The sequence below is a fragment of the Fundulus heteroclitus genome, unplaced genomic scaffold (assembly GCF_011125445.2).
Source record: "Fundulus heteroclitus isolate FHET01 unplaced genomic scaffold, MU-UCD_Fhet_4.1 scaffold_63, whole genome shotgun sequence".
NCBI classification, from domain to species: Eukaryota; Metazoa; Chordata; class Actinopteri; order Cyprinodontiformes; family Fundulidae; genus Fundulus; species Fundulus heteroclitus.
In genome coordinates, this window is record NW_023397066.1 from 89028 (window position 1) to 160567 (window position 71540).

General features: G+C 45.6%; 2 protein-coding genes across 2 annotated transcripts; one reads left to right on the forward strand and one right to left on the reverse strand.

Annotated features, from left to right (window-relative positions):
• Nucleotides 1-11944: 11944 nt before the first annotated feature.
• LOC105922846 (nicotinamide/nicotinic acid mononucleotide adenylyltransferase 2) lies at nucleotides 11945-22931 on the forward strand. Its single transcript, XM_012858771.3, has 11 exons — nucleotides 11945-12115; nucleotides 14791-14879; nucleotides 17725-17792; nucleotides 18075-18153; nucleotides 18267-18393; nucleotides 18913-18993; nucleotides 19271-19315; nucleotides 19514-19590; nucleotides 20157-20258; nucleotides 21047-21114; nucleotides 21432-22931. The coding sequence occupies exons 1-11, from the start codon at nucleotides 12031-12033 to the stop codon at nucleotides 21532-21534; spliced, it is 924 nt and encodes a 307-aa protein (XP_012714225.1). The 5' UTR covers nucleotides 11945-12030; the 3' UTR covers nucleotides 21535-22931.
• A 3398-nt stretch (nucleotides 22932-26329) lies between these two features.
• On the reverse strand, nucleotides 26330-41806 carry lamc2 (laminin, gamma 2). Its single transcript, XM_036133531.1, has 21 exons — nucleotides 41558-41806; nucleotides 37807-37983; nucleotides 37621-37738; nucleotides 36393-36514; nucleotides 36170-36301; nucleotides 35896-36085; nucleotides 35328-35437; nucleotides 34481-34867; nucleotides 34149-34382; nucleotides 33926-34062; nucleotides 32716-32866; nucleotides 31558-31763; nucleotides 31352-31431; nucleotides 31124-31261; nucleotides 30629-30773; nucleotides 30406-30549; nucleotides 30170-30284; nucleotides 28530-28726; nucleotides 27691-27849; nucleotides 27518-27617; nucleotides 26330-27385 (listed from the first exon to the last, which is right to left on the reverse strand). The coding sequence occupies exons 1-21, from the start codon at nucleotides 41631-41633 to the stop codon at nucleotides 27132-27134; spliced, it is 3372 nt and encodes a 1123-aa protein (XP_035989424.1). The 5' UTR covers nucleotides 41634-41806; the 3' UTR covers nucleotides 26330-27131.
• Between the last annotated feature and the right edge of the window lie 29734 nt (nucleotides 41807-71540).

Consider the following 71540-nt stretch of genomic DNA (forward strand, 5'->3'; position numbering starts at 1 on the left):
GCATTGAAACCTGTCATCCCCAACAGTGTCATCATTTCGCTGACTGTCCGTGGGCTTGGAGCTTTGCTAAAACCTTCCAGTTGAGAAGGTGAAATGCTAACTCTTCCTTGAGTTATTTGTCTTTTTAGGTAATCTACCTGTGGTTGACAGTACTGTAGTTTTGTTTGGAGACCTTGTGTCCTCCCTCTGCTAATCTTTGCAGAACTTTGATTGAGTCCTGATGACAGTCATTTAGTGTGTTTCCGCAGATTAACAAATCGTCCACATTTCGTTAATCCACATTAAGAATAACAAAAAAATTGAGATGCAATACGGGGTTAATTTCTCTCGCGAAAGCGAGACTAAAATCTTTTTACTTTTTGTTTTTTCAGAGGTCCTTTTGTCTCTCCTCGGGCGGGGGAGAGAGGGAGAGGAGGGGCAACGCTCCGGGAGGAGGGAGTGAAAAGTGTTGTGTGTGTGGCTCTCCTTGCCTGCGTAGAGCTGTATGTGTGGTTCCTCTGCCTGAGGAGAACTTAGTGTTCTCCTCAGGATTTTCCTTCGGGCGGGGGAGAGAGCTACTTGGCAGTCTTTAACTAACAGGCTAAAAATAACTCAGCCTGCCAGTGGTTCTGCCCCGCTGACAGGCAAAAAAGGCAGACGGAGCCGTCTCCTTCCCCAAACAAAACAGTCTTACAAATACAAAGTTTAAATACCTGCACCCACATCTTAACAACATAACAGCTTCAAAAAGTATACACACCTTGGTCCACCAAGATTTCCTTACAACAATAAAAGTTTCCAAGCACTTTTTAGCTCATCAACCTAGACAACTTTACCTCTAACAGTGGGACTTGAATACAAAAAAAACAAACAAAAACAAAACAAAAGCAACCATGCAGTTTCATTCATCCATGCGTTTTAGTCATCCAATAAAGCTCTCATCCTTTATAATCACACGTAGACGTCAACAACAATCACACATTCTTAATCATCACCTTTCAACATTCCCACATTCTCACGTTTTCCTTTCACTCTCACTCTCCCGGGAGACTTATTGTTTTTCTTAAAGGTCCAAATGTTCAATGTTCCTGGATTTTAACTATGCGCACAGAAAATTTAAATCAGGTTTTTTATGGGACCCAGAGCAAAAAAAAAAAAAGTTAAAAATAAACATTTATACTTCACGTGCACCAGCAAGGCCTCTTTGCTTCAAATTTGATAGGAGGCTTTAACCTCGTTTGCCTAAACCTGGAGTACTCAACCAAAAACAGACTGCAGTCAACTCTGTTAAGGCCACATTTTCATCGGAGTTCCACGCATGGAATGATCCGAGAACTGCCTTTTTCTTTTTTCAAGCGCTTACATTAACAGGGCCGCGCCCTAAAGACTCCGACCAACCGAACATTTATAAGATCAATTCTTTCAGAAATGATCTCTTTGATTCTAAAAAGTTATGTATATTAGAAAAACTTCAGCAAAGACCCGTACTGGTCCGATTCATTTCTTATACGCCGTCGCTTCTAACGTCATATTTGACGGGACATCCGATAAAAGCGGCTGGGAGTAACCAATCACTTCTTTAAGTTGTCATGTGTGCCCAACTGTGGAGGAAGCAAATATCATTCCAAATCTTTTGATGTTTAGACAACTTATTTTTCTACGTAGAAAAATACCAAATAGATGTCAAGCCAAAGGAACGACCACTCCCGTCTGTCAATCAATCACAACAACGCTCTTCCCAATTCAAATTACACAGGCGGCAGATTCATCGCTAACAAGCAGAGAGAGGAGAAGACAGAGCAGTAAAAAATGTATTTTCACTCACCTCTGTCCTCTCTCCTCCACCCCAGCGCGGAGGGGCCAGGTCCGCGCGGGGGAACCCAAGCCGTCTGTCCGGGAAGGCAAAAACTCCCTTTTTTCCTATCACGTCGGGGTTCACCAATTTTGTGGGAGAATTACTTAACTATTAACCTTATAAAAAGAAAGAAAGACTCAGAGAAAATGGCGTTCCTTTGTCTTAACAACGAGAATTCGTCTTTATTATGCCTTGAAACGTACAAACGGGTTTCCGGAGCGAATTCTGACATTCAAATACAATGGTCGTCATTATAACGGAACATAATGTGTGTGCGTTAAACACAAGTGTCTGTGTGTCTCCATTGGTGTGTGTGCGTTACACGCTATTGACGTCAATTGGCAACAGGGCTTAAGTTCTGGGAAGTGTTTATCACTAAAAGTACAACAACAGAGCGATTAATTCCGCTACTTGACATATTTTGGAACAGATGTTTAAACAGATGTTTCCTGTTGCATCGGCGAGAGCCAGGGAAAAAGGTCAAAATGACCCGAACTCCCATACTACAAACTCAATAGCGCCCCCACCTATTCCGGTGGTATTGCTCCGTATTGATCCATTTCGTCCGTAATCGTAAGCTCCCAATTTTCGTGTCAAAATACGGACGAAATCGACGGTTAGAACGTATGAAACACTCCACACGTATCCGTATCCGTCTTTTACGTGAGGTATGAATGGGCCTTTAGCCGGATCAGGATTAGCCGGATGAAATCATCTTGGATGTCTCATTTGATCTCTGATGTTTTAAGCAACGTACGAAGAACGGACCCCTGGTCTATAAAAAAACAGAACAAAGAAACCTCTTCATACAATGGCGTACCGCGAGCGAGCTATTTTTAGAACGTGACGTCAAGAGACGTCATATCACGTGGTACGTGGTAGGGCAAGCTTGCTCTGTCCTCCGCTGTAAAACGACTCCTTTTTCCAAATCTAAGACCATGGTTTTTAAACATTGTTGCTATGGAACGTGCAACAGCGACTCGAGGTACGCTGATCGGCCGCTTATGAAGGATGTTTTCTTTATTAATTTCCCGAAATTCAAGACTGCCAAGGAGAAATGTGTGCGCTGGGTACACCGGTGCGGTCGGCCTACACAACAGTTCAACCCGGAAAAAGTTACCAAATTCACGTACATATGTAGCAAGCATTTTGTTGGAGGAAAGGACCCAACTGAAGAACATCCTGACCCAATTCCAGCGACATCAAGTAGTGAACAGGTAAGAGTTTTTTGAATACCATTTACTTTTGTCAACTGAGCAATCGAATGAAGCGCCTGCTACGATGATAGCATTTAGGCTATCATGATAGCATATAGGCTATCATGGCAGCTGAGATGTAACCAGTTGTTTTGGCCAAAACTTAACAGATCAAAAACTGATCTAAAAGGAACAAATCATAAAAACCTAATAAAAATCAATATGGTTCACCTTGAACCTAAAAATAAAATAATAAAATGTGGTCTATTAAATATAAGGTCTCTCCCTCCAAAGACTTTGTTAGTTAATGAATTGATTTCTGATAATCAGATTGATTTGTTTTGTCTCACAGAAACCTGGCTACAAGAGGACTACGTTAGTATAAATGAGTCAACCCCCTCCAGTTATTCAAATTTCCACATTCCCAGATCTGTGGGAAGAGGAGGAGGAGTGGCAACTATCTTTCAGTCTGATTTATTAATTAGTCCCAGGCCAACTAATAATTACAGTTCTTTTGAACATTTAACCCTCAGTTTCCCTCATCCAAACTGCAAAGCAATAAAACCTCTTCTGTTTGTTGTTTTGTATCGTCCACCAGGCCCTTACACTCAGTTTTTGGATGAGTTGTCAGATTTCTTATCTGATTTGGTGTTAAATACTGATAAGGTTATTATAGTGGGTGATTTTAACATCCATGTTGACACTGAATGTGATAACCTTAGTGTAGCCTTTAAAACTATCCTAGATTCAATTGGTTTTGTTCAAAATGTGCATAAACCGACGCACTCTCGGCTCCATACTTTAGACCTTGTTCTGACATATGGCATTGATTGTGAAGAATTAACAGTATTCTCTCACAACCCTGTCCTGTCTGATCATTTTTTAATAACATTTGAGTTTAATCTAACTGAATTCTCCACCCCCAAAAGAGGGTTCCATTATAGTAGATTTTTATCGGATAATGCTGTATCAAAACTTAAAGAGTCTGTCCCCTTCTTAATATCCTCAGTATTGCAGAAATGCCCTGTAGATGGCAGCATTGCTGTTTCTTCCCATTCACAAATCGATACCTTTGCTAACAATGTGACTTCCTCATTGCGTTCTGCATTAGACAATGTAGCTCCCTTGAAAAAGAAGGTGATTATTCACAGGAAGCTGGCTCCTTGGTTTAATTCAGAGCTGCGTTCCTTGAAGCACAATGTTAGGAAATTGGAGAGAAAATGGCGCTCTACACACCAAGAGGAATCCTACTTAATCTGGAGGGACAGACTATTGTTGTATAACAAGACCCTCCGCAGAGTTAGAGTAGCATATTTTTCATCATTAATTGAAGAGAATAAAAATAATCCTAGATTTCTCTTTAGTACAGTTGCCAAACTTACCCAGAGCCACAGCTCTGTTGATCCATCCATTCCCTTAGCTCTTAGTAGTAATGATTTTATGGGATTCTTCATAAATAAAATTGATGCCATTAAAAATAAAATAATTGGCATCCTCCCAAACATGATTACCTCGTCCTCAGTAAGTGAGGCAGCATTGGAGGAATCTTTAGAATCTGCGCAGTGTTTGAACTGTTTAGAAGCAGTAGAGCTTTCTGAGCTATCTAAAATTTTAGCTTCATCTAAACCTTCTACCTGTATGTTAGACCCAATCCCAACCAAGTTGTTTAAGGAGATATTCCCTTTGATCAGTGGCACTATTTTAGACATGATTAATCTATCCTTAGTAAATGGGTATGTACCACAGGTTTTGAAAGTAGCTGTTATTAAACCTTTACTTAAGAAACCTTCTCTTGATCAAGATGAGTTAGTAAATTACAGACCTATATCTAATCTTCTTTTCTTATCTAAAATTCTTGAGAAAGTAGTTGCTAATCAACTTTGTGAACATTTACAAAGTAATGACCTACTTGAGGAGTTTCAGTCAGGCTTCAGAGCTCATCATAGCACTGAAACAGCTCTGGTGAAGGTCACTAATGATATTCTCATGGCCTCAGATAATGGACTTGTGTCTATACTTGTCCTGTTAGATCTCAGTGCTGCGTTTGATACAGTTGATCACAATATTCTCCTACAAAGACTTGAACATACTGTAGGGATTAAGGGGAAAGCATTAGGCTGGTTTAAATCTTATCTGTCAGACAGATTCCAATTTGTTCATGTTAATAATAAATCTTCCTCAAACTCTAGGGTCACCTGTGGAGTACCACAGGGTTCAGTCCTTGGACCAATTCTCTTTACTATATATATGCTTCCGATTGGCAAAATTATCAGACAGCATGGGATTAATTTCCACTGTTATGCTGATGATACTCAGCTATATTTATCCATAAATCCTGATGAATCCAATCAATTACTTCGACTGCAGTCATGTCTTGATGACATCAAAAGCTGGATGACTTTAAATTTCCTGCATCTAAATTCTGACAAGACCGAAGTTTTAATCTTTGGGCCAGAGTCCTCAAAAAATAAACTTCTTAACCAATCACTTAATCTGGGTGGCATTAACTTGGCCTCTGGTAATAAAGTAAAAAATCTTGGTGTTATTTTTGACCAAGACATGTCATTTAAATCCCATATTAAACAGGTTTCCAGAGTTTCCTTTTTTCACCTCCGGAATATCGCCAAAATTAGAAACATTCTGTCCAGGAGTGATGCTGAAAAACTGGTCCATGCATTTGTTACTTCAAGGCTGGACTATTGTAATTCTTTACTATCAGGAAGTCCACAAAATGCAGTTCAAAGCCTTCAGCTGATCCAAAATGCTGCAGCAAGAGTTCTGATGAAAATCAACAAGAGGGATCATATTTCTCCAATTTTAGCTTCCCTTCATTGGCTTCCTGTTAAATCAAGAATAGAATTTAAAATTCTTCTTCTAACGTATAAAGCCCTTAATAATCAAGCTCCATCATATATCAGAGCTCTGATTACCCCGTATGTTCCTAACAGAGCACTTCGCTCTCAGACTGCAGGTCTGCTGGTGGTTCCTAGAGTCTCTAAAAGTAGAATGGGAGGCAGATCCTTTAGCTATCAGGCTCCTCTCCTGTGGAACCAACTCCCAGTTTTGGTCCGTGAGGCAGACACCCTGTCTACTTTTAAGACTAGGCTTAAAACTTTTCTTTTTGACAAAAATTATAACTAGTGACTCATGTTACTCTCAGCTAGTTTTACTGCTATAGGCTTAGGTTACTGGAGTATATCAGGATCTAATTTTCTCACTATATTGAGTTCTACTGTTCTTCAATTATGCATTATGTGTTGTCATTTCTGCTTTAACTTTCTGTTCTCTCTCTTTTCTCTTCATAGTAGGTACACCTGGTCTGGCGTTCTGTTAACTTTGACATCATCCAGAGAAGACGGCTCACCCGCTACTACCATCTAATGTAGAACAGATTACTAGATCAATGTGTGCTTCTGTGCTTTTTTGTTTCTCTTGTTGTGTCTCTGTTCTGTCTTCTGTAACCCCAGTCGGTCGAGGCAGATGACCGTTCATACTGAGCCCGGTTCTGCCGGAGGTTTTTTTTCCCGTTAATGGGTGGTTTTTCTTCCCACTGTCGCTTCATGCTTGCTCAGTATGAGGGATTGCAGCAAAGCCATGTACAATGCAGATGACTCTTCCTGTGGCTCTACGGTTCCCCAGGAGTGAATGCTGCTTGTCGGGACTTTGATGCAATCAACTGGTTTCCTTATATAGGAAATTTTTGACCAATCTGTATAATCTGACCCAATCTGTATAATATGATTGAAGTTGACTTTGTAAAGTGCCTTGAGATGACATGTTTCATGATTTGGCGCTATATAAATAAAATTGAATTGAATTGAATTGAATTGTTTTGTAGCTACCTATTGGCAACATATACCGGTTCCTGGACGGTGATTACAAACAGAAAAAAAACGGCCGACGACGCCATGACCGCCGCGCAGGAAAAATAAAAACAAAGCTTACCGTTCGATCAACTTGGCCCGTTTTCCGGTCTTTTTAAGCCCTCAACACTCAAGCCATCGTTTGAGCTGAAGGTTAGTGTGTTCTTCGACAGTGCGACCAGTAATCCGTGCGCCTGGGACATCGTCTTACGAAAGTTTAATGGCTGCAAAGTCGGTCATATCGCTGTTTCTGTTGCGCGTGTAATAGCTGGTTGCTACGGGGGCTCTCTACCTGTTTGCCCTACCTAAGCGGCAAAAGGGGCGTTGCTCTTGAGACGGTGACGTCATGTGCGTGGTACGCCATTCTTAACAAGTCATTTATCCTATAATTTTAGATGAAATCAAGTATTTCACATTACAGCTATTTAACAATATTTAAACATTCCACTTTAAATTATTTAAGTGTTGTTTTTATGGTGCCCTCCAAACTAAAATAATAATAATAATAATAAAATAGAAATATTTCCATCCAAACAGTACATTGCTTGTACTACCTCACAACAAGTTATTATTCCACCTTAACGAATCAAACTGGCGGATGCCGAACGAAACCTGAGGTCTACTTTCTCACTCTTTGCACATCACATTAAAGCAATATAAACTAAATACGTACAAATTCACACATACAGAGCTTGCATTTATCCACATGTCATTCTCCCAAGAGTTAGATTCCATTTCTTACCTTTTAAAAGGATAAATGTAAGAGAAGGAATGATCACACGATGAACTCAGTGCGCTTTCACTTCCTCTTGCATTGAGTGTATAAAAGGGCGCACTGGTCCCCCTAGTGGACTCTCTTGATTCTGGCGCCAACGCACCCCTCCTCCAGTCACAGGGCCCAACTATATTCCTTACATACCCCAAATCAAGCCAAATCAATGCAGATAACCACAACAATTAGTGTTAATATTAACACGATCAAATGAGTATTATACCCTGCAACAGAAGCAGCTGAAGCTGTGAGCTAACTCTTGATCTCTCCTCTATTGGTCCAAAGATTATTACTTCAGTTTTTTTTTCAACTGTAGAAAGTTTGGGCAGATCCATTCAGTGCTTGAATAGGGTTAACCCTGTCTCCCCCCCACCAATTTGCATACTGTCAGACTTTAGTTCAGCATTCAACATGGTCATCCCTTCAAAACTCACCACAAAGCTCACAGATCTAGGCATCAGCTCCCTCGTGTGTAACTGGTTGTTGGACTTCTAATCACTCTTCACAGTGCTCTCAACTCTCATGCATTGACCGTGTGACACACGCATTTCACTAACTTCACACGCTCACACGCAACACATGACATTTCACACACAAACATGGAATTTCTCACGCATAAAAATCCCAACGCCCGTCTGGGCTGCGGACGACAAAACTCTTTGTTTCCCAACGCCTTCTGCTGAGCTGTTTCGGCTTCTTTCACAGCTTGTGGGCATCAGTAATTCCTGCTGCAGTTCGTGTTAACAGAGCAGCAGGAAGAGTGATCAGAATTATGAATAATTTTAGTCTTAACAGTGGTGAAAGTGAGCCGGTAAGGTCCTGTATCACGTACACAGGAGGGGAGGGGGCGGGGGGAGCTGCTGCCAGATGACCGGTTCATTCAGAACCAGTCATGGCTGCACGCTGGATCATAAAACAGTTCTGCTATCTAGATGCAGTTTAAAACACCACTTGGTCTGTTTATAAGTTTAGTTTTTATTAATTCTGCATTTTTTAACTACATGCACTGTATTTCTGTGCCTCCGCGCTTGCTCCTCTCCCCCCTCCTTTCCCTCGGAGCAGGTGCTTTCTGGGCGTCAGAGCACCCAGAGCGCACTGACGAGAGCAATAGAGATTTGTCTGGTCATCGCGGCGACTGACTGAGAAACCTGTCGCTGTGAAAGGTGATGAGAATGTTATAAACTGTAACAGTCTAGAAATGCATTGAGCTGAAAAGAGGGAGACATCAGCAGCTAGATCGTGCGTAAAGACGCAGCGGGAACCTCTGTGTGCTTCAGTGTTGCTGCTGAGGGGATCATAAAGGCTTGATGAAACTCAGCCTGATTCACCAATCAGGTTATAGATTTACAATGATAAACAACCCATAGATGAATGTGTAACAGTATAATAATTCGGTCAATAACTTAAAACTACTTGATATTATTTAGTATTATTTGAACAATTGTGTATTTTTTTGTTTTAATCCATTAACTGAACAATAAAGTATTAATACGTCTCTTTTTAACACAAGTAATACATGTCTACTTCATTGTCTGGTGGGATAAAAATGAGATGGAGTTGACTCCACCGGCTCTTCCAGGGTCCGGTTAGCCCCGCCCCCAAACAAGCCCCGCCCACACTTTAGCATAATCTCACTCTTAACTTTTGATAAAAGTTGAGAGGTCTGCTCTTCATCCACCAGCACCATAAACACTGGTGTACAACGAGGCAGTGTGGTGAGTCCCTGCTTCTACAGTCTCTGACAAAAGTCTTGTCCCTTATCCATTATGTAGAAAAAACAGCTGATAGCCTGACTTTGAATTAGACAAGGCAAGAAGACAAAAGTGTTGTCATATGATGCACCCAATCCTAGCAGCCTAACTTGTGATCAATAATTTATCAATCAATCAGTGTGTACAAAAAGAACCCAGGCACACCAGACCTTCACGTCAACTTAACCTCTGACAACATGATTCACCTTGAGACCAAGGCGTTTATTATCAAGAGGCTGAAGAAGTCTATGCTTCTCTGATAGTAAAATACTAAATATTCACGTTGAAACATCCGGATCAGAACCAAGAGGAGAACCAGAACCAGCTGAGCAGCTCTGATTCTGCTTCAACGTTTCTAGAGATGAAGCGACGTTTCCTGGTGGAAGAGACATCCTGACATCTGGACCAGAGTCTGGTTTCTGGTCCAGATCCACGTTCCTGCAGGTTCTGATGATGAACTAAAACATCTGGTTCTAACTGAATGTCTGGAAACTCTATTGACTCATTTTGGGACTAAAACCCAGATCCCAGAACCGCTCCACATGTTTCCTTCTCATTTATTATGTTACATAAATCAGATTATTGGGGTTTAGTGCAGGCAGTTGTTAGGACTCCTGTGTCCTGCAGGCTCTCTGCTGGTTCTATTATGAGGCAATGGCGCCATCATGTGGATTTTCTAAGGAACTACAGCACTAGTCGGTGTTTCTGTCAGTTCTTTGCTAAGATCCAGGCTGGTTTGGGTCAAATAAAGCCTGTTTTTGGATTTACATGAAGACTAGTGGAGGTAAAGTCATGATATGAAGCCTCCTGATGCTGCTAGATCTTTAGTTCTGTCCATAAACTAAAGATAATCCTGTTTGTCCACCAACAGCGACGCCTTTAATGAAAAAAAGTCATCCGGACTTCAGCTTGTCTAGAGTTTAATATGCTAATGGACAGAACAGAGCGGCGGATGATAAAACCACTCAGGTCTTCAGTGAGGACCACGAGGTAATGACAGACCTCATAGACATGTTTGAACCCCTGACCTTTTTGGCCTCTCCGGGACCCACACATCCCTCTAACCAAACTTTTCGGTACATTTGCCAAAATTTGCTAAGTCAAAGGAACTCAAAGGCCAAAAAATGAATACAACTTTTATTTGTATTTTTCGCTGCTCCAGTGGCTCGCTTTTATCATACTAGGGACAGGAGGGAGGTGGCGAGACTTGCGGAACAGGATCATGCGGTCGGGGTCGAACCCAAGTCGAGGGTTAAGGACCTTCAAACATGAGTCACTCTACCTGCTGTGCCACCAGAAAACTGTTTGAAACCAAAAAACGTACGTAAATTTATTACCTGCTCTACAAAATATGATCACTTTAAATAACTTTTTTGCAGGAAATTAATGTGTAAAACATTGTAGAACCAGGGTTTTGCTCATTTGTCGTATTAGAAAATGGTCATGCAGTTTGATAATTATTTTGAATAATTTAATTTGACTCTAAAAAAAGATAAACTTTACTCTTCTGGTCTAGCAATATAAGAACGATATATGGGTCGGTTCTTTGAAAACACTTGTTGTAATTAGCCAGTTTAATAATTGAATTAAAATGGCCGCACTTGCCTGCCGTAGGAACTTTGCAGCTCTGTGCCACAACATTTGAATTGAGAAAGCTTCTTGGATGGGAAGCGAAATGTCTTCAAACTTAGGAAAAAGTCCAGTTGTTTTGTTTTTTAACCCTTTTTTGGAATTTGCAGCTGTTAGGACTCGGATTCAGGAGACTCAGTGATGTCTGGAAGAGAGAGGTATGATTAGGGAAGGTTCTGGATTGGCAATGTCACGGAAACATAAGAGAGAGTGATTATTGTTTTCAGACGGGAAGATGATCCAGACACAGATAGAGAGGAAGGAGCAGCAGAGGCAACCGTGGAGAATGTGAGATCCGGAGCTCATAGAACAGGAACTGAAGCCAGATGATGCAAGGTTCTTCCACCTGGAACCACAACAAACAGTGAGCTGAAGAGTGGAGTGGAGAGGTCTGACTTTACCAACTAAGGAGGACCATCAGGTGTCCAGTGGTTGTCCAGCTGCTGCTTAGAAGCTGCAGGTGATGACTGATAGCGTAAACAACACAACCTTTTACACCAGGAACAGGACAGATTCAGCAAAGCAGAGCGGGTACAGTTCCTCCAGTTTTCTACATTTAATCTGAAGGAATTCCTGTAAGAAGAACTTCAGATAAAGATTACCAGGAAAGTCATGAGCAGAGAAAAGAAAATTTTGCATTTACTTCCTCTGAAGCCCAACAGGAAGCTCCTAATCACACATTTCCTGTCATTTTTCTGATGATCAGCTGACTGGTCTGATCACCGGGATCAGGAGAAGGTTCCGGGAGTCTGTAGGAGATGGAGATCCATCAGTGATGGAGATGATTCAGACGCGCTGTGCGCCATTTAAAGGGACAGACACACGCAGCAGCGCCCAGCCTCCTGCAGCGCTGCCTCTGTCCCTTTAAGGCTGCCTCCTTTACACCCCCCCCCCCCCCCCCCCTGCCGCAGACTCGACATCAGCCTCGCCTATCTCTGTCTGTGACGAACAGAACCTGACTGGACCGGGACCGGACCGGAGCGCCATGACGGAAACCAGCAAGACGCACGTCATCCTGCTGTCCTGCGGCAGCTTCAACCCCATCACCAAGGGACACATCCATATGTTCGGTGAGCGTCTGGTCCCGTAGGGGAGGGGGGGGGGACTGGCTACGTGGTACCAGGCCAACAGAACCGGACCCGGTCTGGCCCTGAGAATGACCGAGAGGTTCGGCCTGGTGCTGTCCAGCAGGCTGGTGCTGAAACGAGCGGCGCATCAAATCTGTAATCCGACACGGAACCAGCGGCGGTTCTGTTGGGGGAACCGGGTCGGATCCAAAGCGTGTGGCGCAGCGCAGATCCCCGCAAGGTCCAGTGGGCTTTCCCTGAAACGCGTTACACAACAAACAGAACCGGAGCGGGAGGTTCGGGACAACACCCTCAGAATAGACGGCCAGAATAAAAACAATAGAGGCTGGGCGGATCTCTGAATAAAAACCCAGAATAAACAGAACAAACAGGCCCAAACAGAACGGAACCAGAACAGAGATGGAGGTGAATCAGTCAGAAAACCAAGGCCTCTGATTTAAAGGGTTTGGACCTAAATGTAGGCGTTGATCGTCTTAATCACCTTTTAGAGCAAATTAAATAACCGAGTTAATTAACTTTAATCTTAAACTAATTTATCGGCTGGCAGAACTTAAACATGTTGATCTGAACAGTTTCAGTTTCAGTTTTCTCATTTATGCAAATTAATATCACTATTATTTATGGTTAAGTTGAAGTTTCTCTTTTGAATATAAGCAGAAAGTAATAAAATATATAGTGTTGTAAACTAAGCAGTTTAACTGAATGAAGACATACAAAGACAGTTCTCCATGATTTATTATTATTTATTGTTTCAGTTTATGAAAGCTTTATGTGATGTTAGTCCACTAAGGAACCGCTTTGTGTGTAAAGCTGTTTATGTGTTTAATGTGAGCCGGGAGGTCAGAACAAGATAAATTACAGGGAAGAAAAACAAACTTTAAACCAGTAGATTAATCAACTGTGTGCATGATTTATAGGTAGCTTCTTTTTTATGAATATCATTTTTACGCATAAGATGGTCAAGTGAAATAAAGAACAAAAATCTAAACAAAAAAATTTAAAAGTGAAAATTGGCATGAGGCCCCTTGCTATGATGTCCCCAAAAAGTTCTGATGCCGCCAATTATCTTAAAAAGTCCAATAATGAGTGAAATGAAGTCCAGCTGTGTGTGATCTAAGGTCACATGACCTCTCCTGGAGGCCCAGCAGCTGCAGACACGTCAGGCTGGGTTAGAAAACATTTCCAGATCTATGAGGTTCTCCCTGAGTTCTGATAGAACACCCAGACCAGGAGGGCTTTAATCAGAGGTCAAAGGTCACCCTGAAGGCGCTGCAGAGGTTCTGTCCATGGGACCAGAATCAGCCGTACGCTCCACAGAGCCGGGCCTCATGGAGGAGAGGCCAGGAAGAAGACTTCACTGAGAGTTAAAATCTGGAAGACACGCTTGTTTCAGGAGGAAGTCCTCTAAAGGCACGGAGGCTGTCAGGGAGAAAATAAAGTCCTCAAGGAGGACAGAACCGAGTCCGGTCCGTTCCTCACATGATCCAAACCCTGCTGAGAACATCTGGGTTCCTCTCAAACGGCAGATTCATGGTGAAGGACACCGGTTCAGGTCTCAGAACCTAGTCTGGGTCCTGCTACACCAGGACTGGACCTTCAACAGAAGAAGCTGACAGACGCCATGAAGGGAGGCATGTGACTGGTGCAGGGAAGAAAGGCGGCCATGTTGGTTACTGATGGAGGTCTTTAAACATCAGAAAGTTTATTTATCAGACATTTTTATTAATTCTGAACCAGTGAGATGCATTTGGTTGTAGAATAAATCTGCACACATAGACGTTCTGCTCAGAAAGCCAAAACCTTCCTTCTACCTCCTTAAATATTCAGGTTTATCAACAGTTTGGATGGACTGAGACCTTTTCAGTGAGATGCCACAGCCCAGTGAGATCCTTAATGCCACAGCCTTCCTCCTGATGGAGCGCAGCGTCTCTGTTTGGTCTGAGGAGGAACTGGGGGGTTAAACTGGGACTGAGGAAAAGGAGAGAGAATGAGTGTGAAATTTAAAGGTTTAGATGAACACAGGAATGACGCAGACATGCACAGAAAGAGCAACGATGACAACATTTTTTTATATAAAAATGAAAAATCCAGATTTTGGAGGAGAAAATCTGATGAGGTTAAAATCTGAATTCTTGTTGGTGATAATTTAGCCATGTTGCCAGCTTATGAAGGCTGTAATTATTAAACTAAAACATCGTTTTAGCAGGTTTCTCTACATTATTATTATTATTATTATTATTATTATTATTATTATTATTATTATTATTATTATTATTAACTGAGGTCGTCTGAAACTCCTGCTGGTGCCTCAGCGATGGAGACGTTCTCTTTTATTTGGCCCTGTAACAGAATCACAGTCTGAAGTAGTTAAAACTACAACAATCAGGTAAACTCTGACTCCTCCATAAAGGGATTTAATTAAAGGCTCGTTATGAAGGTGATTAATCCTGTTTTCATACAGGACCAAATAAAGACACGCAGCATCTGAAGCTGACTCCAGCTCTGATGAATCTGCAGGTATTCAACCTGATGCTTCATTTAAACTTGATCTATTTGTTTTTTATTACAGACATTTTCTGAACATTCAGTTAAAAGGATTTCATTTCAGCTCTTTGCTTTGCAGTAAACCTGTTTGCTCCTCTTGGTGTTTCCTCCAGAAAAAGCCCGAGAATATCTGCACAAAACGGGACGCTTCATTGTGATCGGAGGGATCATCTCACCTGTTCATGACTCCTACGGAAAACCGGTGAGTGAAACCCAAACACCTGCTGTAAATCACAAGGTGACCTGCTGGTGGCGGTGTTGCTTCCCTCCTCTGGTGAAACAGCAGGACGTCTACTTCCTGTCACAGCAGCGTAATACTGACTCCGTCTGAATCCCCTCATGGAGTCAGGACTCTCCAGCCAAAGCAGAAGTCCATCAGTGCCTGAAGAGAGCAGTCAGTGAGGAAGGAGGCAGGAAAGGAGCCTGGATGCTTCCTCCCACAGCTAGTTTAGTCTAGGAACCTCACAACGTCCTTTACAGGTGCTAAGAAGCCTGAAGGTATCCCACAATCCTTTGCGGGATTTCCCTCTCAGAAATCAACAAAAATGCCCGGAGAGCAGCGCTTTGTAGTTCTTGTTCAGAATGCTGTAGGCCCGGATCTGACTCATCATCCATGAGCGTTTCCGTCATGTAATGAGTTCAGCTCAGCGGTCCGACGCTCGTTTCCTCTCCACCATAGAGTCCTGACTGCTGACCCTGTGAAAGGTCAAGGAAAGGTCAAGGAGCAGCAGCTAGGAGCTGTTATTAAGGCTGTTCAGATGGAACCTCTGTGGTTTTTAGTGCTGGTCCTCAGGATCCTTAATGTTTTAGATGTCTCTGCTCCAGACCTGAGTCAATGACTGCAGAGGTCAAGCTCTTCATCACCAGTTTATTACAGTCAGGTGTGTGGAGGCTGGGAAACAGCTGACACATGCAGGACTGAGGGACTGAAAACCACTGGAGCAATTTACCTGTAAAATGTTTTAAGCCAGACGAATGAGTTCCTGTATGATGAAGAAACAGATTATTTTTTTATCTGTTGGTGTAATTCTAGGCTGCCTAGGAAAATGAGAAAACATCATTCATTTCAGTCAGAAGGACTTAAGAGAGGCATTATTTTCCTGATGTGTATCACAAGGATGTGGATCATTGTTGTATTTCCTACAATCCTGCACTTAGGGAGTTAAAAAGGTGTTTAGATGCAACTAAAATGATAAAGTTTATTTTTTTTTACCTTAAATAAAGTCAAACAGCATTTTTCTTGGACAGCTCTCTAGACTGTGAAGCCTGAAACTGTTTTGGTATTTTCAATAAAGTTTTATTTCTATAGCACCAATTAACATCACATCATCTCAAGGCTCTTTCTAAAGTCAGCTTCCATCAGATCCTCCAGGTTGGTGAGAAAGTTTACTCTCTAAGGAAACCCAGCAGGTTGCATCAAGTCTCTCCAAGCAGCATTCACAACTTTTATTTTGGGAGCTTTAACCAAAACCACTGCAATTATTTCGTAGGACTTTCCTGCAGTTTTAGTAACAACCAACAAACCTGCAGCCTGGAAAGTTAAAAGTGCGTTTAGCTTAAATCACGATCAAGATGAATCTTCCGGCCAGTTCAGAGAACCACAACAGTTCAGCTGAACATATGTCCTGTTTTATCTGCTTAGCTGTGTGTCCTCCCAGATGAAGCCACTAGAGGAGCTATTGCTGCCATTAACTTGCTATTATTAGTTTTCCCATAGAAAGTACTCCTGGGTCAATGTGAGCTTCTGAGCTTTCTGTGTCTCTGCTCTGTCTTCTCTAACATAGAAAGTACTCCTGGGTCAATGTGAGCTTCTGAGCTTTCTGTGTCTCTGCTCTGTCTTCTCTAACATAGAAAGTACTCCTGGGTCAATGTGAGCTTCTGAGCTTTCTGTGTCTCTGCTCTGTCTTCTCTAAGCCCCAGTGGGTGGAGGCAGATGTTCACACTGAGCCTGGTTCTGGTTCTGCTGGAGGTTCTCCTCCCTGTTAAAGGGGAGTTTTCCTCTCCACTGTCGCTTCATGCATGCTCAGTATGAGGGATTGCTGGAAGTTAAAGACTTGATGTAACCTGCTGGAATATTAAACTGAACTGGACTTCTCTGTTTTAGAACCAGGATCAAACTGGCTCAGATGAACTGGTCTCAGTTTGATTTCCTGTATTTCTGTGTATAAATTGAAATGTTTTTTTTTTTTTTTTATTAATTTCCACACTAAGCGATATTTTCCTGCTTCAACCCGGGTCCTATATCTGCTGTGTGGATCATGACTTCATCAGTTCTTGCTGCACTGATGACCACATCAGGGAGTCTTTTCAAACAGCTTAGGAAGTGTTTGCTGCTCAGTGAAGGAGCGTTAACATAATAACTGTAACATGAGGATATTTATCAGAACCTTTCATGGACCAGTCCGCTCAGACCATCCTTTGTTCTGCTGTCTGTGAAGATCAGAGACGTTTCAGTTGCTCGGACCAGAACCTGAGGGTTCCTCTGCCTCCTTGGAGATCAGCTCAGGTTGTTCTGTCCTCCTTTAGCAGCCTCACATACGTCGAGTGTTTGCTGCTGCAGCTGCGCAGGAATTAATGAGTGTCTCGTCCTACTTTCTCTCAGCCTCCTCAGAAACACAGCATGAATTATAGATGCTGCAGAAATCCAGATTCTGCTTCAGCAGGAAGCTGTTCTCCTTTTTTCACATCAGGAGAAATGCTTCTCACATGATTTCTGAAACAGACGGGTCACTGATCCACATCAGATTCACCTTTTAAAGCCTGGTTTGCTCAGTTCTGTCGCTGCAGGGGAAGAAATACTCAAATCTGAAAGCAGAGAGTTCTGATCTCATGGAGTCTGGATCCTGAACCTTTAAAGGTAAAACCGATTATCTCAGAGAGATTCCTGAGATCCAGGTGACGGTTTGGAGCGACGCCCGCCTTCTGCAGAGAGTTTCTGCTCTGTCTGTGGTTTTACACGCTGGCAGTCAGGCCGCCTGCAGAGAAGAGCTCCTGATCTCCTGTTCTCCTGCCGTGGAGGTGACGCTTGAGATGTTTTCTGTGTGCAGGGCCTGGTGTCGAGTCAGCATCGCCTCACCATGTGTCAGCTGGCCGTTCAGTCGTCTGACTGGATCAGGTGAGGCTCCCAGCATCCAACAGGGCCTAAAACTGTGACTCGTTTTATCTGTTTGCTTCATTTACAGACAGAATCTGTTTGTGTTTTAGCTTCATGTTAAAACTGCTTCATCTAAAGCAGTGAAACTCTGCAGCTTTCAACTGTTTTACATGTTTAACACACCAGACCAATAAAAGAGAAATATCTGATCTGCGATACATTAAAGAAGCAGAAAAGTAGACATGAAATCTCTTAAACTAGGAGAAGGTGGTCAGCATTTAACTGAGGATGCTGCTGCTGCAGGGTGGACCCCTGGGAGAGTTACCAGGACACCTGGCAGACCACCTGCAGCGTGTTGGAGCATCACCGCGACCTCATGAAGGTCAGTCCCCATCGTCCACCGCCACACTGACCCCATCAGGGCTTACCTGCAGCTCAATCACCTGCAGACACATTTAAGACCATCAAACCTCTGATAACGCCTCTGTCCTGCAGAGAGTCACCGGCTGCATCCTGTCCAACGTCAACACGCCCTCCACCACGCCTGTGATTGGTCAGCCACAGAACCAGACTCCGCCCATCTACCAGGACCGCAACAACATGAACCACAAGCCCACAGCCAGTGAGTCCAACCGGTCCTGTTGTTCTGTCCGGTTCTACGGCTCAGTTCACAGGAAGGACCCAACGCTGCAGGAGACGAAGCACTGTGACAGGCTGGAGAATAGAACAGAATAGAATAGAATAGAATAGAATAGAATAGAATAGAATATAAAAGAACAGAATAGAAAATAAACAAATAGAACAGAATAGAAGAGAACAGAAAATAATAGAAAATAATAGAATGGAAACGAATATGATAGAAATGAAAGTAATAGAATAGAACAGATAATAGAAAAGAAAACAAAAGAATAGAAGAGAATAGAATAACAGCAGGTAATGAGCGGTTAGTTACCGGTCAGAATATAAAGCAGCTTTAACCTGATGTCGTTATCATTCCTGCTGGGTCACTTTCTACCGTTACGGGTCCGTCATCACTGAGCCGCGGTTCTGAAGCTGCCGCCATGTTGGTTCTGGTTGGGCGTCTGAGGTGAGCCGCCGCTTTAGTCTGGCGCACTTCATCGTGTCTTTTGTTTCTGCTCAGTCAAGCTTTGGGGGAAGATCAGCGAGAGTCTGGGGAAAATCTGCTGCGCCCGGCCCAACATGGAGCGCTTCACGTTTGTCGGTGAGAAAACCCGATTTTCTGCTGAGGTTCTGCTGAGGTTCTGCTGAGGAAAAGCTTTGCTTAACGGGTTTTATGCATCAGAGAAACATAAAAATATTAATATCAGCACCATTCAGACCTGGAGCGTGAATTAAGGTGTGTTACAGAATTTCTCTGATGTTTGAGGATTTTTACGCTAAACTTTTCACCTTAGCTGAAAGTGCAGAACCTTGTTTCAGGTCCTGTTAACACATTTCAGAGGACAGACTCTGACACGTCTGCCTTTGGTCTGTTTCAGATGAAAACGCCAACCTGGGGACGGCGGTGAGGTACGAGGAGATCGGTGAGTTTTCTCCAGGCCTGCCGGCATCAGGAGGGATTGGGCTCTGCTTTTCCTTCCTGCTGTGTCCCGACTCCTCCTGGTCTTGTTTGGATCCAGTAAACATGAAGTTTATGGAGAAACGGTGAAGTTCACCAGGCTGACGTCATGTTTACTCAGGACCTGTCTGTCTCTTTCCTCCTGCCTGTCCGTCCTCTGTAGAGTTACGCATCTTGCTCCTGTGTGGCAGTGATCTCCTGGAGTCCTTCTGCATCCCTGGCCTGTGGAAGGACAGTGATGTAAGCACAATGTAGCCCCGCCCACACCTACTAAACCCCTCCCACACCTACTAAACCCCTCCCACTAAGATCAAGCCCCTCCCCTCAGCTGTCTGGTCACCATGTCTGATAAAAGGTTCCTTTAGCATCACTTCAAGCAACGAACACCAATGATTCAGTTTGATGGGACGTTGCAGGAACGTTTCTCTGCAGAAGATCAGCCTCCAGTGTTTCCATGCACAGTTTTCTGGTTATGCATAAAACTCCACATGGAAACTGTTGACTGAGCCTTTAAATGTCAGATGTTTGAAGATCAACACAGATGCAAAACGTCCAGCATGTTCCTCCAGATGTCAGCATCTGGCTGCAGTGTTAGTTAGCGCCCTCTGCTGTTTGAAGTGCTGAATTACCTTTAAATTCACACGTTCCTGTTGTTCTTGTCGGATGATAAACTGAACCAGAACCATGTGGTTAAGTGTTGCTGCACCATGAGGTCCAGATGTGTCCACAGCTGGACCTTCTGGACCTGGAGCTTCTCGGTTCTGTCGCAGGACTTTACATCCTGAAGGTTGTCTCTCTGCTCTCAGATGGAGGTGATCGTGGGCGACTTCGGGATTGTGGTTGTTCCTCGTGACGGCGTGGACACGGAGAGGATCATGAACCATTCCTCCATCCTGCGCAAATACAAGGTGGGATTCCAAAACTCTGGTCTTTCTACAGTACGGTGCAGGATGAGGGACAAACTAAGAGTAGAAAGGATCCACAGCTGGCAGTAGCTCCATCCTGCCGTCTGCCTTTAGGCACCACGTTGGTTTCCTGTTTCAAACAAACATTTTGTTCAGTGACACGACCCATTTTTACATTTAGGGATGCATTCAGTAAAACAAACAAGTCGATTCGGTCGTCAGAGTTTTAACTTCATCGTTCAGCTAAAGTTGAGCCGTTTTTTAAGGATGGAGATGATTTATCAGCTCAGGAATCATCTTCTCTGCATGTCGACACCTCCAGCCTCCAGCTCCGTCACGTCCTGCTCCATGGACAGCCGGTACGGGCTGCCGGTCCGTTTCCGAGCAGATTTAAAGCTTATGGTTCATTTTTTAAGCTCTTAATCGTCTGGCCCCGCCCTACAACTCTGATTGACTGAGTTTCTGTGTGTGTCATTGACCCGGTTCTTCTTGAATGTTCTGAGAACTAAATCTAAACACTGGGCTGACTGGACCTTCTCAGTCACAGACCCGGGCCTTTTTAGACCCAAACCTCAGACCCTTTGGTTCAGGAAGGCCTTTAATCCTGGCAGGAACAGCGGCTTATTGTTTTAACTTTTATCTATTTTTGTTGGGTTTATGCGCTTTTATTGTGAAGCACTTTGCCTCCTGGTCGGCTGTTCTAAAGCCACAGAAGTGAAAAAGTGAAATGAATGAAAAGCTGAGAGAAGATTATCAACCATCAGGTGACGTTGAGCTGTTCTCGGTTTCAGGACAACATCATCGTGGTGAAGGACGCCACCAACCACCCCATGGCCATCGTCAGCTCCACCAAGAGCAGGTGGGACACAAACTTAGAACCCACGTTCTTGTTCTAGAAGAACAGCGGTTCTGATCACTTTGGTTTTCTGTGAAACATGTTCAGGTTTTCCAGTGACAGCGGGTAACAGAACCCAAAGTTTAATTAATTTAAAGACAGAGTCCAGAACCTCACTGGAAAACCGGATCCACATAGAAAACGTTTCAGTCTCTGCAGAGAAGCACGGAGAACTTAAAGAACTCCTGAGAGATGTTGTCTGAGCTGCCAGAACAAACTGCTGCAGTTCTCTGTACAGAACAGCTTTAAAACGCGGTTAACGTGACCTTTGACCCCCACAGACTGGCCCTGCAGCACGGCGACGGACACGTGGTGGACTACCTGAGTCAGCCCGTCATCGACTACATCCTGCAGAGCCAGCTCTACATCAACGCCTCGGGATAGAGGCGCTGCATGAGAATGAGGACGAGGTGTGGGGGGGGGGGGGGGGGGGGCTGGACAGCTGCCATCTATAGAAACCCCCCCAGCTGAAACTTTTCTGTCTTCTGTGTCCACATGTAGTCTTCTTCAGCTCTCCAGGCGGAGCTTTAGTGTCCCTCCCTCTGTGTGACGTGACTTTACCTTCAGGGGTTTCTTTCCGTTTAGCGATGCATGACATCTGAGCATGCTCAGTGCGCACCGTGTCCCCGTCTGAGCCAGCGTGAAGACATCAGGGTCTGCCGCCTTCACGCCACTCTTCAGCTTGTTGCTCCTTGGCTGACGCAGACCTGAAGGATTCCCTCTGAGGCTAAAACACTTCTCTGATTTCTTCTGATCCACACAATTTAGTCAGAAACCTGCTGCAAACTTTAGATTCAGATCATTTTGCTAAGATTTCTATCCAGTGTTGGAGAGTCCATCTGTTTGTGGTTCATCTTCTCAGCTTTAGTAGTTTTGTTCCATCTATCTTCTTCCTGACCGCCTCCACGGCTCTCGCTGAGGATCTGACGGTAAAGATGTGAGCTCAGCGTGGGCCAGACCCTCTAAATTCAGTGACTGTCATGTCTGATCTGAGCGCAGCTGCCAGAACCGACCGACAGCAGACAATCAGTTCATCAACCCACAAAGTTTCACTGAGCTGTTTTTCTTTAGAGCCCTTTCACAAAATGTGTCTGTAACATTTACTCCTGTAGAAAACCCACAGAGAGGCAGTAAAACCCCACCTGACCAGAACCTGATGGTTCCCCCGGACCCGCTAACCCACAGAAACCAGAGGGCATGTTTTCACAGCAATGGTTCCACATTTTCCTCTGCTAGAACATCGACCGTCAGAGGTCAGAGGTCAGACGTACTTTAACTGTGTTCCAGTCTGAGGGGAACCCAGTGAGAGCGTTAGCGCCATGCTAACTGCTGGCTCTGACACACACAGCGCTACATTTATCAATGTGATTTATTCTGATATGAACCCAGTGATCCTGAAGCTCTCGCTGCCTCTGACTACCATGGCGGCCATGTTGGATCTGAGGTAGACAGCCCTCCAACTGGCCAAGTCGTTCCCAGTGATTATTTCCGTCTTTAAAATGAGAAATCTCTTCTTCCAGACAGACAGAAGGCTTCATGCGCCACATTAACCACACGCTTCATCGGCGGCGCTGCTGCCCAGGCCGGCCCTGGTTTTCAAATGGCATTCTGGGTAGTTTCCATGTATTTCAGATGTCATAAGAGTTTTGCAGAAAGTGTAAACATTGCCCAAAGTTCAGATATGATGAACAGTCAGGGAGCTCCATCCACCCTGTTTTTATGGCCTGAGGTTCATCTGGACATCTCACTAAAACCCACAGGGGAAACCGATCATTTAGTGCATTTGAGCATTTTAGACTAAAAAATAAATGCATAAACTATTTTTAGGAGCAGTAACGTTTCCCTTCTTCACCACCCAAAGGTCCTTTTAGCTAATTAATAATGAATTAATCTGCAGAGCTGCAGCAGGCATTGTTGTAGGACCTGACTTCACAGAAAATGAGCAGCTCCCACTTCCACTGGCTTGTAAATAAAGAACGTTCCTGATCAGAACATGATGGTGTTCTCCAGAAGGACGCCTGGAGGTGTCTGCAGAACGTTCAACCACAGATCCATGAATGTGTTCTCCTGCAGGGTCACTGCTCCCCCGCTTCACCATGTGGGGAGAACCCAGGACAAGAAGGAGGCTCAGACTTCAGGGAACCATGAGAGGAGATGATGATGATGATGATGATGATGGGGGAGATGAAGATGATGATGATGATGATGATGATGATGGTGATGATTGTGATGAAGAAGATGATGATGGTGGTGATGATGATGATGATGATGATGGTGATGATGAAGATGATGATGATGATAATGGTGATGAAGAAGAAGATGATGATGGTGATGAAGAAGATGATGATGATGATGATGGTGATGAAGAAGATGATGATGATAATGGTGGTGATGATGAAGATATGATGATGGTGATGGTGGTGGTGGTGGTGGTGATGAAGATGATGGTGATGATGGTGGTGATGAAGATGATAATAAATGATGATGGTGATGAAGATGATGGTGATGATGATGATGATAATGGTGGTGCTGATGATGGTGGTGGTGGTGATGATGAAGATGATGGTGATGAGGAAGATGATGGGGATGATGATGATGGTAGCGGTGATGATGATGGTGGTGATGATGAAGATGATGAGAATGGTGATGATAATGATGAAGATGATGGTGATGATGATGAAGATGATGATGATGATAATGATGAAGAAGCACCTTCTGTAAAGGGTTCAGGACGTTTTTTTTCTCAGTTTTCTGTCTGCATGCCGTCTGCATGAACGTTCCTCTTTAGATTATTATGGTCTGTTGTGAACGTGTTTGGGAAAATAAAAAGAATCATAATCTATAAATATAAATCGTAGCTTCAGTGGAGACCCTCCTCTCCAACGTCGGCCCATTTTCTATTCACTGTAAATCTACCGGTGTGTGTGTGGGGGGGGAGTGTGTGTTTCCAGAACCATGTCGGTCACGTTCTGTTAGAACCTGAGTCTGGGTTCTCTGTTCCTGTTGTGAACTCCGTGTGGGAGGATTCAGCAGCTCAGAATTTAAATAAATGTTTCAGGATGTTTGGTTCATAAATCTCAGAATGCACTGAAACATTTTCAGCTTTAATAACTGAATGTTTATTCAACTGTGGTTACATTTACAACCTCTGCTGGCCAAATAAAGTATTTCTTCTAAGAAATCCACCTAATATGCACCAATTTGATTTATTTATTCTTTTATTTATGTATTTATTTAGTAACTGGGGAAATGTTATAGGAGAAAGAACTGGAATAAAGGAAAGATGAGACAAAGCTGCTTCTTCTGTAGTCGACAGGGATTTAATTCCAACGCCTACAGTCACATCTTCATTCAGCAGAATCCCCACAACATGAATTTTATAGGCTTTCATTTACATAGATGTGTATCGGGGGGTCTAGTTAAGTTTCACAACAGATGTTTCCTCTTATTCCTGGAAAGAATGCTAATATAACTCACCACCTTTGATATCATTAGGAGGATCTCCATTGTTAGTGAAACACAGGGCCAAGTTCAACCAGAGTCTAATGAACGTCTACTGAACTCTGGTGAATCCAAAATATACCATATTTTTGCATTTCAAAAATATACTTAGTCTTAACAGAAAAACTGTTTGTTTTTTGGCATAACCCACATTTTAGGAATAATTTCACTGGTGGAAGAATATTAATATTAAAGATAATAACATTTTTATAAAAACTATAATAAAAAATGTTGTCAGTTCAAAGTACTGGTTGTTATTGGTTTAGGAGACATTTTTCTCTCCATTAATCAGGTTTTTTTTCTGAATAAATATTTTACACGTTATACTTTATATATTTATTATTTAATCCCCAAAACAAATTAGGATGTCTAAATTAAGCAAACCTAACCTTCCTCAGGAGGCTGAGGTGCAGTAAAGAGTCTGATCTGAATCAACCTTTAAAGGCAGAAGAATAGACGTAAAACAACACCAGGGTGCTAAAATTATAGAGATACGCTGAGGTTTGAAAACTGATACACTGTATGTATATCATCATCGTCAAAGCAGTAAAAAGTAGCACTGAAGAAAAATTAACAGACGGTTTGAGAGAAACAAACAGAACAAAACTCTTAAATAAATCAGGGCCAATAACAGATCCCAGTGGAACTCCTGTAAGGGACTAAGAGAACTAAAAGGCAACAAATCCAGAACCAGACCAGAAGTAACCGGCCAGCATCACACGAAGCAACCCAGACGGACCGGACCGCTGATCAGAACCAGAACATGTGACTGAAGGAGGATAAGTGCTGACAGGTGGACCACTAAATAAATAAAAATAAATTAATAAAGTAAATATTACCAAAGCCTGATATGAACAGGGCTCAACCACTGGAGCTGTCTGTCTGTAATAACTGAAACGGGCGCTGAATTATATTTGATGCAGGTAGGAAGCATCCAGGCTCCTTTCCTCCTTCCTTCCTTCCTCCTTCCTTCCTTCCTGACTCTATTCAGACGTCACTGACCCAATATTCAGATGGAGCCTAGATTTACCTTTGGTTACACAGGTGTAGAAAAATCATGGCTGACACATCTGAATGAGATGACATAAAGGGAATTTAAAACACAATTATCTAGATATCTTCTAGATATTTACATCACATAAAACTATTTAGCATTTTACAAGCTACCAGAAACATTTCTGAGCTCCTCCCCCATCTCTGCCGTCTGGAGGAAGCTCATTATGGCCGCTTGTGTTCTGGATCTGGGTCCTTTGGTTCTGATCCAGAACGTAGATGGACCAGTAAATCTAGAACGTTGTTTTTTGGCTGAGCTGATGCTGAAACAGACCCAAAAGGAGCCGTCCACCTTGTTCGGGTCAGGATTCAGAGGAGCTGACTGACCGATGAACGCTGGAGGTCACGATGACCCGAAGAAAACAACAGAACCACAACATCTGCAAGAAGCAAAGATGAGACGCTGCGGTTTCTAAACTAAAGCTCTGGACAAACCGCCACATAACTTGTTGCTTTAGAACCACAAGAATAAATGAGTCCAACAGAGACATGGATGGATCTGTGGCGTGTTCGTTCATCCGGTGTTTCAGTTCCTCCTGGAGAAAAGGAACCAGACAGGAAGATGGATCCAGAACTCTGCGTCTTCAGAACATTATTAAACAGAAACCCAAACGTGACCAATGAGAAAAGATCTGAAACTGATTTTATTTTAAATCAATCAGGAAACAAAAACTTTCTGTTCAGTGCTCCAAAATGTCTGGCAAAAAAAAACCAGAATCTTTTATAGCAAAAAATATCTGATTTATGTACAGTTATAAATACAGAAAAATAGAGAGAAGTCTTTCATTCAATGATTATCACGCAGAAAAAATAGAATCTGTTTCTAATTATTTAATTTAACCTGCAGAACATTTATTAATGTGGAGAAATTAAGATTTTAAGACTTTCACGTTGTTCACCTCTTCCATCCTTAATCACAAATAAATACAACAGAGATTATTAATAAACTGCCTAAACACGGCAACAATATGAACACCTTAGCAACCAATGAAACGCCTGGAGTCAGCGTTTCCATGGTTACAGATGATGCTCTCAGGTGAACACCTTTGGACGGCTTCGAGTTACAACTTTAACATTTAAACTGGGATGATGGCTAAAAGTCTCTAAAATTCTCTAAAACGTTTGATTAAAATGCTAAAAGAATGAAGCATTTATCCATAAAACATCAGCGTTTTACTCCCGTTTCTATAATTCTGCAGTAGCAGGAGTCAGCAGAGGAACAACCAGGTTGAATATTTCATTTCTTTCATAGAAAATAATCTGAAACCGTCCATAAAATCGAGCAGAACCGACTGATCCGGTTTCATTCAGAGCTCCTCAGGAAGATCCAGTTCAAATGGCAGGAAGGTTGGAGGGGAAGTCCAGATCCCTGCAGCAGATACAGACTCCCAGAAGGTCAGAGGACCAGGAGACGCAGTCTGAGTCCCTCAGGCCTCCTCGATGGGGGGATTGTTGAAGCAGCCGCTGGGGATGGTCCTCAGGATCTCCTCCAGGTTGGCGATGTCTGCCAGCACCCTGTCGATGTCCAGGTTGATGGAGGTCAGCCGGCGGCGCTGCGCCTCCTCCTTCTCCTCCATGTCCTGCAGCCGAGGCCTCAGGCCGCCCTCCACCTCCCTCTCAGCGTCGGCCAGAGTCTCCTCCAGCCGCCTCAGCAGATCCTTATCCACGGCGTTGGGGTCGTCTGAGGACAGAAAGACGTCTGAGTGACGCAGACTGAGCTGCAGTGCTGCGGCCTGAGAAGCTCCTGCAGGCTGAGCGCATCACAAACTTCCTGTTCGCCCAGAAATGTGAGAACATGGGAGAGCAGACGTACTCAGGTTGGCCAGCATCTCGTTGACGGCCTGCAGCGTCTCCTGCACGGCGTCTCTGCTCTCTTTGGCATTGTTGAGCGCTGCAGTCGCTCCGTCAGCCGCCTGCAGGGAAAACATCCGCTCTGTTTGTCTCCAGCTCCTCATGGTGGACACGCCCTCTGCTACCAGAGCTTACCTCCTGAACAGCAGCGTCCAGCCTGTCCGCCGCTTCCAGCTCATCCTTCACATCTGCAGCCGTCTGCTCTGCCCTGCTCTTCAGGTCCTCAGCGTCCTTCTTCAGTCTGCTGGCGTCCTCCACCAGGCCAGCGTAAGGTGGCAGCGAGCCGACGGATTTCTGAGGGATGGAATCAGAACAGAATCAGGAAAATGTCTTCCACCCAAACAAAGATTCCTGAGCCGCATGGCTGCAGATCTCCTTCAGTCTGAGGAACACCAACCTGAGCATCGGGGTTCCTAACAGAGCTCACCCTGGATGCATGGAACAGTTTACATTCCAAGTATAACACGTTTATTTTCTGCTAATATTTATGTTTCAGCTTTAATAACTGAGCAAAAGACAAACTGTGTGAAAACAGGAGCTGCAGCGGCTTTGGGAGGAACTAACCCAGTGATGCTTCAGCTGTGCTCAGGATCTCTTTGGTAGGCGTTCACATTAGAATAAACCCCTTCCATAAATATTCACTGTTTGGTCATTAGCATGAGGTTAGCATTTTCATGAAGGCACACATTCAGTAAAGTTTGCACCTGCTGTTCTGCTTATTTTATACACTGGTCTGAAGATCAGCTTTGCACACGCTAAGTGGTTTGCAAGAGTTTTAATACGTGCAAACCTTTTGAAGATCAGACTCTTAGTGTTTAAAGGTCAAAGGGATGTTTAGTAAAAGCCAAAAATGTTTTTTTAACCAACAAGTGACCCATCTTAATGTAAAAAGTAGAATTTTTGTAGAAGTGAAATGTATTTGGCCTTCCCAGCCATGAACATGGCTGCTATTAAAGTGTAATTCCTGCTTTTACCTGCAGGCTGTCGGCCAGGCTGTCCAGTGTGTTGATGTTTCCCATCGCTTTGTTGAAATCTTTGGAGGCTGTTTCCAGAACAGACTGCGTCTCGCCGTTTTTACGACCGGCATCCTGGATGGTGGCGTTGATGCCGGGGAGACGTTGGATGGCTTCATTAGCCAGAAGCTTGCTGCCGCGGATCAGCTCATCAAACCCTGGGAAACAAGGAGGAAACGAGTTATTCCCCCCAGAGATGCTCCGTGGTTTCCCTCAGCTGTAAAGAACCAGCAGCCTGCTGCAGTCAGCGAGGTTCCACCTCCCTGACGCAGCTGCCTGGTTCCAGCGGTGAGCCTACAACCGCTCCACCGGCTCCAGGAGGAGGAGGAGTGATGAGGGAGCCGCTGGGCTTTGGGTTTTAGGCAGAAGCAAAGCCAGACTGGGCCGGACCCGGTCATACCAGAACATTACACACTTCAGTTTCCTCATGAACTTCAGTCACAGATCATTGCTACTGCTGCAGTTTCACCTGGACAGGGATTTAAAACTGATGATGGCTCATATGATGTTCCTGTATCTGAAACCTTTAGAATGTGAGACGTCCAACGCTTCATATCAATCCAGCCGAGTTTCACCACCAGACTTTGGCTGTTTGATGGAGATTTTAACGCAGCATGAATCTGACCTGATTACTGGTTTCTGACGGCTCTATGGCAGCTCAGACAGACCATCATTCCTGGTGAATGATCTATCAGAACCAATAAGTTTCAGTTCTGCTTTATGCAGATGATGAGGTTCTGTTTGAGTCTTAATGCTGTTCCCTGTGAGCACAGAGCGGTGCCACGCTGGGAGGAGCATTGGCTGCTCTACGTCTGAGTTCATGGTTCTCAGGGGGAGAACCATGAGAACCGCCTCTGGGTCTGGGATGATTCTTTGTCCCAAGGGGAGGACTTCCAGTTAAAGGAAGATGGAACGATGGATCAGAAATGATGGGAGAGTTGCTCCAGTCTGTGGAGGTGAAGCAGGAGCAGAGGGCGCCTCCTTAACGCCTCCCTATAAAAGTCTCCATGTGTCTGTCAGGGAGGAGACCCCCGGGCAGAACCAGAACCCAATGAAGGGGTTCTGGTCTGGGACCTCGCTGGGATCTCCCAGGAGGAGCTGTCACGTGTCTCCCTGGTGTTAAATGTGCAGAACTGAGACAGAGTCACTGCGTTGTGATTCCTTCATCGGTCCATAAACAATAAGTTATAAAAGTCAAAGAGTTTCCTAAATAAAACAAAATCTACGTCTAGATGTGTAAGAAAAGAAGCTAAAAATAAAATGTTCAAAGAACACATAACAGAAACTCAGCAAACTGCGACCCAAAGGCCTCGTGTGCTGATGGGCAGAACATGTTCTGGTTCTGGTTGCTATGGTGAAGTCAGTTCAGCTTCAGAGCCGTTTTACCTCCATCACTGTTTGATTTTTTTAAAGATGGAGAAAAGAAGATCGTAATCATTCTTTTTTAGGCTGATGACTAAATGTCTCAGAACGGTTCTGACAGAAACCAGCAGCCTCCTCTGTAGCTGTCAGTGAAGCTTCAGATCCTGAACGGTTCGTCACAATGTGCGCCACAGCGCCCCCTGGTGGCCGTTCCTAACACATGCAGCTGGTGCTGGTACCTCTCAGGGAGCTGAGGGTGTTGTCCAGGTCGTCGTTGTTGGTCCTGATGCTTTCCAGAGCCTTCTCCGTGTCAGATTTAGCGTCGTTGACTCTGTGCAGCAGCGTGTTGAACTCCTGCAGAAAAAGACCGAGCAGATCTGAGGAGGAGCTTCCAGACGGCGGGATGATGCTGGTCTGAGCCTGCATCCTCTTCATCATCAGTAACTAAACTCCTGACAGATGTTCATGTCTGTACCTGCTGGGCAGCTTTGCCTTCATCCAGCAGCTCTTCAGCGTCTGTCCGCTTGTTTTCTACATCATGCAGCAGGTTCTCCACGGGGTTCCTCTCCACCGCCTCCTTCAGTCCATCCAGCTTGGTGAGCATGGCGTCCACTTCTCCCTGAGCATCAGGAAACAACTCTGGCTTAGAGACCTTCAACAGCCGGTCCACAACCCAGATCCTGATCTCCTGCTGTTACCTGCATGGATGGGGGGAGGTTCTTCTCCAGCCTGGAGATGTCTATCAGCATGCTGTCGGCCATGTTGCTCTCCTGCTTGGCCTCCTCGCTCAGACCTCCTGCCCGCCTCTCCAGACTCTGCACATCTGCTGAGGTCTGATCGTAGCTGGAAGAAAAGGGCAGAGGATATTTTCTCCTCAGATCTCACAAAAAGACAAACCCAGGAACCTTCTGGTTGATCTGCATTTGTCTTTCCGTGCAGGAAGGAGTGAACGGTTCTGAAACTGACTGGACCTCGACCTAAATGCTGCTCTGGATGAGCTGGAAGTCCAAATCTGAGAACTTCTCCTCTGGCTGGAGGCGATTTATCGCTTTATGTGAACGTCTTCCTTCACTCTGCTCTTAAAAACTACCTGCTGGGGTTTAACTTTAACGGGATCATGACAACAAATGTAATTTTACTGAGGTTTTTATGGGGGGGGTAATATGGTGTTTTGTCCAGCTGGAGCCACTCACAGCGTCTGCAGATCTCCAATCAGCTCGTTGACTTTGTTCTCTCTGTTCATCAGAGTCCGGACCAGCGCCAGACTCTCCTCCGAGTCGCTCAGAGCCTCGTTGGCCGTCTGCTCCACAGAGGCGGCCGTCGCCTTGTGCCTGGAGGGGGGGGACAAAGACAGTCAGCAGTGATGGAGATGATGGAGGAGAACCAGTGGCCTCATGGAGCCAGAGGGAGGCAGATCTTACTCATCAGCCAGTCCTGTAGCCAGCTGCGCCAGTGAAGACAGACCGCCTGGACTCTGGGGATCATCGTGGAGAGGAAGCTCCTGGCAGAAAACCACAGGAAACATCTGAACATCTGAACGTGCTGCGGTTCTCACAGTGATGTCTGATCAGGTTCCTTCAGGTTCCTGCTCTCCGTGTCTCAGATCTACGGTGGATCAATGTCTCACCACTGACTGCAGTTTGGTTCTGGCCTCCTCCAGCTGCCGTCTCATCTCATCGATCAGCGTCTCCACCTCCTCGTCCTTCGACTTGAAGCTTTGCAGCTGTTTCCTGATGTGGTTGCTAATATCTGAGATGCTCTGGATGTCCTGTCCCTCTGTCAGCTGACTCCTGCTGATGGACGACAGACGACGCTGGAGGACCTTCTCCTTCTCTGTTAGACAGAAAAATCATGTTACCAATATGATGAATCGGTGTATTAGAGAGGTTAGTCTGCTAATTAGGGTCTAATTAGTGTCTAATTAGTGTCTAATTAGCTCAACAGTATATTACACAGAGTCTACTGTAACATCCCAGCAGCAAACAAAGCTGCTGCAGCTCCTCACTTTGGTTCATCTGACCACGTCTCTGTGGACCTGATTCCTGCCTACAGCCTCTGATCTGGACCAGACCGTGATAAAAACCGTCCAGGTCTGGACAGAAGAAGAAGATCAGCTCTGCAGGACTACAATCTCTGACTGGGACGTGTTTAAAGAAGACGCTGACTTAGAAAGCTTCACATCATCTGTGCTTTATCCACTTCTGCTCTGATGCTGTCCTCCTACAAAGACGATCAGAGTGTCTCCTGACCAGAACCATGGGTGGACAGCTCGGTCCCTGCTGAAGGCCCAGGATGCAGCGATCTGGAGACAGAGTGGCCTACAGCAGGACTAGAAGAGAACTTAAAGGTCCAGACGGCCCAGCAGAGGTACAAGCAGCACATGGAGGACTACTTGAAGCAACAATCCAGGTAACATGTGGAGAAACATCAGAAACATCTCAGACTACCAGCGCAGCGACCTTAAACAGCTTCTTTGACTCTCCAAGCTGCAGGGAGCCTGAACATCTCCCCCAGCCAGAGGAGAACCATCAGCCTCTCCTCCTGCAGCTCCACCAGGTGACCTCCTCCCTGAAGAAGGTCAACACCAACCAGGCTGCAGGTCCAGACTAGCAGGACATCTGGACATCTTCATCCTCTCCCTGCAGCTCTCCATGCTCCCTGTCTGAAGTCCTCCGTTATCGTTCCTGTCCCCCAGAAACCAACCATCTCCTGCCTCAGTGACCGTCGTCCCATCACCTTTCCAAAGTGTTGGGAATAAAAGTTTCAGATTTTATTAAAGGGTCACCTGTGAGCTCCTCTGCGTTCTGCTCCAGGTTGTTGACCAGCTCCTCCATCGCGCTCACAGCCGCCTCCATCTCTGCCTGGTTCACCAGAACTGCACCCGATCCAGAGAGACGCGCCTCCAGCTGCTTCACTTTGGCAGCGTAAGCCTCCATCTGGTGCAGAGGAGGAGACGTTAGGCCCAGAACCTCTGTCAGAACCAGAACCTCTGAGGCCCAGTTATCTGTCAGAACCAGAACCTCTGAGGCCCAGAACCTCTGTCAGAACCAGAACCTCTGAGGCCCAGTTCATCTGCCAGAACCAGAACCTCTGAGGCGTTTGGATAATAACTGATTATCATTTTAAATTAAGTAAGTCAGACTTTGTTAATGACAAAGTTTAAAGTGACACAACATAAACGCACAACGAGTCATCAGGTAAGAATCCAAAATATTACCGTCAGTTATAACAATTAAACTGCTGCTTTATATCATATTTATACAACTATATTCTATCGTCCTGCCGTATTACTGTATTAAATATAAAATGGAAGCTTTTTTCTCCAAATGCAGATGATTAGATTGGTTTTAAAGTTGATAACCTTTCATATAAATAATGAAATCAATTCATGATTTATGTTTCAAACTGAAACTGATGAACATTTTTACTCCAATATGTTTTTCCCAGTGATAAAATAAAAGATTTAGAAGCTTTGTTTTTAAATAGCTACATGAATTTTTATTTTATTTTATGGTTGTTGAGGCTTCTCTGGCTGAAGTAACTCAGATGATACTTTAGTCCAGGTTCTGAGTTTGCCGAGGCAAACAGAACCAGCTCCTGCTTTTTGTCGTTTGTTTGCTGTGACACGTTCTGAATTATAATTTCTGTCATTCACAAGGGTTCATATTTACAGAACATATGTTCAGACAAAGACGTCGTTCTTCTGAGTGATCCTGTGAGAACCCTGAATAATAAGCTTCTTTATTACCGTTCTAAAACACTGACCATCTCATTAGCGCAGAACAACAGCAAAAAGCCAGAGAAACTCTGAAAGCAGAAGGTGTCAGTGCTTCAGGTTAAAGTTAATCTGGACTCTGCCTTTGGTTTTAACAGGGGAGCAAATCATTTTCTTTAATAATAAAACTAAACCTTGATTTGTTTCTATAGATAGAAAACATTGGTTTTAAATAATGTCAGGTTTGGACTAATCCAGCACCAGTATTTACAGGAGCTACCTTGGTTTTGACGGGGCTGAAACAGGCGGGGCAGTTGGGTCGATCACACCTCAGACCCTGGTGGCCCGGCCGGCACCGGCACTGACCGCCGTCGTCACACTGATCCGACTCTGAGCCCTGAAGGTCACAGTTACAGGCTGCAGAGGAAAACAGCGCTCAGGTTAGAGACTGTTGGTTCTGGAGCAGGCGGACATTAGAACTCTGGACTAAGCTCGGTCCTCACGTTTGCAGGCATCGGTGGGTCGGTCGTGGTAGAACCCTCTCAGGCAGTTCTCACAGAAGCGGCCGGTCGTGTTGTTCAGACACCTCAGACATTCTCCACTGGAGCGATCGCAGCTTCCTGCCTGGCTGACGTCTATATGCCCGTTGCAGCTGCAGGGCCTGCAGGGTCGAACCACGCCCTGAAGACCTACAGGGTCGCCATGGAAACCCCCCCGACAGGTTTCGCAGTAAAACCCTGAGGAGACACACCAGGCGTTACTGATATTTCACTCTGATAAGCCAAAATGGTTTTAATGGCCTTAAAAGTCCAGTTGATGTTAGTTCTGGGCTCACCAATGGTTCCTGGTGGACAGCGGTGACATTGAGGCTCCAGAGCTCCGGCAGCCAGAGAGCAGGATGTCCTCTCTGGACAGGGGCACCTCACACAGTCCCCCTGCTGGTCTTTGTAAAATCCCTCTGAGCAGCTGTGCCCGCCGGGCGTCTCGTCGGCAGAGTAACAGTCTCCGGTGTGCGGGTCGCAGCTGCCGCCCCTGCAGCTGCAGGGCTCACAGGCGCTGAAGGGTCCGGCTGACGGGACGCTGCGCCTGAAGCCAGCCGAGCAGTGCTCACAGAAGTCCCCCTCGTGTCCTGGAGGACATCTGCAGGTCTGCACCCAGCTGGCCGCGGGGCCCTCGCCACGCTGCGCAGACACCAGGTTCACGTTGTCAAGGTAACCACGTCCTGAAAGAATGATGAGACGGTTCAAAGATCTCCAAAGACCACAGCAATCAGAAACTCAGTTACTTTGTGTGGACAGCCTGTAATGTTGCTTAAAGGAATAGAGTTTTACGATTTGAAATCAGTTCTAATTACATAACACTGAAGATTAAACATAAACAGAGGTGTCATCAGCATATAGCTTCATCCTGGATTCTTTCCATGTCCCAACTCATTCAAATAGATAAACAGCTTTAGATGAAGGTTGGACATAAATGTGTTTTAATCCAAATATCACGCCGGGATGCACTTATATGTTTATATCCTTTTTCAAATCCTGGAGGTATCATTATAACAGTCTAAAACAAATTAACTACAAGTGAGCCATCTGTATTATCAAACTGAATAATTTAGGTCCTGCTGCTGATTTGCATGAAATTACATTGAAATAATAAAAAAAAAAGGAGGTTGGGAAGGATCTCACCATTTTCCCCAAATGTGGCCCGGATCTTTATGGCCGTGAGGTTCTGGAGAAGCTTCTGGAACTGGAATGATGAAAGCTGAGGCCTCCACTTACTGAGCTGCTCGTCCAGCCTGTTTGGATCAAAAAGGAGAACTCCAGCTGTAGAAACAATGTTTGGTGCCAAAGTTCCTGAGCTCAGCCTGTCCTCATTAAAGAGCCCATGTAATGGGTCCAGCTCTGGCAGCTTAAGTTCAGCTCTTCTTGTTTTTATTGAGATATCCGTCACTTATTGTAGCACAAAGCTCCCTTTAAACTTTAGTCAGGCTTTATAATATCCTCATGGAGCAAACAGGAAGTTTCCATCCAGCCAGTTAAAGTAAACAATGTTTCCACATGTTCCAGCAGGTTATGGTCTCAGGAATGTTTGCTCTTCTGTAAAAGATCTGGATGAGAATTAATCCCTGAGCTCAAGTCAGGCACCAGGAAACCAATGAGGCGCTAAACACCGCGGTCTGAAGGTGCGTGTGGGCGGGGCTTCTAGGAGTGATGTCACACACCCTCACAGATGAAGTCTGAACAGCTTTCTGACCTGAAGGTGTAGAGGATCTTCTTCCCACAGGGGACGATGGACCTCAGGTCCCCCAGCGAGGCAGCCACTCTCAGACCGGCGCCCTCCAGGATCACATCGTTGGTGGAGGGGTGTCGAACGCCGCGGTCCAAACGCAGCGAGAAGGAGAAGTTCTGTCCATAACTCAGCCGTTTGTTCCCCAGGTAAGAGTCTGTGGGACAGGAGAGCAGACACCTGCTCAGAGGAGAGGAGGAGGAAAAATCCATCGACGACGAAGAGGCGGAGCTTGTCTCACCTGGTGCATACAGGTAAGCCGGCAGGCTTTGCTTGGAGATCACCTCCAGGTCCTGATGTGTTGGTGACCAGCGGAAGAGAACATCCTGAGGAGTCACTCCATGCACCGTTGCTGCCGTCCATCCGTCCGGACCTGAAACAGAGCAGCCGCTTTCACCGTGGAACAGAACCGCCTGGTTAACCCGTGAAGGGTGGTGCTCCTGTGTGGGAGGGTGTGACCTTACCTGTGCTGAAGGTGGACGAGATGTTGTAGACGGAGTAGCCAGGCTGTGCAGAACACTGCTCACTGTGTCCGTAGCAGAAACACGGCCCTGCCAAACTCCCAGAATCCTCTCTTTCCTGACGTCTGGAAGCAGCAAGCAGGATGTTTGACGTTAAACCGAAAAATAAACTCCTGCAAGAGAAACTCTGATCTGGACGAGTTTTAAAAGTCTGAGATAAATGTGTTGGTAACACTTTATTTGAAGGGGTGTGCACAAGACTGTTTATGACCTAAATTTAACCTTGTCTGTGTTAATGTCAAGTTGTCATAACAAAGACATTTTAAACAATGTCAACTTTGCTTTAATAGTGTCATAATTTACCCAATGACAATTAATGACAACAGTCCTAAACATTCATAAAGAGTCCTTTATGTTAATAACAGGTGTTATGTCATGTTTATGACACTGTAATGTCAGTTTTATGTACACCCCTTCAAATAAAGTGTAACCAATGTGTTTAAACCTGGAGAAAAGCTGCGCTCTCAAGCATCGACTGAAACTCAGAGAATGAATCAAATACATGAGATTTACTTCAAAGTTCAGTGGGTTCTGCTTAGAAAACCAAAACCTGCCTTTTCTTCTGATTAATGTGTTAACAACAAAAGTTCACAAAGTGAGACTATTTATCTGTATCACAAGGAACTTCTGATTCTACAATAAAAGAAAAGATTTACAGCAGAGAAGGAATTAAATGTTTTAGTATGTGTTTTTTAACAGCTGCTTTGTTTGATGCATTTGCTGCTACAGCTGTTCGGGTTATTTGAATTTTATTTAATCCTATTTTATTTTATCTTATTTTATTCATTTATTTTTGCGATATTGACAACACCACCCCCTGCTGGAGAACAAAGCAGTGTCAGTAATTATCCTGGTCTATTTCATAGTTATTATAATTAAACAAAGACCAACAAACTCAGATAAAACTACATTTTATAACAAACTTCTGTTAATGTTTTTGCAGGTACAGGTATTCAGATAGTGGTGAATTTAAGTTTTTAATCATAGAAAAATGAAATGTAGTTCTGTGAAGGTCTAAAATGTGTAAAAATGTTCATTGAAGCAGTTTTTATTTCAGACAGGGAAAACTTGATAAAACCAAAAACATAAAAGGAAGAAGAATGAGCTTAATTCCAGGAGAGAAATAATTCTTTAAAACGGAATCACTTAAAAACCACTGAAGTTTTCTCACCTTCGTCTGCTGCCGTCCGGCCCGATCGGACCGTCGGGGCAGAACTCACATTTGTCTCCGCTGACTCCTTCCCTGCAGCTGCAGCGCCCCCTGCTGTCACAGGTGTCAGCGACAGAACCTGCAGAGACCAAAGAGTCAGGCTGGTTGCCAGATGTGACGACGTCACGTGGACAGGTGCGTTCTCACCTGTGAGGTTGCAGCTGCAGGGCGTGCAGCTCAGCGCCGCCCCCTGCAGGTAGAAGCCGTCCTTGCAGCGCTCGCAGTGTCGGCCCTCGGTGTTCCCCTGGCAGTCCAGGCAGCGCAGGCCCCTGGCGTCCCGCAGGCAGTACCGGGCCCTGCCGTTACACTCACATCGGAGCTTTGCTGCAGGGAAACAAGACGCAGGAGGTTCAGGAGAGCCAGATGTTCTGTGGGCTCTTCTTTTAGATAATTACAAGGTTAGACCGACGTGACGAACACATTTCAGCTTCACTTTGCAGTTCAAAAACACTTTCATTCCTTTCTGATAAACTTTGCAGCTTTAACTGTTTTTCTTCTGCAGGAATTCAGGCTAGCTTTGATATTTTTACAGCGCCATGTTGCCCAGATTTAGCAGATTTTTGTGTTTTAATGCTAAAACTCTGCCTGCTGCTTAATTTGCTCCTTTTCCTGCACAGCAGAGAACATTTGCCCTTTTCTAAAAGATGAAACAGATTTTTAGCCTAATTTTTACTTTGTACCCCACAAACCTTTAATACTTAATCCTCACTTGACACTTTATCCATTTTCCTTCTTCTTTTAAGTCGATTTGAAATCTGTTTAAAGCTGTGAATCAGTTTCTTCTTGAACTGCAGCTTTAGATTATTTCAGCCGTCAGATTCTGCTGCCTGTAGCACGTTTTCCTCCCGCTCCCTGACCCTGAAACCTGCTGTGACGTCATGATGGATGTTTATAGAGGAAGAAGCTTGGTGGTTCAGTGGTTAGTGGAGCAGGAATCAGAGCCGTGCAGATGAACGCCAGCGGTCCACGGAGCTCATGGACCAGCCAGCGCCTGGTCTGAGGAAACATCTCAGAGCTCAGGGAACGTCTGCAGACCTGCCAGGATGTGTTTCTGCAGGCCGCTGCTTGTTGCTGCTGCTAAAGCTCGACCTCAGATGAACTGGGACATAAACAGCATTTAGTGGTGAACCAGAGGATTGGAGGACATGGTTAATGCTGCAGAAACATCCTGGCTTCATGTTTCTATGTTCTGCAGATTAGACGGAGCAGGAACAGCTGACTGACACGACGCTGCAGGGGCGGGACCAGTTCTGCATGGAAGCAGCTCAAAAGATGCTGCTTTGTATTTCAGCATTTACCTCCATGGTCAGAACCATCTGAGTCTGAAACATACATGCTGTCTGGACCCCGGCCCGGCCCAGATGTCAGAACCTTCAGTTTTAGAAGTTCTCAGGATGATGAGATGCTGAATGATAGGTTAGAAGAACCGGCCCTGTTTGGGTAAAGCTGACTAAATGAAACTAGTTTTACCTCGTTACCTGAAGGAAACAGAGAGCATGATGTGAAACTGAGCAGAGATATTTGACATTATGTGCAGAAAGGAGCTCATCAGAGGCTGATGGAGGATTTTCAGCTTTAATCTGATGTTTAATCTAGAAAAACAGCTTTTTCTAAATTAAGCAAATCTAAATCTGTTGATTTTGCATCACAAGCAGCTCAGCTTCATCATCAATTTATGAGTCTTGATCTCAAAACCGTGCAAAGGAAGAACCGTAATAAAGCAGAACCTTCTTCTGGATTCAAGCACCAGGATTATAAAACCAGCAGATTAGGATTTCTGACCCGGTTAAATCTGCTTCATGTTTCCTCTTAAAGAGACACAGACGAGTTTTTATCAGAGATTAAAGTTCTGAGGAGCCTCCATAAACCAACCAGTACTCCAGATCTTAGAGAAGAACCAGCGGGAAACCCGGGAACCTCTGGATCCAGATGAAAAGAACCAAAGACTCAGAACCGTTTTTATTTTCTGGTTTTCAGGTCTAAGCTCAGCCTGGAAAATAAAACCAGGTCTAAGTCTGAGACTCTGAGTCAGATTCTAAGGCGTGTCCGTCTGAGGAGCGTCTGTGACGGCTCAGCCCGTGATTCAGCCGACCCAAACGGGTCAGAGCACACCGGCTGACTCACCCACTGATAACCGTCCCCCCAGGAGATGAGCTCAGGTGTTGTGTCTGAAACGGGGCGGCACCCAGAACCCAGGGAAGGTTTCGTAACCCGGTGCTGAGGCACGTCTCTGTTTTTACCTGCCGCAGGGCAGAACTGATGAGAACCACGCCCAGTGCATCAGAACCTTTCCACCCCCTCTTTGCTCTGCATGTGGACCGGCCCGCCTCCAGACTGGACCGTGGTCCACAGAACCCTTCCTCCTGAACCGGGTCAGGGATGATGAGTTCTGAATCATTTTCTCATCTTTTCAGACTAGCAATCATTTTTCTTTCAGGTGAAACTCTTCTTGTTTTTTTTGGTACCAGAACCGTCGAGCTTTCAGGCCCACAGAGCGGCGCTTCCTCTGCTTATTATTTCCTTCAGTCGTGTGTCGGCACATCCATCTAAATACTTCTCTGCTACGTCTTCAGACCGCAGCAGCTCCACCTGACCCTGAGGGGAGGGTGGGAGTGGGGGGGGGTGTGTGTGTGGGGGGGGGGGCCTCACCCATGGGTGTCTCCCTGCAGCCTGCAGCAGCACGGTGGTCTGAAGACATGAGCGCTGGTTGCAGACGAGACAAAATGCTGCTTAAAAATGCAGCATTTTTATTCTAGATTCTGATTTTAATGTTTTCACTCCAGACAGAAATCTGAGCTGGTTCTGTTCTGCTGGTTCTGCTGGTTCTGTTGGTTCTGTTGGTTCTGCTTCCATGCTGAGTTTCCTTGCTGTGGTTTTAATTAAAGCTCTTGTTGCGTGCAGACAGGTTAGAATGGGGAAATCACAGCCTTGAAGCTACAAACAACACCTTTCAGCTGCTTCACGTTTTTATTTGAACCCTCAGAATAAAAACAGGAGCTGCAGTCAATTGGACCAACAGAACCTTTTAGATCTCTCTGCTTGTACCCATCAGGCAGAAGATTATGACTGTCTAGGCGACGGAGTCAGAACATCTGTAAAGCTGCTGCTGTGTTCCAGTCTGCAGAGATCAGCATCTAATAAATGAAGGAGACACCAAACATCATCAGTGGGATGTTCTGACCCACATGGGACCTTCTAGGACCTTCTAGGACCTGCTGCTACCATCTTGGTGCCAGATACCCTCTAGACTCTGATTGGTCCAAGATCGTTATTGATCCATCGCTTTGGATCAGAAGCTCTGCCGCGGAGAACCAAGGATCAGAACTGAACATCAAGGCTCCTGGTCCTCAGTGGGTCACATTCCTCCCACTCTGAGAAACTCAGACCAGCGCTGTGCAGATGTTCTCTGCTCAGTCTCAGCTCTAATCCTGGATCTTCTCTGACAGAACAATGAACCCGTCTCATAAGTCGGTCCAGTCTAGAAACAGCAACTAGACCTCAGCAGGTCTTGTTCCAACAGAACCTACAAACGGTGCTCTCTGCTCCATGAGCCTCTCAGCAGACTTCCTCTGCAGCTTTGTAGATAAATAAAAGCAAAAGTCAAATTTGACTCCACAGTTTCCTGACTGGAAGGTTTCTTCTGGTTCTGGGTTCTTCAGGCAACCAAATTGTTCCCTAAATCTATCAAAGCTGTTGGCAGCAGGAATCTGTGGGAAACTCTCCTCTGCTCTGTCCGTCATGCTGGGATCCAACAATCAGCTCATTCAGAGCAAACCTGGATCAAAAGTTCTCATCAGAGGAGAAAGTTGCTGCTGTTTACAAAGGTTCTGTAAAATGAAGCTTTCCCTCAGCAGAGGAGACAGCAGAACCAGAGCAGCAGAGGTCCGGTTATACTTACAGTAGAACGTGTAGGTGGTGTGGACCGAGCAGACGGCAGCCAGAACCAGGCAGAGGGAAATCCAGCCGCTCCTCATGTTGTGTGAATCCTGGAATCAGCTGTGAAGAGAAACTGGCCCAGCCTCTCTGAGCCGGGCTTTTTAAGCGCTCTCCTGCGCTGCAGCAGGTCTGAGCACGCTGCACATTCTGCCTTCCCTTACTCACGTGTGATTCACTGTCACAGTCAGAGGAAATGACGGCTGCTGGGCTTTACCATGGCTCCTCCATCACATCTATGTTCTCCACACAGAGACGCCTCACAACAGAAGGTCACATCCCGTTTCTCTGGAGAATAGCGTCTCTGTTCAGACGGAGCTGAAGGTCCAGATGTCTGATGGAAACGGGTTTCTGTGCAGCTCTGCAGGAAGTTCAGATAAAAACTGCAGGGAGGCTCCAACAAATCTCCATAAAAACATGATCAGAGCCTGTGGAGCTTTTTCTGTCCTGGGTTTTAACTCTGAAGTCTGCAAAACGTGAAGGATCACTGGAGGAGGAGGGCTGAGGTGGAAACTGGCTGCAGGACCAGGAAGAACCCAGCAAGAACTCATAAACAGACAAAAACCACGAAACCAACAACAAACTGTGGCATAAAAATCACAAAATACAAGATAAAGAACTAAAAGGGGAACATGGAGCCCAGGAAGACAGCCGAGGGAAGCAAAGACGAGCAGAAACTGAGATTAATGAACATAAACGTTGCTGTAGAAGGAAAAAGGCCATAATCTTCAGCCCCCAGTTCTGCTTCAGCCTAGCCCACCTCAGTTCCAGTTCTGCTTAGGTTCTGACCCGGTTCAGCCCAACGGACCGCCTGTGTTTTTCCCACACAGGTTAAAACAAACAGTTGAACTTTTTCCTCCCTGCAGCGCTTCGTGTTTTCATGCGTCCTGAAGGTATGATAACAGGCCGACACGCCCTGACGACACACACACACACACACACACACACACACACACACACACACACACACACACACACCCTGACGACACACACACACACACACACACACATACACACACACACACACACACACACACACACACACACACACACACACACACACACAAACACACACACACACACACACACACACACACACAAACACACACACACACACACACACACACACACACGCGTCACGCCTGATTTGTTCCTGTCACCATGCCAGCGCCACACCTGAACACACTCACACCTCATCAGCTGCTGACTGGATTTCTTCGGTTTACCAGCCTGGAGTCTTTGATGGACTCTCACCAAACGGGTCCGACTCTTTGAACTTTTCTGCTTTTTGCCCAGTCAGGTTTATTTGTGGCACATTTCAGCAGCAAGGCGGATTAAAAAGCTGTTAAAGAATTGACCAGGGTGAATAATGTGATGTTTATGTTGTAGACTTAAAAAAACTCTTGAAACTGAAAATATATTTTACCATCCATCCATTTTCTGACCCATTTAATCCTTCATGGGGGGGGGGGGGTTCCTGCTTATCTCCAGCGTTCACTGGGTGAGAGGCGGGGTTCACCCTGGACAGGTCTCCAGTCTGTCTCAGGGACACACAGAGACACACAACCATTCACATCTAAGTATAATTTAGAGAAGCCAATTCTGGGTTGGATTTGAACCCAGAACTTTCTTGTAGCAAGGCAACAGTGCTACCCACTGTACAGTAAAAATTGTACCATATTTGATCTAAAAGGCAGAGGGATGTTTACAGCTTCAGTTCTGGACTCTCATACACAACAACGCGATGCGGCAGATTTCCAGACGGCAGAGAGCCCTGTTTTTATTCGTCACCCAGACATTAGGTAGGACCCATTGTGTCCACCCATTCAGGGCATGCCCAGTATGATATCAGTGTTTGGTGGAGAAGATCATATAATGCAGACGTGTCCTAGTTGAAGCATCTTCCCCTAATCAGTCATTCTGTCCAATCTAAGTATGTCAGACTCTGTGCCTCCAGAGTCAGTTTACCTATAAATTCCATGGTAACGGACTTTGCACTCCAGTCTCTGTAATCTCATAATGCCTAACAGTGCTTTACATCATGAAAACACGAAAACATCAACAGAACGTTTTGCACAGTATGTTGGTTAGTCACGGCTGGGTTTGTGTGTTTTGGGTTAGAATCCTTCTTCTTTCACCATTTCTCACTCTCTGCACTTTGTTAATTCTCTGTCTTTCTTTATCTTATTCCTCTGCTTCTTTCTTGTTGATCAGACAACCACAAGCACTATTTATAGTAGGTCTGTTTATACCTATATCTATAGGTATAAACAGACCTACTAACACCAATGGTGGATCTAAGGTTGGTGACATAGAATGTGCATGGATCTAGAACCAGAGAGAAAAAGTTGGAGATCTTTTACCAGCTTGATTTATATATGCATAAAGGTTTATTAGATTTTATGTGGGGACTATTTCATGTTAAATGGACACTGAAACTGAAAGGTAGAAGATGAAAAAACAGGAGGGAAAGATGAGACAAAATGTCAAACAGGAGAAAATGTGAAAGAGAAAGAGGAGAGGAAAGGGAGAGAGCAATATAACATCCTCTGAGTCTGCTTCTACTCCTGCAAAGAGAGATATAAAGAACAGCAGAACCATCTGATAAAGTGTTACAGGTACAAACAACCATGCCTTGATACCATCACTGAAGAATATACAGGATTAATTAATACAACATGTAGAAAGTGACAGCTGGAGATAATAACAGAAGTGAGTCTGTAAGTACCTGGATCCAAGCATTTGTGTATGAAAGGTTTATCCATGAGAAAAATGCTCAACTGCCTCCACCCACTGGGGCTTAGAGAAGACAGAGCAGAGACACAGAAAGCACAGAAGCTCACATTGACCCAGGAGTACTTTCTATGGTAGAGAAGACAGAGCAGAGACACAGAAAGCTCAGAAGCTCACATTGACCCAGGAGTACTTTCTATGGTAGAGAAGACAGAGCAGAGACACAGAAAGCACAGAAGCTCACATTGACCCAGGAGTACTTTCTATGTTAGATGGTGATAGTGGATGATCTGCCTCCCCTGATGATGTCACAGCTAACAGAACGTCAGACCAGGTGTACCTTCTATGAAGAGAAAAAACACAGAGAACAAAAAGTTAAAAATTCAAATGACAACAGTCATTTCAATGTAATGCAAATCTGGAGAACAGTAGAACTCAGCAGAGAGAGAGAAATAGACCCTGATGTCCTCCAGCAGCCTAAGCCTATAGCAGCATAACTATAGAGGTAGCTCAGGGTAACATGAGCCAGTCTGACTAGAAGCTTTGTCACAAAGGAAAGTTTTAAGATTAGTCTTAAAAGTAGACGGGGTGTCTGCCTCACAGACCAAAACTGGGAGTTGGTTCCACAGGAGAGGAGCCTGATAGCTAAAGGATCTGCCTCCCATTCTACTTTTAGAGACTCTAGGAACCACCAGCAGACCTGCAGTCTGAGAGCGAAGTGCTCTGTTAGGAACATACGGGGTAATCAGAGCTCTGATATATGATGGAGCTTGATTATTAAGGGCTTTATACGTTAGAAGGAGAATTTTAAATTCTATTCTTGATTTAACAGGAAGCCAATGAAGGGAAGCTAAAATTGGAGAAATATGATCCCTCTTGTTGATTTTCATCAGAACTCTTGCTGCAGCATTTTGGATCAGCTGAAGGCTTTGAACTGCATTTTGTGGACTTCCTGATAGTAAAGAATTACAATAGTCCAGCCTTGAAGTAACAAATGCATGGACTAGTTTTTCAGCATCACTCCTGGACAGAATGTTTCTAATTTTGGCGATATTCCGGAGGTGAAAAAAGGAAACTCTGGAAACCTGTTTAATATGGGATTTAAATGACATGTCTTGGTCGAAAACAACACCAAGATTTTTTACTTTATTACCAGAGGCCAGGTTAATGCCATCCAGATTAAGTGACTGAGGTTCTAAAGATTCCTCCAACGCTGCCTCGCTTACTGAGGACGAGGCAATCATGTTCTAGAGAAATCTAGGCTTATTTTTATTCTCCTCAATTAATGATGAAAAATATGCTGCTCTAACTCGGCGAAGGGTCTTTTCATACAACAGTAGACTGTTTTTCCAGATGATGATCAAGAAGCTGAGGTGTAAACATGGGAAGGCGAAATGGTGAAAGGAATTTTTCCAGATTCTACTGCTGTAAAGGTCTCTGAGTGCTCAGTCTGAGACTTGGCATCCCACTGCAAATTGTTTTCCGAAGAACCCCCAGCGGACCAAGGTGACATTTCAATCAACCAAGCATAATCATGCTTAACAAAACCTCTTTGAGGGCAGCCATCTGCCTGTGGTTCACCCTTCTGGCCCTAGCAGTCACAATAATACTGCTATGGGTACTACTGCATCATAATGTTGACACTCAGGATGCCCATAAGAGCAATGGAACCTGAAGATTTTTGCTTGCTGCAGTTGAGCCTGATCCACTTCAAGCCCCACTCAGAAGAACTTATGGTATCAGTTGGCCATCTTCTCCGCCAGAGCTGTTTTCTCCTACAGACTACATAATTAGCCTATCTTCTCAAATCCCCATGGTCTACATTCTATTCCTGGTGGAAGACCTTATTAATGACTGTGTTACTTCCTGTTACAACAAAAATTTACCTACCGAGGTTAATTCATCTGAAGCTACTAAATGGACTGTGAACTGCTGAAACCAAAAATGGACACTGCACCACACTCGCATAACTGCACATTTACACATATGCTTCATGCTGCTGAAATGCTGAAGCCACAAATGGACTATTGTTTACAGTGTTACATTGTTTTTCATCTAAATTGTTTACATAAATCGCTGCTGCATCTTTATCCTGAAAAATAGTGCAATCTACTGTGATTCTTAGAGTGATTTCTAGAGTGATTCTTTTCAAGCTGTATGCAAACGAAATTTCGTTCTGTACGCAGGTTGTGCATACAAAATGACAATAAAGATATCTATCTATCTATCTATCTATCTATCTATCTATCTATCTATCTATCTATCTATCTATCTATCTATCTATCTATCTATCTATCTATCTGAAAACATGAATGAGTTCAGGATGATCCGTTTTAATAGGGGTGGATTGTGGTGTTCTATGTGTGCTCATGTTATCTTAGCTACTGTTATGGAAATATAATCACTTATATATAATAGTGTAGTTTAAAGTAATACAGATGTTAACTTTAACCCAGTAACCTAAATAGATGAGGATGTATGCAGAACAAAGGGTGGATTCAGACTTTAGTAAGCATGTACCAGACACGGGGGGAGCAAGAAGATATATAACAGCCTTGTGTGCAGATAACACTTTTAAAATTATTTCTCAAGGTTTCAATATTGTTATAGTTAACTCCCAGAAACCAAGCTAGGGAAATAGATTACATTTAATGGTCAAAGGTCAGGAAACAGATGTTCTCAGCAGACTCAATGTCTCAAGGAAACTTAGAAAAAAAGGTTGGTCCGGCCCCCGCTTGGAGCCGTCCGTAGGTTCAAAAGGAAGGTACGAACGTGTAAGCTTTGAGACACACTTAGGACACGGGCAGAGAAGGTTAAGGTATCCGAGTCAGTGATAAAACTTGTAAGTGTCTCCCACTTTGGAATTCCAAATTGTAATAAATATATGTTAAACTGTTTATGCCTCTGATTTCACTGTCTCTTCTCTTTGTGCCAAATCATCGACCGGGTGAAACGAGACGGGCCGTTAGGTGAAAGGGCCCCACATGAGTCTCGTTAAATGGTGCCGTAACCCCCGGATTTGGCTGTGAGTAAAGAGTCTTTTTGAACGTTGAACACGAAGAAGGACTTTGCTGCAGCATCACAGGTCGACTGAAAACAGGTAAGGAGATTTTTTCTCCATTGGCAAAATGTTAGATGTGTAGGCTAAATTTAGTGGTGCTGTGGTTTAAGATACTCTCTTCTCAAAATATCAGAGGCTGAACAGTACAAATAGGTTTAAATAGAATTTATGTTGAAACCGAGAAATGATTGAATGGAATTTATGTGTATGTCCACGTCGGAAAACTGTAAAATAAGAGAAATAATAAAATAGCAAATATACAGTTAAAACTTAAATGTTGAGGCTGTAAAAGAAAAGACATTAAATAAAAATATAAAAATACAAAGAATAAAAATAGTCTCGGAGTTGGTCACTCCTCACTCCAGACTGATGAATCTGGATATCTTAGAACTGAGGTGAAACGTTATCTTGGAGAAAGGAGACTCTCCACAGAAACATAGCGATAGAGAACGGCCAAGAATACATAAACATCTAAAAGTTGAGGCTAGGACAGCAATACCTTTAAAGTGAGCTGTAATAGAAGGGCCCCAGGAGAACAACTTCAGTTGTTTTCTAGCATCAGAATGGGATTCTGAATGCACAGCGGTTAGACAAGGCAAATTTTTAAATGGATTGTTCCGCTGAGATGGAAAGGATGTTGAGATCCTTCTGTGCGCGCTGCTGTCTTTGATTTATGTGTTTGTTTCTGTTAACAAGTTTGTTTTGGTAAGAATGGGATCCATTGTGTGAATAATCAAAAGCTCCGGTGTGAGTCTGTCTCTGTGTGTGTGCGCGGCTTCGAAGTCTCTTGTGTGTGTGTGAACGGGTGGTTACGCATGCGTATGTGTGGCTGTGAATAGCTTTGCACGTGTTCTTTTTGCGGTGGAAAAGTACTGAGTCAGGAAGCTGTGTATAGCCAGGATCATGGCGGGAGCATTTGACCAGGAGTTTCAGGACGACGCATGGGGATCTGCCCCTTGGAAGCCCTTGGGTGAACAAGTAGAGGTGCTGATGGGCTTTGTTGAAACGCATGAAAAGTTAGATAAAAAGACCCAGTCGGCGTGGAGACAGAAAGTTCTTGGAGCTGTCACGGCAGAGGAGAAACGGCTGGAGCAAAGTGAACTCCTGGGCAAGTATCTGGTGAAACAATATGCTAAAAGTAAGAAACACCTTAATGAATGTATTCAAAGACAAAAATCAGTTGGTTTGTTTCATTTTGGGAAGCGTGACCAGGAAAAGGCAGATCGTGAGGTTAAATCATGGGAAAAATTGTTGGTAATTTGGCAGGGGATTAAACATTTGTTTGAAACAAAAGAAGAAACAGCACAATCTCCACCGCCATACAATTTAAACACTACTTCTTCCGGATTGTATCCAGTCCTGGATGTAAGGGGCGGAGAATTAATGATAGAAACGCTCCCAGAATACACCCCCAGGGGCGACACATTTTTAGACACCCGCATACGTCATTTAATGCACCACCCATATCCCTCACCCCTTTGAAGTCATGTGAGCCTTTTCTCACTCGAGCTGCTCGCAAGAACTCATCTCAGTCTGTTAACAGGCCTTCCTCCCCGCCTACAGCCCATCCCATTTTTCAGATGACGAAAGCAGGCCCTGAGGAGCAGGAGTTGCAGGCTCAGGAACCTGGAGTAAGATCGCCCTCTAGGGGCTGTTCTTCTGTATCTTTAGAGGACACACAACAAGTAACAGGTTTAAATCAGGTTGGTTCTTATAAAATGGGGATTAGATCACCAGCAGCATAGACTAATGTCAGGTTTAATAACCCACATTCATCAGAACCTGAGATTAATGTTAAAATGTCACTTAAAAGGTGTTTGGCAGGAGGACGACTCCACTGACTTGTTAAATGTGCCACTGTTGGATTTCTCCTTAGATGGAGAAACGCATGCTGAAAAGGCATGGTTGACAATAATGGGTTGTATCATTCTACTGAAGAAGCAGAATTTGCCAGGAGTCAGAGGGCATCACGCACTCGTGGTGTGAGAGGAAATTTAAAGGATAGCTTTCACAGCATGCATTCAATGACTCGTTCTCAAGGTCCCACAAGAGTGCAGATGCCTATATTACAAAATAATATGGGCACAGAAAACTATGTCCCTTACTCATTTGGTGGTGTGCAAGCCCTGGTGGACAAATTGTCTAGTATTGCAGCTGGTGGCAGATTGTGGCTTGCCGAACTCGATAATCTAACTAAAGGAACTAGACTGGCTTTGGGTGATTTTAGAGCTGTTCTAGGCCATTGTGTTCCTGCTTCAACTGCAGATGACATTGAATATGAAGCTCGAACATCCAACATTAGGGATGAAACTTTATTCTCTTCAGTTATCACTCGTTTGGGGAATGCAATTACAGAACATTTCCCATTATCAACCCCTGCAACGGTTCCCAAGTTTGACTGGGATCCCTTACAGCACCCAAAGGACTATATCAATTAAGCTGAGGAGAGTTGAATCAAACACACAGGTGTAAATCCATAAGGGGATAGTTCTAACTTGGGTGAATTATTCAGGGAAGCAGTCCTGAAAGGAGTGCCTCCTTTGGTGTCACAGGTGATGAAACAGAATCCTGAGATGCCTGGTTGTGAGTATGCTCACTGGGAAAAACATCTTCTACACCATTTGCACGTTGCTCAGGATGTAGAGAAGAAGAAAAAACAAGAGAAAGAGGACATTCATGATCAATTAATCAGATTGCAATTATTAGACACAAAACGTCAGTTGAATAAATGTAAACCAGAAAAAACTGAACATGCTATGGTCTCAGCAGTTGCATCCCCTGGGGCTCCATCCCCGATGGTGACACCTCAGTTTAGTCCAATGCAGGGGGGGGGAGGGGGGGCACCTGTCAACATTTGCTTTAACTGTGGACAAGTTGGACACTGGGCGAGGGATTGTCTTGCCTCACAGGGAGGTGAGATTGTGCCACCGAACCCTAATATGGCCCCGCCTCCGCAAGGTCAGTACCCCCATCACAGGGAAAACTTTTATGGACAATTTTGACACATCCCTGAGAATGACTCCAACAGCATGAGTACCGCAGACCCCATGCTGCCAGCGAAAGTTGGAGAAGATCACATGAACTTTTTAGTCGACACTGGAGCTACATATTCCACTATAATCAATCAGACATCTGCCTCTGTGCTGTCGACTAAGACTGTGTTACTAATGGGTTTCTCAGGGAAGGAACAGCGTCTGCCATTGACTTTACCACTTCCGGTGAAAGTTGGAAACCAGAAACTACATCATTCATTCGTATGGTCTCCTTCTACACCTGTCAATTTGATGGGAAGAGACTTGTTGGTTAAACTAGGAGCTGCAGTACTTTGTGGACCTCAAGGTTTGACTGTTACCTTTCCAGGCGGTTCTTCTCAAGCATGTGGTCACACTTTCCAGGATGGACAATATCTGGTTCGGCCCGTGGGGGATGAGTTTGCTGACATCTACTGGGGACTCTTAACAGAACCTGCTGAAGCTGGTGTTCTCTCTGTGTTCCAGCTGTGGAAGCCTTGGATTCAAAGCCTAAGTTCCTACCTGAGTCCACCTGATCCGCCACACGTCACTCTGTTCTATGACAGAAATCACACAGACTGGTACCAGAAATCATTTGCTGCAGAACTTGAAGGTAACGCATGGACAGTCACATCTAAGAACATATATGTGGCCCCTGAGGGGGTGGCAGCCGCGATGATGTTAACTCCTGAACAACAGCAATGGTATATGATGTCAGATGAAGCATTTCCTCATATTTCTCTTTCTCTCCATTCTGAGCGTCAGGCCAGTGAATAAGGAGGGATGGTCCAGACCACTGATTGGGCACCAACCAGCATCCCAGGTTTGCTGTTTTCAAATTCCACTAACACATATCAGATTGTCTGTGATGTAACTGACAAAGCTCTTTTGAAACATGAGCTTTTGACTCGACACCATGGCAGGGAATGTACCGACCATCATAAAGCGCAGAGATGTTGGATGCTCTCCCATCACAACTCCGGGCAACAAGTCCCACGGATGTGGGATTAGTTTCATGTGCTCCAGTTTCATTTCAGGTTGCAACTGACTCTCCTATTTGGGTGAATCAGTATCCACATAAACCTCAAGCGGAGGAAGGCATTGCTGACACCATCGCGGGCCTTTTGACAGCTGGAGTTTTAGAACCCTCTGTATCAGCCTGGAACACACCCATTTTGCCGGTGGAAAAGAAACACACTGGTAATTATCGCATGGCACATGATCTTAGAGCCGTAAATTCTGTTTTGAAGACACCTACAATCCCTGTACCTAACCCATATGTGGCCATTTCCAGTTTGGAACCCAACTCAGCAGTGGTACATATGTATCGACTTGGCGAACGCATTTTTCTGTCTTCCTTTAGCTGAAGAATGCAGAGATGTTTTTTCATTCACTTATTAAGGTCGCCAGCTGCGTTACACCAGACTGCCACAGGGATTTGCCCTATAACCAGGTATCTTTAATCAGGTTTTGAAAGATGTTTTGCAGACATGTCCTCTGCCGAGAAACACCACCCTTATTCAGTACGTGGACGATCTGCTGTTGGCTTCACCAACTGCTGAGATCTGCCTTCAGGCTACAGAACTGGTTCTGAGACACCTCCATGAACATGGGTTCAAGGTCAGTAAGGATAAACTGCAAATTGTCAGGAAACAGGTTTCTTTGCTGAGCCGTGTCATCTCCGCAGGAACAACCAGCATGTCCTCCAGTCATAAACAGAGCATTTTGTCACATCCTAAACTGCTGCGCGTGAAAGACATGCTGTCTTTTCTGGGATTAACTGGTTACAGCCATAACTATATTCCCAGCTATGCAGACCTGACAGCCTTTGAGGGACCTCGTGAAGGCGCAAGGTATGAGAAAACTAAATAATGTGTTGATTTGGACTCAGGAAGCGAAAGAGGTATTTGTTCTGCTTAAACAAAGACTTGCATCTGCTGCTGAATTGACTCTTCCAGACTACTCTATCCCATTTTTTCTTGATGTTTCTGCAACAAAATTTGCTTTAAATAGCATTTTGTTTCAGAGGAGGAAAGGTGAGCTGAAAGTTTTGATGTATATATCAGTAATGCTGGACAACATGAAAAAACGTCACCCCCAATGCACACAATATGCAGCAGCAATAGCCAGAATGATTCAAAAGACTGCACATTTAGTCATGGGAGACAGTCTAACCATTTTGACAACTCACAGTGTTGTGGCTTATGTGAATTCACAAAGCTTCACTATGACTGCACTCAGACAACACAGGCTGTCCAAAATCTTGGAAGCACCCAACATCACATATACACATGAAGGTGTGAACATGGCAGATGGCATGATGGATGGCGAACCCCATCAATGTGAAGAATTGGTTTCCAGGATGGAGAAGGTATGACCAGATATAGAAGCCAGTCTTATTAAAGGCCCACAGGTGAGACAGTTGTTCACATATGGCTGTTGTTTCAGACATGAAGGTGAAGGACTCAGGGCAGCCTATTCTGTTGTTGAACGAATAGGCTTAGGATTTGTAACAAGGAAGGCAGAAAGGTTACAAGGACCTCAGTCAGCGCAGAGAGCAGAGCTAATAGCAGTGATTGAGGCATTAAAGTTGTCAGAACATCAGGAGGTAAATGTATATTCAGATTCAACCTATGCCACTGGTGCAGTTCATGTGGAGTTATGTCAGTGGTTGAGAGCAGGCATAAAACACAGAATTGCTGTGATAAAGTGCAAAGGACACGATACCAGTAATTCAGACATTACATTAGGGAATCAGGCTGCAGACCAGGCTGCCAAAGCAGCCGCTGGATATGTGCCTCAGATGATGATTGTGACGGTGGAAGATGAGCTGAGAGAAGAGTTGAGCATGAGTAACATCGAACAGTTGCAGACTGTTATGAATATGTGGAGGCTCAGAGGAGCCTCAGAGCAGGAAGGTTGCTGGATAGGGCCAGATGGCAGACTGGTTTTTCCTCCAGGTTTGAAACAGGAGCTTTTTTCTGAGGCACATGGTGTTGGACATGTGGGTGTCAGACAGATGATGGACAACTTCAACCATTGGTGGCATCCATTTATGTCAGACATGGTCAAACATTTTGTAAAAAGTTGTACACTGTGTGGGCAATTTAACTCAAAGAAGACTTTGAAACCTTTGCAGGGAAGATTTCCTTTGATCACAGTTCCTGGGAAGGAAGTGATTCTTGATTATATAGAGATGGTGACCCCTGCTGGAGGCTTTAAGTATTTGTTGGTGTGTGTGGACGCTTTTACAGGATGGCCAGAGGCCTGGCCTGCTAGAAGAGAGGACAGCAAAACTGTGATAAAATGCCTCATTAACCATTACATTCCCAGGCACAGGTTCCCTGAAAAGATCAGGACTGACAATGGAACTCACTTCAAGAACCAAGACCTGCAATGAGTGGAGTCCAGTTTAGGGCTCACACACAGGTTTGGAACAGTGTATCACCCCCAATCGCAAGGCAAAGTGGAGAGGATGAACCTGAACTTGAAAAATAAGTTGGCTAAAATCTGTGCACAGATGAAACTATCATGGGTTGATGCCTTGTCTCTCGCTCTGATGTCAATCAGGTCTTCAGTTAATTCCACCACAGGATTTACTCCTTACGAGCTGGAGACGGGAAGAAGCTTACCTGGGCCCCAACGTCGACCACCGGGAACTGCAGGCGACTTGCAGAGTCTGACAAGTAAGGAATACTTTTCACAGTTGCAGGCTGTGCTGGAGGCGTACACCAGGATACGTGGACATCCCAAGGAAGGAGAAGGAGGAACACCACCTCCAGACGTCGACTGGGTTTGGCTCAAGATCATCAAAAGAAAGTGGTCAGAGCCGAGGTTCACGAGGCCCTTCAAGGTGATCAAGAGAACCTCACATGCGGTGAGGTTGGGAGGAAAAGGTAATACGTGGTTTCATTGGAGCCAGTGTGCACCAGCAGCAGAACCTCAGAGGTCGTTGACGGAGGTTCAGGAGGTTTAAAGGAGCGGATCAGCTGGTTGGGCTCAGTCAGCTGTGAATAGAACCAGACTCAGGGTCAGAATGAAGCCCTCTGGTTCTTGACACCACAGGAAGTCTACCTGTGTGTTGAAGATCCAGCCTGAAGATTCGTCACGGTTGTATTGAGTGGCTGCGAGACGTCACCCTTCTTCTAAGAACGTCTGGAAGAAAGACGTTGATGTCATTGTGAAAAAAAAAAAAAAAAACGAAAACCTTGTAAATATTTATGTGATTTTATATGCTTTTTTATCTTTTTAGATTTAAATATAACAAATGTTGGTTTGATTTACTTTTTACAATTTTTTTATCTTATATTTCTATAATTTTTTGACTTGTTTGGGCTGATACACTGTTATTAGGTTACATTTGCAGGTGAAGGACCTTTAATGGTAAGTTGGTAATAGTTTTAGGATTTGTTTGATCTCAAAAAAGGGTTGTTTTTGTTTCATATTTTGTCATAACATTTTTTTTAGGTGTGGGAGTAAGTGTACCCTGGTCTACAGATTCGATTTTTTAAAATAGTTAAACATGGAGCGGAAATTGGGTACTGGGTTGATTCAGCGACAGCTGACTGGGTTTATGGATTCTGATTCTTATGTTGGGCATGTTAGTTTTCAGCATTGTTATTCAAGAAGCAGGTGCTGCTGATCCTATCAGGCATCAGGAGCGGGACATTCAGGATAAAAATGATTGTCTGACTCAACATCGTGGTATTGAACTGCATTACACCTTAGGGAACAAGGGTTGTATTTGAATTCGATTTATGCTCAGTGGTAAATTGTGGGGGCGACCCATCAATCTGGCAGGAATCTGATGTTTATGCTTGTGTGTCGCCGAAGGGTATTCCAGAACCTCCTTTTCGTTGGTGTTACTACTGGGTTTATATGAGGTGGCACACCGGAAATGAGGCTGTTCCGGTTCGCCATGGTGGGTTTGATAAATTATTACAAGAAGCATTAACCATTACTAGAGGTCCTCATCAGGTGGAACAAGGTGTTAATCCCATTATCCTGACCATTTCTGGGTTGAACATTAATCCTTATTTTGGGGCATACACTGGGGTTTACTCTGAATATAGTAGTGGAGTTACTAAGCCCAAACCTTGTAGTATTAGTTCGTCAGGGTTTTATCTTGTCCTTGGAGCAGGTTCACAGGATGACGGTCCCGTTGGTTTGATTAAAATTTCTCTATATAATGCGACTACTTCTGGTGAACAGATTTGTTCACCACAAAGGGGGAGAGACTTATCCTCTTCAGGAGGACTTCATGTAGATTATAGTAAATTGACCCCTGGTAACATCATTAAGAGTTCTACAGGGGATATGAGACGCAATTTGTGGGTTTTCTTGGATGGCTCAGACTGCCAGACAATATACGGCTGAGAGCTGTGTAGCATGTGCTGCGGCTAGGCCAATTTTTTTTTTTTTATAATTTTTATTTTTAAACGATTTCACAGTATCAGGACATATAAACACAAACATAAACATATGGGAAGCCTGCCAATATTCACAAGACAAGGTTTTAAGTACAGAAACGTATCCTTCATACAAAATCTGATCGTAGGGGTTTTATGTACTCAGTCCATTTAGTCCAGATTTTGTAAAATATGTCCTTTTGCATCCTGAGGGAAAAAGACAACTTTTCCATGACATATATTTCGTGTATTATATTAGTCCAGTCCTCAATAGTTGGAGATTCCACTCTCATCCACTTTCTTGTGATGGCCTTTTTACTTGCAATAAGTAACATACCAAGTAATTTTTTGTCATTGTTATTCCAATTTGTCACAGGAACATCACCCAAATACAGTGTTTCACATTTAAGGGGAATTTTAGTACCAAATACATTATTAACATGTTCACCTATCTGTGTCCAATAATTACTTATGACTTGACATTCCCAAAAAATATGGAAGTGGTTGGCACCAGAGACCCCACATAGTCTCCAACATGCATCCCCACCACCTAGATGACGTTTCTGGATAGGCGTAATGAAATACCTGATCATGTTCTTCCAACTGAACTCTCGCCATGTATTCGACCCTGTTATTGTCCACTGAAACTGACATATATTAGCCCAACTGTCATGTGAGATAACCATATTTCCCTCCTTTTCCCACCTCTTCTTTATATCTTCTGTGCTGCCTTGTGTACATTGTTGAATGCCCTTATATAATCTAGAAATTATATTATTCTGAGAATGAGACCTGGTTAGAGTTAAGAATATCTGTAAAAAACCTAAATCTTTCTGTTCATATACTGTTTTTAAATTTTGGTGGAAATAGTGTCTAATCTGCAAGTACCTATAAAAATCATCTTGACCTAAACCATATTTAGTCTTTAGGGTCTCGAAACTCGAGAATGCCCCCTTGTGGATGAAGGAATAATAGGTTGTTAACCCCTTAGATAGCCATCTCTTAAACCGATCGTCATATTTATTTGGCACAAACTCAGAGTCGTAGGCGCACCACCTCAAAATATTGGACAGTTCACCCAGTTTACACTTTTTAATGATTTCATTCCAGGAGTTTAGCAGGGAATCATACATAAAGTCAGAAGTATATGGTGTGGTTTTCTGTAATTTTGTATCTGCCAATAGCGCCATGATAGGCACCTCTTTTGTAATAGCAACTTCTATATCCTTCCATCCTGCAGAATAGGTTGGCGAACTTAAACAGATTAAAGGTCTAAGCTGGGCAGCGTAGTAATATTCCTTAAGACAAGGAAGGCCCAATCCCCCTTTCTCTTTAATTAATTGAAGTGTTTTGTATTTAACCCTGGCTCTTTTATGTTGCCATATGTATTTCGCCAACATCCTGTCCCAATCATCAAAATATTTCTGAGGTATTTTAATTGGCAAACACTGGAAAAGGTAGAGCATACGAGGGAGAATATTCATTCTAATTGATTCCACTCGTGAGTGTAAATTTAAGAAGGGAACAGTGTTCCACCTCTGTAAATCAGATTTTACCTTTGAGGTTAAGGATCCGTAGTTGGCGTTAACCAATTTAGATAAATCCTTTGTCAGAGCTACCCCCAGATATTTAATGTGTTCTGAGTCCCAGTTCCATTTGTACATGTTCTTAATTCTAATGGATGGCTTAAAATTTAGACATAATATCTGGGTTTTGTTAACATTAATTTTATATCCTGAGAGTGATCCGTATTCTTCAAGTGCTGTCATTAATCTGGGGAGTGTCTGATTTGGCTGTGTTAAGAATATCAACACGTCATCGGCGAATAGGGCCAGTTTTTGTTCCCCAGCTGTCATTGTAACCCCACTAATATCGGATCTTTGTCGTATCCATTGCCCCAGGGGTTCTAGAAATAAGGCGAAGAGGAGTGGAGAGGCGCCACAGCCCTGTCGGGCTCCCCTCTGTAAAGTAAAACTATTAGGCGTCTGCACTTTCTCGCTTATGTTTGCCAGTCACTTTAATGTTCGACCAGGATAGTTTTGATGTTTCGGCTCTAGTAGACTCTGGTTCGGATTTTAATCTCATGGACCAAGCCATAGTGGACCAGCTCCGTGTGCCGGTCGAGCCATTACCCGAGCCTCTCCAGGTTTCGTCTTTAGATGGGCAAAGGTTAACTTTGATCACCCGACCACTAGTAGTGATAGTTTCCGGTAACCATCGAGAGCAACTATCATTTTTTGTTTTCCCGGTTAAGCGTTCACCCGTGGTTTTGGGGTTAGCCTGGTTAAGTGTCCACAGCCCGCAGTTTAACTGGGCTGAGTCCCGACGGGACCCTTCGACCCTGTATTGATTATCGAGGGCTTAATCAAATAACCGTGAAGAATAAGTACCCGCTTCCTCTATTATCTTCAGCCCTCGAGCCAGTCCAGAATGCCAAGATCTTTACTAAGCTTGATCTGCGCAACGCTTATCATTTGGTTCGGGTGAGACAGGGGGATGAGTGGAAGACGGCCTTTAAGACTCCGTTAGGTCACTTCGAGTACCTAGTCATGCCTTTTGGTTTGTGCAATGCTCCGGCAGTTTTTCAGGCACTGGTAAATGATGTCCTGCGGGACTTTTTGAATGTTTTTGTTTTCGTCTATCTAGACGACATCCTGATTTACTCTCGTGACCTAGAACAACACAAGCAACATGTTCGTCTTGTTCTCCAGCGATTATTAGAGAATCGCTTATTTGTTAAAGCCGAGAAGTGTGACTTCCACCAGACTTCTATTTCTTTTCTTGGTCTTGTTTTAGAGGGCGGACAAGTGAGGTCAGACCCGGAGAAGATAAAGGCAGTAACGGAGTGGCCGGTTCCTGAGTCGCGCAAACAGCTCCAACGATTCCTAGGTTTCGCTAATTTCTATAGGCGCTTTATCAGGAACTACAGCCAGATAGCCTCCCCATTACATGCTCTCACCTCCACCAAGGTCCCATTCGTCTGGAGTCCTGAGGCAGAAGAGGCGTTAACAGACTTAAGTCCCGTTTTTCCCAGGCTCCCATACTCGTTCACCCTGATCCGGCCAAACAGTTCATTCTTGAGATCGACGCTTCGAATACAGGGGTAGGAGCGGTTTTGTCTCAACAGTCTGAGGTTGATAGTAAACTACACCCTTGTGCATTCTTCTCCCGTCGTTTGTCTCCCGCTGAGCAGAACTATGATGTAGGCGATCGTGAGCTACTAGCCATTAAATTAGCTTTGGAAGAGTGGCGGCACTGGCTTGAGGGATCCGAGCAGCCCATCATAATATGGACAGACCACAAGAACCTCTCCTATCTGCAGTCAGCCCTTCGACTCAACTCCAGACAAGCCCGTTGGTCTTTGTTTTTCTCTCGATTCAACCTTACCATTACCTACAGACCTGGCTCCAGGAACGTCAAACCGGATGCTCTTTCTCGCCAATTTGCCCCGTTCGAACAGGAGAGAGAGCCGGAACCTATCCTTCCTCCCACATGTACTGTTGGAGGCCTGCATTGGGATCTGGAGGACAGGATCAACCAGGCCCAACTATTAGACCCGGACCCTGGTACAGGTCCACCTGGACTTAAGCATGTTCCCCAGTCTGTTCGTCCTGAAGTTTTACGTTGGTGTCATGATGCTAAGTTTTCCGCCCATCCGGGTATTTATAGAACCCAGTCTCAGGTGTCCCGGCGATTCTAGTGGCCATCATGGACAAAGGATATGAGAGAGTATGTCCTAGCCTGTCCTGTCTGCGCCCAGAATAAGTCTTCGACCCAGCCACCTTCTGGGTTGCTAAATCCTCTTCCTATCCCCAAACGTCCATGGTCCCACATTGCCATTGACTTTGTTACAGGTCTCCCTGTATCCCAAGGTATGTCAACGATTTTGACAGTTGTTGACCGGTTTTCGAAGTCATGTCATCTTATCCCCATCCGTAAGTTACCTAACGCTCTCCAGACTGCCCAGCTCCTCATAAAACATGTTTTCAAACTCCACGGTATCCCAGTTGACATTCTTTCTGACCGGGGTCCTCAGTTTATCTCTCAGGTCTGGCGGCACTTTTGCTCTGCTCTGGGTGCTCGTTACACACTCACCTCCGGATACCATCCTCAAACTAATGGCCAAACGGAACGAATGAACCAACAACTAGAAACCACCCTCCACTGCCTCACGTCATCTTCACCTACTGACTGGAACAAGTTTTTGCCCTGGGTAGAGTATGCTTTGAACTCACACATCACCTCAGCCACGGGACGTTCACCTTTTGAAGTAGCCTTAGGATATCAACCTCCACTCCTACCCACAGATGAACTCAGGATTCCCTTCGCCTCCGTCAATGACTACATTGCTCGCTGCCAGGACATATGGAGAACAACGGTTACAGCACTTACTCGCACCGCAGAGCGGAGCAAGAGGTTCGCTGACCAGCACCGCAGACCAGCTCCCCATTATCGCCCCGGTCAGAGGGTTTGGTTATCTTCCAGAGATGTTTTGTCCAACCCGTCCGCCAAGAAGCTTGCTCCCCGGTTCACTGGCCCTTATGAAATAGAGACAGTTCTTAACCCGACCACCGTCCGCCTACGTCTACCTCCTCACTCTCGAGTACATCCTACATTCCATGTATCCCAGATTAAACCCGTCTTGGACAGTGACTCGCTCAGGATCCCTCGCCAGTTACATCTGCCGTCCTCAGCCACTAGCCGCCTATCTCCAGCAGCGTAAAGTCATAGAGTCCTCCCGACGCTACTTCTCCCCGGTTAGGTCCGCTAAGCCCAATGGTAAGCAGCGCCACTTCTAGCAATTCTCCGGGTTCTCCTTTCAGAGTACTCACTCCCTCTCTCTTGCAGACTCTCCAGCCGTGACGTTCTGACCCAGCCGAATCGCCTGTAGTTCCGTCCGTAGATCTGCCTTTTTCCAAAATAAACATCTTAAAACTGTGCATTGCATCCCGTTCGTATCTGCATGTGGACTCGTCACCTGAAAACCATGACAAAGTTATTCACCGAATTATTACACTGTTACACATTCATCTATGGGTTGTTTATCATTGTAAATCTATAACCTGATTGGTGAATCAGGCTGAGTTTCATCAAGTCTTTATGGTCAACATTTTCCCCTCAGCAGCAACACTGAAGCACACAGAGGTTCCCGCTGCGTCTTTATGCACGATCCAGCTGCTGATGTCTCCCTCTTTTCAGCTCAATGCACTTCTAGACTGTTACAGTTTATAACCAGCCCGTTGCCAAAAAACGCATCCCCTGCTGTTTCATAGAAATATACACTTGTAGTTGATGTAACATTTTCTACGTGTTTACACATGTGTTCTGAACTACTAGTGTGAATTTCAGGTGTGTGGGACAATTTTTAGATTAAAAACATAGGGGGATGCGTTTTTTGGCAGCCCCATTGCCAAAAAACGCACCCCCTGCTATCTCAGAGGAGTTGACACTTGTATGACTGTATTCCTGTATATCCATCTGTAATTAAAGGACAAGGGTCAGCAAATGCAAATTCTGCCCTGTAAAACAATGACAGCGCAATTGTCGCTCTATGATCTGAAGCCCCATTTGGAGCTTTTAAACAGGCTTTTGAAAAACTTTGATAATTTGCTGCTGTAATATTATAGATTTTTCAGAATAAAAAGCTAGCAGATGTGCAGAATCAAAACATAACAGACATACAATTATAGAGCATTCAGTATTGTAATTAAGCCCACACTGTTTCTGGATAAATAGATTATTGTATGAGTTAAGTTCTATTCCGTTTTATGCCTCTTTCCTTGTAAGTTTGAAATGTCCAATGCTCCTGAATGCACCATAGCTTTCTGACGCTCACGAATGCATCACACTGGTCTATGAACGCTGTGTCTGCACGTTTGATCTTCCGCTTAAAAAGCTTTTCAGTTTCAAAACTCACGTCGGTTCTCACGGTTTATTGTTGTGTGTGAATGACAAGAGACCACAACAAATAAATCAGCCATACCTCAGATAAAAACTTTGGATTTAATATTGTTCATAACACCCGTACTTTTGTAAACGAATCTGCCAAATACACACAGTTTTTTTCACACTAGAAGTACATTTAAGCGTTTTTATATAATTAATATATGAACAAGTCGCTCCGTTGGTCGTATTTTAATTCGTTTTCCGTCGATATTCATTTGTACAGAGCGAGGCGCGCTCCCGCGACAGGGGATGCATATCTCGGCAGGCATGCATTTTGAGCATAACACCGGCTCACTTTCACCACTGGTGAATGTGATCAATGTGTGCTTCTGTGCTTTTTTGTTTCTCTTGTTGTGTCTCTGCTCTGTCTTCTGTAACCCCAGTCGGTCGAGGCAGATGACCGTTCATACTGAGCCCGGTTCTGCCGGAGATTTTTCCTTCCCGTTAATGGGTGGTTTTTCTTCCCACTGTCGCTTCATGCTTGCTCAGTATGAGGGATTGCAGCAAAGCCATGTACAATGCAGATGACTCTCCCTGTGGCTCTACGGTTCCCCAGGAGTGACTGCTGCTTGTCGGGACTTTGATGCAATCAACTGGTTTCCTTATATTGTGATGAATTTAGGAGGACCCAAGAAATACCCGAAAACAAGTGAGTACAAAAATAATATCAGTCTTTATTTTGACGCTGGCGGCTCGGTCCCTGGTTCGGCTCGCACTCTGCGACTGGTCGCTCCTGAAGGCAGAGTCGCAGGTTAGTGACCAGCAGATCTTAACAGGCTTGTTAGAGAGAAGTGAGGTCACTAACCTGGACGTGCTGAGGGCAGAACTCTGACTCCTTGTTACGAAGGCGTCCGAGAGGGGGTTATCCAGGGCTCTTTGTCCCGGTCCGGTCCAGGTCTTTGTCAGGGGAAAATCCGTTTAGTTCAGGCAGCGGTCTCCAAGGGGGAATCCAATAGAGCGCCCAGGTCCAGGTCCAGGTCAATCCAGAAGGCACAGACAGAACAGGGGGCAGGCGAACTCGTTTACTCACGGACAGGCTGGGGTCGGAATCACGGTGAGGCAGTCCAAAACTCTGAGGCTGACAGGCAGGACCCAGGCAGGCAGACAAATCCAAAGGGGCAGACAGGTTTTCAAAAACAGAGGCAAAACAGGTCGAGAGACTGACAGGCAAACAGGAATACAAAAGGAAGGCTGGAAGAGCTCACCGTGTGGCTAAAGACGTTCTGGCACTGGAGGCTGCAAGGAGCAGAGCTTATAAGCAGCCAGGGCGGAGACAGACACAGGTGTGCTGATTGCAATCAGCAGCTCCAGTGCCAGAAATGTTACAGAGCCCCCCCCCTCAAGGGCGGATTCCAGACGCCCTTAAACGTCTCTAAGAGTACAAAAGAAAACTAAATAAAAGTCTGACCGGGCGGGTGGAGGGGGCTACAGGCAGGAGGGTCAGAAAAAAAAAAGGGAAAACAAGAGATCATAACAGAAAACAACCCTCGGAAGGGCAAAAACCAACTAACTGAAATGCTTTTAAACCAATCTCTAGAACAGAGAGTCAGGTGGGCATCCTGGAAGACGGCCCACGCGAGAAACGGTCTCCGGAGGTCGTCCCGGCGGACCGTCCGGTGGACGGCTCCGGCGTGACAGGCTCTCCGGCGGACGGCCCCGGCGTGACAGGCTCTCCGGCGGACGCCCCTGGCGTGACTGGCTCTCCGGCGGACGGCCCCAGCGTGACTGGCTCTCCGGCGGGCGTCCAGGAGGCCGTCTACGGAGCAGGAACCTCGGAGGCCGGCGGCGGAGCAGGAATCTAGGAGGCCGGCGGCGAACCCGGCGCCGGACTACAGGGTACGGAAGGCGCCAAACTACAGGGTACAGAAGGCGCCAGACTACAGGGTACGGAAGGCGCCAGACTACAGGGTACGGAAGGCGCCAGACTACAGGGTACGGAAGGCGCCAGACTACAGGTTGAGGAGGGCGCCTGGTTAGTGGCTACAGGCGGCGACGCCTGGTTAGTGGCTACAGGCGGGGGCGCCTGGTTAATGGCTACAGGCGGCGGTGTCTGGTTGACGGCTACAGGCGGCGACGCCTGGTTGACGGCTACAGGCGGCGACGCCTGGTTAACGGCTACAGGCGGCGGTGCCTGGTCACTGGTTCCCGGTGCGGGAGCCTGGCTACAGGCGACCGAAAAAGGAGCCTGGCTACAGGCGACTGAAAAGGGAGCCTGGCTACAGGCGACTGAAAAAGGAGGCTGGCTACAGGCGACTGAAAAAGGAGCCTGGCTACAGGCGACTGAAAAAGGAGCCTGGCTACAGGCGACGGACGAAGGAGCCTGGCTACAGGCGACGGACGAAGGAGCCTGGCTACAGGCGACGGACGAAGGAGCCTGGCTACAGGCGACTGACGAAGGAGCCTGGTTACAGGCAACTAACGAAGGAGCCTGACTACAGGCGACTAACAAGGGAGCCTCACTACAGGCGACCGAAGGGGAAGCCTGGCTACAGGCGACAGAAGGGGACGCCTGGCTATAGGCGACTGAAAAAGGAGCCGGGTTACAGGCGACTAACGAAGGAGCCTGACTACAGGCGACGGGGGAAAGAGCCTGGTTACAGGTGACCGACGAAGGAGCCTGGCTACAGGCGACTAACGAAGGAGCCTGACTACAGGCGACGGGGGAAAGGGCCTGGTTACAGGCAACCAACGAAGGAACCTGGGTACAGGTGACAGAAGAAGGAGCCTGGCTACAGGCGACTAACAAGGGAGCCTGGCCACAGGCGACTGAAGGGGGAGCCTGGCTACAGGCGACTGACAAGGGAGCCTGGCTACAGGCGACTGACAAGGGAGCCTGGCTACAGGCGACTGACAAGGGAGCCTGGCTACAGGCGACTGACAGGGGAGCCTGGCTACAGGCGACTGAAGGGGAAGCCTGGCTACAGGCGACTGAAGGGGAAGCCTGGCTACAGGCGACTGAAGGGGGAGCCTGGCTACCGGCAGCTAAGGTGGGAGCCGGGTTACAGGCTGCTAAGGTGGGAGCCTGGCAACAGGCTGCTAAAGTGGGAGCCTGGCTACAGGCTGCTAAGGTGGGAGCCTGGCAACAGGCTGCTAAGGTGGGAGTCTGGCTAAAGGCTGCTGAGGCCACAGGATTACAGGCTACAGAGGACACAGGACTACAGACTACAGAGGCCACAGGACTACAGACTACAGAGGCCACAGGGCTACAGACTACAGAGGCCACAGGGCTACAGACTACAGAGGCCACAGGGCTACAGACTACAGAGGCCACAGGGCTACAGACTACAGAGCTACAGACTACAGAGGCCACAGGGCTACAGGCTTCAGGAGGCCCCGGGCTACGGGCTTCAGGAGGCCCCGGGCTACAGGCTTCAGGAGGCCCCGGGCTACAGGCTTCAGGAGCCAAAGTCAGACCCTTTGCCACCAGGAGTCTCAGGATCAACTCCTGGAGGGTCTCAGAAAGAGACATCCAATAAAGTCTCTCCCAGAGTTGGCTGTCCATGAGGGCAAAAAGGGGTCTGGGCTTAAACACAACATCGAGAGGCTCAAAGACTCCAGGGGGCCACAGTTGTTGCATCCTCTTCGGAGGCCTGGGGTGTCCGAAGAATGAAGAATCCACCTGAGACCCCGCATCACAGTTCAGCGACGGATCCCACTGTGTTGCCACATCACACATCTGCGACGGACCCCTCTGGGTTCCCACGTCGGACGTCTGCGACGGACCCCTCTGGGTCCCGACGTCGGACGTCTGCAACGGACCCCTCTGGGTTCCCACGTCGCACGTCAGTGACGGACCCCTCTGGATTCCTACGTCGCACGTCAGTGACGGACCCCTCTGGGTTCCCACGTCGCAGGTCAGAAGAGGCAGGTCCTCCTGGACCCCCTCGTTGGGCTTCACGGGAGCCGAGGCGTCGGCCGGATCCTCAGGGACAGACTCAGGAGGCGAGGTATCGGCCGGACCCTCGGAGACAGACTCGGGAGCCAAGGCATCGGCCGGACCCTCTGGGACTGGTCTAGGTCGGCTGTAGAAAGCCTGGAGGGCTGACCTATAATGTCCCTCTACCTCTCTTAATTTCTCCTCTAGTCCCTCTGAATATTGACAGAGGAGAGCCTCTCTGAGGCATTTAATAATGGGGGCAAACGTCCTTATTTTATTCTCCAGGGCTTTATGGTCGGCTTCTACAGTGTCACTAGAGGGAGCTGTGGGCAGATCAGGATAGGGAAGTGGAGGACTCCGGTCCGCTGGACAGGAAGCGGCTGAAGAAGCCAGAGGGACGGTCGGCAGAGGCTGGGGCTGAACTGGCCCGGCTTACCGCTCCTCAGAACAGCTGGAGGCCTGGTCAATAAGCCGCCGTCTCCTCCTCCGGCGACGGGACGGCGGACCCAGCGGGGATGCCGATTTCTCTTGAGGAGACGGGACCGATTCCAGAAATAGGTCCGGACGGAGCTCCCGGATCACCTCCGGGTCGACCTCCAGGAAGACGTCCGGACCACTGACGGAGTAAGTGGAGGCAAAGCAGGACATCACATATGCCATATTGGACCGGTCTGAAAAGAATGAGGAAGGTTGCAATTCGAAATGTGTCTCGCACTGTGTGAGAAAAGCCCTGCAATGTTCTGGATCACCAGAAAACATTGCTTTTTTTTTTTTTTTTTTTTTTTTTTTTTTTTTTTTTTTCCCAGTGTCCTGTCTAGCACTATGGCAATAGGAATTGATATCTCAATGCCAGATGGAGCTTGACAGATTTTGCTTTTACAAGTGGAGCAAACAGCTTTCGCCATAGTGCTCCACTTGATTTATGCTTGTAAATAGCTTTATTATGATTCCTGCAAGGAGAATTTCAAATTATATGGACATGACAATGGGAGAGTAAAGGAAGAACAAAAAGTGAAAGAAAAGAAAAAAAAAGAGTAGAGGTGAAAGAAAGAGGAGATAAAAGGAAGAGAATGATAAAATGTCCTCTGTCTGCTCCATCACCTGGAAAGAGACACAAAAAGAACAGCACAACCAACAGACATAAAGCAACAGATACACTCTAATAACACCTAGATGCCATTGCTAAATCATATATATTATTATGTAAGCTGACATGTGTAATGTGATATTTGAAAAAAGAAAGTGACACAACATAAATAAATAAATAAATAAATTATAAGATTACTGTATATAAGTGAACACTTAATACCTGGGACCCAGCACCAGTGGGAGATGTGAAAGTGCACTAGTTTAGGTGAAGATTATCCAGAAATAGCTTGATAGTGATTGTGGAGAACCAAAGACCCACCTTCCCCGAGCACAGAGGCAGGCGTCAGGGGACCCGTAACCCCGGACTCCCAAAGGGGTCCCTAAAGCAGGTCGCCCAGGAGGGGCCGACACAGGATATCTGCAACCCCCCCCCCCAAGGAAGGAGCAGAGACGACCCCGAGGAAATCCCCCAGCCACCGCAATGCCGACGCCCTCAAGAGCCGCGGAGACGAGCCCGTGGGCTCCGCCGGCAGCCAGCCCCGCTGAAGTGGTCCCGGCCATGGGCCCTGAGGGCCAGAGGCCCCAGGGGCGCCCCGCCCCCGCGACGAGGGCCCCGGCCGCCCCCCGGGGGGCCAAGCCCCGCGAAGAGGCCGCCAGGAGCGGGCCGGCGCACGCCCGGGAACCCGCCCCAAACCCGAAGCCAACTAATGCGCCAGGGGGCCAAGGCGCCCGCCAACGAAGTGGAGGAGGGCAGGACGTGGGGGGATGGGCTCCGCACCTATCGGAGACTTGAGATGTTCTTGGGAGAGGGAGCGGACCACACCCATACCTGAAAGAAAAAAAAAAAAAACTCATTCACCCCATCCCTCCCTTGTGCCCCACTCGCCACACACAGAAAAAAAAAAAAAAAAAGACGCTGTACACACATTCCCACATAACACTCACATCCAACACTGACCAAAGGGGGGGGGACACCCCAAATCGACTATACGACTGCTTGTGCCCGACCCCCGGCCCCGGCCCCCGACCAGACGCCCCCCGGACCGGGCCCCCCCAAGAGGGCGGGCCAACACGACCCGCACGAGCCACCCGGCCAGAGCCCCCCCCTCCCCCTAAATACCTAATAAACCCACTCCCTCCCCCCACCTTACCCTTGCCATCCCTGCCCCCCGCCCCCTGGGGGGAGCGGAGGCATCAGCCCCAGACCTGGTAGGCCGCTGACTGCACACCGCAGCCCCCCGCCAAGACCCCGGACACAGTGGCCCGCACCTCCTCCAGGCCCCAGACTCCTTGCCTCCATCGGAGAACGGGGGTGTGCAGAAGACCCCTACCCTCCCTACGCCTGCTCAAATGTTGTGTTGTTGCATGTTGTTCTCAAGTGCGTTTAAAAACTGGGAGCGCCGAAGGGGATGCACGGCACAGCCCACCCCCCTTTCGGAAGGTAGCTGTTGCCAGCGCACCCCCTCCGTGTGACTGCCCAGAACCCTCAATGTCTAAGTGGGAGAGGAGGTGAAGGGAGCCGTCCGAGGTGAGGCCCACACAACATAAGCCCCCTCCCAGACGTCTTCCCCCCACCCCCCCCTACCATGGCCTATATGAATGTGTGATGTGAAAAATGTTTGAAGTGAAAGTGTCTAAGATGCAAAATAAAATTGGGGAGAGGGGCGTCACCAGAAAGTGGCAACCTCCAGTAACGCCCCCTCCCTCATGACCTGCATGTGTGGCGGCGTGATGGAGCAGGCAGAGGGAGGAGTCCGGGGATGGGGAGCAAATGACTGGGAAGCCAACCCAGGGAGCCAGCTCCCCTACTGACTCCAATAGGCACCCCCGCTCCCCGAAAGCCCCACCTAGAGAAGGGGGCCTCGCCAGCGGCACCACCGTAGCCCGGGGGCCAGGGAGAGGCCGCAGGGCCCGCCAGCCAACCACCCACCAGGACCAACACCTAAGCCCCCCCCAGCCCACCCACCAAGCCTACTTAAACTAAATAAATAAATAAATAAATAAATAAATAAATAATTAATTAATAATAATAATAATAATAATAATAATAATAATAATAATAATAATAAGAGGGGGGGACCCTGGCCAGCCGGCCCGCACGAGCCACCCCAACCCCACCCCCCAGGTGAAACCCGCACCGGAAGACGACACAGACCAGGACCGGGACAGGGGGCCGGACACAAGCCCACCAGAACGTCAACCCCCCCCCCCCCCCCCCCCCCCCCCCCCCACCCGTGGATTTAATCCCTCCCCAACACTAACGTTCAAACAACTCACCATACATTCGACAGTAGACATCCAGGCTGGGTAGATCCCTACTCCCCCTCCTTTCCCCCTCCCCCCACTGGCAGAGTGCCTTTCCAATGAAGGAGAAGAGCATCTGCCCAGAGGTGTTAATGACCATGCCCCCCTACCAGCCCAACGGGCCCCGAGACCCCCCAGCGCACCAGAGGCCCCGTGCAGGGGCGGACACCCGGGCGCGCGCCGGCCCACACCAAAAGCGGCACACCCCCCGGAACCGGAACCCCCGAGGCCCCGCCGGGGCCCGCGCCCGAGGGCGGCGCGCCCCAGGGACCCCAGACCCCCAGACCCACCCCGGCCCCACCCAGCGGCAGCACAGCTACCAGGTCAGTAACCCACGTCCGTCAACACGCAGCTCCCAAAGAGCGCCGCAAGCGGCTGCTGTAGGCCACCCGTAGGCCTCCCAAACTCCTCCCAGATGGGGGCAACAGACCCCGGAGCCGGATCCACCAGGCGCCCTACTCCAAGTGCCCCCAGGGCCCCAGGAACCCCTCCATCCAGCCACTGCGCCCTGCAGGAAGCAACCCACCGCCCCCTATTCCACTAAGTGATGGTGTTGATCAGAGGAGCCCAAAAAGACCAATCAGATGTGGAAGCAGATGCTGTCTCTAGATTAATATGATCCAACAAAAGATCTCTATACTGATTGATACTGAGATTTTGTTTACTTTTCCAATTCATGAGGATAGTTTTCTTTGCGATGCATAAAGCAGTAAAAACCATGTAAACTATTTCTTTTTTCAGAGGACTTTCCTCAAAATTACCGAGCAGGCAAACTGATGGGGATGGTGTAATCTTACAGCTCAAGCACCTTGATAAGTCCTTACATATCTGTGTCCAGAACCTCTGGACTGGTGTGCATAACCATAACGCATGAAAATAATTATCAGGATGATTGCCTATGCAGTGTGGGCAGATATTAGATTGTGCCAGACCCATCTTGAATAATCTTTGTCCTGTATAATGTACTCTGTGAAGGATTTTGTATTGTATTAGTTGTAAGTTGGTGTTTCTAGTCAATTTGAAAGTTCTTAGACATATCTGAGCCCAGAAATTTTGTTCAAAGGTGCCTGATAAATCTTTTTCCCACTTCATTATAGGAAGAGATATCGAATCATCTATTTTAGTCAGTGTCCTGTATGATTTAGACAGTAGTTTGGGGGGGGGTTAAATCTAAGAACTCTATTATATTAGTTGGGACTTGTAAACCACCATTAATATGCTTATATTTATTTTTAATTATAGATTTAAGTTGTTCATATTCCAAGAATTTATTTTTACTAATGCCATATTGCATATTTAGTTTAGCAAAATTGATGAACTCGGTTCCGTCAAGTAGATGTTCCAGATATTTAATACCTTTATTCTTCCAGTATGTAAAGTTTATAATTTTATTATTTTGTAGGATATCAGGGTTATTCCAGATAGGTGTACGACTGCATGGGATAAGGGATGACTTTGTCATTTTGAGGAACTCCCACCATGCTGTCAGAGTAGAACTAATGTTGATATATTTGAAGCATGTATGCCGTTTTATATTTGAGCTTATAAACGGCAGATCTGAAATCATGATATTATTGCACATTTCCTGTTCTATATCTAACCAAGGCTCATCTAAAAGACTATTTTTTATCCATTTAGAGATGTATTGTAGCCTATTTGCTAAGTAATAGTTATGGAAGTTAGGCAGATCTAATCCTCCCCTGTCTTTAGTCTTCTGTATTGTCTTTAAGCTAATACGTGGGGGTTTATCTTTCCAAAGAAATCTAGAAATGGCAGAGTCTAGAGATTTAAACCAGTCAGATGATGGTTTATTGGGGACCATTGAAAATAAATAATTAATTCTAGGTAGGACCATCATTTTTATTGAAGCTACCCTACCCATAAGTGTGATTGGAAGCGATTTCCATCTTTCAAGGTCCTCTTCTATCCTGTTTAAAAGTGGGGCATGGTTAAGTTTAAGTAAATCTGTTAATTTATTCGACACAGTAATACCTAAATATTTAATATTTCCTGATTGCATTTGTAAATTTAGGGAGTTTTCGAGAGAGCAATTAATTGACAGTACCGTAGATTTAGACCAGTTTAACGAGTAATCTGATACTTTGGAGAAAGATTCTAGTATTCTAATTACTTGTAAAAGAGAATTATTTGAATGCTGGAGATAAAGTAATACATCATCCGCGTACAGACTAATCTTGTGCTCTATTTTCATGCATTTTATACCTTTTACAGCTTTTGTTTGTCTGATAGTTGCTGCTAGAGGTTCTATAAAGATGGCAAAAAGTGATGGAGAAAGAGGGCATCCTTGCCTGGTGCCCCTCTGTAGACAAAAACTGGAAGATATTTGATTATTTGTCCTGACACAGGCTGTTGGAGAATTGTATAGAATTTTTAACCAGTTTATGAATAAATCGCCAAAACCGAATTTATGAAGAGTAGCGAATAAAAATTTCCAATTTACTCTATCAAATGCTTTTTCTGCGTCTAAAGACAATATATTGGTTTTAATATTTTTACTG

Bases quoted from the DNA above. Each gene is read 5' to 3' on its own strand.
- LOC105922846 (XM_012858771.3), top strand. From the start codon at position 12,031: ATGACGGAAACCAGCAAGACGCACGTCATCCTGCTGTCCTGCGGCAGC. The intron at 20,259-21,046 runs GTGGGATTCCAA...TCTCGGTTTCAG, and splicing joins CCATCCTGCGCAAATACAAG to GACAACATCATCGTGGTGAA. The intron at 21,115-21,431 runs GTGGGACACAAA...TGACCCCCACAG, and splicing joins GTCAGCTCCACCAAGAGCAG to ACTGGCCCTGCAGCACGGCG.
- lamc2 (XM_036133531.1), bottom strand. From the start codon at position 41,633: ATGAGGAGCGGCTGGATTTCCCTCTGCCTGGTTCTGGCTGCCGTCTGC. The intron at 37,984-41,557 runs GTAAGTATAACC...GTTTCCCTGCAG, and splicing joins CACCACCTACACGTTCTACT to CAAAGCTCCGATGTGAGTGT. The intron at 30,774-31,123 runs GTGAGTGGCTCC...CTTTTCTTCCAG, and splicing joins ATTGGAGATCTGCAGACGCT to CTACGATCAGACCTCAGCAG.